Here is a 72089-nt window from a genome sequence, read left to right as displayed (position 1 = left end):
GCTTGCCTGGTCTCGATCGTCGTGGCTTATGTCATGAGCACCTCGCGAGGTACCCCTGCCTTGATATCTTCGCCTCCTCGCGAGCCTGCCTGGTGAGGCCGTTCCTGAGGAAGCCTTGCATCGTCCGCTCCGCGAGGCTTGGGCCCTCACGAGGGTCTTCAGCTTGAGTTGATGAAGATGGGCCGTACTGGGACACCCCTCGAGCCGTGCCGTAGGCCGCAGGCAGGCAAGTCTGGGGACCCCTATTCCCAGAACACCGACAGTAGCCCCTGGGCCCAAGGCGTGCTCGGACTTGTCTTAGAAGTGAAGCGAAAGGGCAAGTGCAGAGCGCCGCGGGCCCCAACAGCCTGCGGCCTTGGGCGCCGCGTGGCAGTTGATTGGACGTGGGCGTCTCCGCTTCCCCATGCTGCCTTGGCAACTTCCTGATTTGATGAGTCCCTGCTGCATCCAAAGAGAGTCATGATTACCTGCGATCATGGAGGCCGACGGTTGGCCTCCCTTGGGTTATAAATGTGGGAGGGCGCAGGCCCCCGCTGCACATCTCCCTTCCCCCGCTTGCTTCTTCTTCCTCCCTGCTCCGGTCACCCGCCGTGTCCCATGGCGCCGACAAACAGGTTCTCGGTCGCGGAGAAGGGGAAGGCTTGTTGGGAAGGACCCAGCTCCCCTCCGCCCAAGCGCGGCCGAGCTCGCCCCCGTAAGCACCCCGCGACTCCCGCGGTGGCTCCTCGTGGTCGCGGCGGTGGTACCTCGCGTGGTGACGGCCGCCCGGTGGGTGAGGGAAGGCGCGTTGTGGCTGCGCGGCCTTCCAGGTTGCGCTTCCACTCGGCAGAGGTGCTGCCGGAGTTTGTCGTGTGGTCAGCGGATCCGGCTGGCAACTGGCTCTAGCTTCCCCGCTTCTTCGCCAGCGAACTACCGGCTGGCGCCCCTGGCGGCCTCTGGCTCCAAGCGGAAGGCTTCTACAGCAGGGCTTCCTGGGTCTCGATGGAGATCTCCATCGCCGGGAATGTAGCCTTGGCCCGCGGCTGGCAGACGTTTTCCCATGCGCGTGGCCTAGGCCGATGGTGCACCCTGCACTTCAAGTTTGACGGCGACGTGACCCTCTACGTGAGGGTTTTCGGAGAAGACGGCCGCCATGTCGGGTGCTGCCCTGAAGATGATGACGGCGACCAGGTGTTGGGACTTGGTGATGGCTGTAATGAGGACGAAGGCGAGCCCGCCGGCGGCGGCGCCCGCAGCTCGCCAAGCTTCAGTGGCACCGCGTCTGGTAACATCTCCTCTAGCAGTGGACGCGATCAACCACTGTGCCTCCGCGCTCGCTTTGAGGGTGGTAGAGGGTCATCCCGCCGTCATGCCTCGTTGAAGCGTGAGGAGGACTCTGATTGAGCTCAAGAGGGCGATGTGAATCCCCCTCACGAGCCGTCGTCGGGCACGCCTTGTTTATTTTCTTTATCTCCTTTTCCTGCATAGAGAGAGAGAGAAGTATGGAGCCCCGTGGGGGCGTGCTTGACTATTGCCCTTAATTATTATGCTATTTCTATTATTCCCATGCTATGTTGTGGTGTTGCGGCTGCGTGCTTGTGCGTACGAACAACTTAGCTCGAGGGGCTCGCTGCAGTTCTCGCCTCGCGAGGTACCTGCGTAAGGTTTCGTTGGGCGTCTTGAAGCCTGCAAAAATTAGCCTGGAGGATAGCTTTCAAACCTTTCTCGTGAGGGTGACTGGCTCAGATCCTATGTTCGCGTCGTGATGCCCGTGCGGCATGGAACATGAGGGGTGCTCCCACTGTGAACTTGAGTGAGGAAGCCTCACGAAATTAGGAAAGAAGGTGCTCATGAGTGCGGCCGTGCAGCCCCCTCACGAAGCTTGCGAAAGAGAGGATAAGTCAGGCGAAAAACAAAGACAAAGGATCACGGGCTGGGGATGGTAAACGACACTAAAAACAACTCCAATAAAGTTTCGAACAAAGGTGAACAAGCCAACTGCGGAAAGCAAATGAAAAGCCGCGTTCGGCACCTAATCTAGTCTTCGACGTCTTCTCACCAGCGCGGAGCTAAGTGCTGCCACTAGGCGTGGGTGGGAGCCCCCGAGGCCCAAGGGCGGAACTCTGGAGACTCCGGGCGTGTACAGCCCCAACTCATTATTACGTGAGAGTGTCACGGGCGGCGAGCTTCACAGGCATTGGCCTTCTTCAAAGGCACCGGGCCTTTTCTTGGGGCGACGAGCTTCACAGGCACCGAGCCTTCTTTACAAGAACTGGGCCTTACTTCAGGGGTAGAATCTCCGGAGGTGCTAAATGTTTCACGCATTCGGAATGGGCACCCCTTCCTGGGTCTCCAAGCGCGTGGCGCTAGGTCTGGAAACATGAACAACCTTGAACGGGCCCTCCCACATGGGCGAGAGCTTGTGCAGCCCTTCCCTGGAGAGCACCCACCTGAGCACGAGGTCACCTAGCTCGAGAGTTCTGGGGCGGATGTTGCGGCAGTGGTACCGCCGCAGCGCCTGCTGGTATCTTGCCACTCCTAGCGCGGCCTCCCGATGGTATTCCTCCCCCACCACGAGATCCACCCCCCGCATGGCATCCTGTTGCGCTTCGTCAAACGCCAGGACCCGCACAGAGCGACGCCGGACCTCGTGATGGAGGACCGCCTCTGCTCTGTACACGAGGAAGAAAGGGGTTTCGCCAGTCGACTTGGTGGGGGTGGTGTGGATAGACCATAGCACGGACTGGAGCTCCTCGTACCAACCCCTGCCGCAGGCCTCCAGCTTCCTGTTGAAGGTCCTGGTTTTGAGGCCTTACAGGACTTCTACGTCGGCACGTTCAGCCTGGCCGTTGCTCCGAGGGTGTGCCACCGAAGGGTAGCATATCTACGTTCCAAGGTTAGCACAATATGTTTTGAAGAGATTGCTGGTGAACTGCGAACCATTGTTGGTGATGATGCAATTAGGCACCCCGAATCGGCTCACGAGGCCCTTGATGAACTTGACCGCGGAGCCGGCTGGGATGGTGCGGACAGCTTCCACCTCTGCCCACTTGGTGAACTTGTCAATGGCGATGTAGAGGTAGCGATAGCCCCCTGGCGCCCGAGGAAACGGGCCCAAAAGGTCCAGCACCCAAACCGCGAACGGCCATGAGAGCAGAATGGTCTGCAGGCCCTGAGCTGGCTGATGGATCTGCTTGGCATGGAATTGACAGGCTTCACAAGCCTTCACCAGCTCGATTGCGTCGTTGAGTGCTGTCTGCCAATAAAACCCGCTGCGAAATGCCTTGCCGATGAGGGTCCGTGATGACCAATAGTGCCCACAGTCTCTACCGTGAATGTCTACCAACAACTACTTCCCCTGTTCCCTGGAGATGCAACATAGGGAAACACCATTGGGACGCTTCTGGTAGAGCTCTCCATCTTGGATGCAGTAGGCTGTGGCCTGCTGGGCCACGCGTTCCGCGTGCTCTTCTTTCTCTGGTAGAGTCCCTTGCATCAGGTAATCCTTGAGCTTTGTAGTCTAGTATCATTCCCGAGGCTCCAACGCCAGGAGGAAGCGTTCTCCCGAGGTCGGGCCACAGGCTGGAGCTTGTCAGGCAGGTGGTTGAGGGAGCTCCTCCTGAGGTTGCGCTGCGCTCGATAGTGATGGTGCTTCTGAGGGCTTGAACAATTGTTCCTCGAAAATGCCAAGCTCCTGAGGTAGCCGCCTTGATGCCCTCCTGGCGATGTCATCAGCCTCCTGACTGGTGCCGCGCAGCACATGCTGCAGCTCCAGCCCCAAAAACTGCTTTTCCATCTTGCGCACTTCTGCAAGATACGCCTCCATGTGCTCGTCCTTGGGCTCGTATACTTTGTTGGAGAAGTTGACGAGGAGCTGTGAGTCACCCTTGATGATGAGGCGCTTCACCCCCAGTGTGGTCGCGGCCTTTAGGCCTGCTATGAGGCCCTCGTATTCTGCTATGTTGCTGGAAACCTTTTCGCCTTGCTGGAAACAGAGCTGCACGACATAATAGAGCTTATCCTGAGTGGGGGATATAAGCACTGCGCCTGCCCCTATGCCATGTCGCGAGAATGCTCCATCGAAGTGCATAACCCAGCCGTCTGGTGCCTCGCTTCCCGGGGAGAGTGACCAATCTTTTCCTGCTTCGAGCCCTGGCGCCTCTGTCCTTTCTGCCACAAAATCTGCTAGTGCGGCTCCTTTGACGACCCTGGCCGTGCTGAATTCTAACTGAAACGCTTACAGCTTGATGTTCCATTCAGTGACCCTTCCAGCAGAGTCGGGACTCCTAAGCACCCTCTCCAATGGGTAGGCTGAGACAACCTTGATGGGGTGACCTTGTAAGTAGTGCCGCAGCTTCCGAGAGGCCACCAATAGCACGATCAAGAGCTTTTTGGGCATGGTGTACCGTGCCCTTGCATCCCATAGCACCGTGCTGACAAAATTCACGGGATGCTCGACGAGGGTGGGCACGCCGACGGAGCCTGCACCCTCCGGAGAGAGGAGAGCCTCCTGAACCATTAAAGCCCCCGGCTCCTAACTGCTTGGTGAGGTCCCTTCAGCCCAAGAAGTGTCTTCCTGTTGAGGATGGTCCCCATCTACTAAGGCCGTGGCCCTTGTGAGGCCTTCCTGGCCTTGAGCTTCCGCGGTCGGGGTTGCGACCGATGCGGCCTTGACCCGGCGCTCCTCCCGAACCGCCACCAGAGCTGCGCTGGCAGAGTAGGGTGTGGCGGCGAGGTAGAGAACCAAGGGCTCCTGAGGGCGTGGAGCCACCATCACCGGAGGGCTGGTCAGGTACTTCTTGAGATCTTGGAACGCTTTGTCAGCCTCTTGAGTCCATTCAAATGGACCCTTCTTCTTCATCAGCTGAAGAAGGGCAGGGCACGCTTCCCCAGCTTGGAGATGAAGCGCCCTAACACGGTTACTCGCCCAGTGAGCTTCTGCAAATCCCTGAGGGTTTGCATCGGGCTCATGTCTTCGATTGCCTTGACCTTCTCTGGGTTAGCCTCGATACCTCTGGGGGACACAAGGAAGCCCAGAAGCTTGCCAGAAGGAACACTGAACACGCACTTCTCCGGGTTGAGCCGCAGGTCCACTTCACGAAGGCTTGCGAAGGTTTCTTCCAGGTCCTGTATCAGGGTCTTGGACTCCCGAGACTTCACCATAATGTCGTCGACATAGGCCTCGGCGTTTCTCCCGAGCTGCCAGCCCAGGGAGATATGCATTAGTCGCTAAAATTTTGCGCCTGTGTTGCACAATCCGAACGGCATGCAAGTGTAGCAGTACACCCCGCACGGAGTCAAGAAGGTTGTTTTCTCCACATCTTCTACCACCATCTTGATTTGGTGGTAGCCCGTGAAGGCATCTAGGAAGCACAACAGGTCGCACTCAGCGGTGGAGTCGATGATTTGTTGATGCAGGGGAGCGGGAACGGATCTTGAGGGCGGGCCTTGTTGAGGTTGGTGAAGTCGACGCACATGCGCTCCTATCCTCCCTTCTTCGGCACAACAACAGGGTTTGCCAGCCATTCCAGATAGCGAACCTCGTGAATGAATCCCGCGGCTTCTAGCTTGAGTGTTTCTTGGACGATGAAGGCCTGCTTATCGGTGGACTGTTGCCTTGCTTTCTGCTTCATGGGGCGCACATTTTGGCACACGTTCAGGTGGTGCTCGATCACCTGCCTTGGGACCCTCGCTAGCTGCTTGTGTTCCCATGCGAACACCTCCTTGTTTGCACGCAAGAATTTCACTGGAGCCTCCTCTAGTTTGGGGTCGAGATTGGCACCTATGGTGAAGGTGGCGCCGGAGGATCCATGTTCATCGACTGGTACCTGCTTAGTATCCGCCTTGTCTTGGGTGAACAACTGCTTCTTCTTGGTTGGCGCAGCCCCCTTGGCCTTGAGGGTGTCGGCGCTGGAGGGCTACGCCACTGCGGCCGCCTTGAAAGCGAGCTTGATCGCCTGGAGAGCATCCTTTGTATCTCCGGCTACGGTGAGGACGCCGCTGCTCCCCGGCATCTTCATGAGGTTGTAGGCCGGGTGAGTCGCTGCCATGAATTGGGCCAAGGCAGGGTAGCCGAGGATAGCGTTGTATAGGAGGCCGACGGGCGCGATGTCGAAGTCGACCAGCTCCGTGCGGAAGTTGTTGAGGGTGCCAAAGGTCACCGGGAGGCGGATCTGCCCCAGGGAGCCGGTGGAACTGCCTCTAATGCCCGACAAGGGCTTGCTGGGTCGGAGTCGCTCTAGCGGCACGTCGAGGAGGCTGAAGGCCTCCTCCGAGAGCTTGTTGAGGCCGGCACCGCCGTCGATGAGGGTCCTGGTGATGACCACCTGGCAGATGGTCGGAGTGCACAGCATTGGGAGTGCACCCGAGCAGGCGGTGTTGGCAGGGTGATCGTCCAAGCTGAAGGTCAAGTCGGCCTTGGGTGCCACCCAACCCAGAGGGGCTTCGCGGCGCGTGAGGGCGGCTCCGATCTGACGGACGAACAACTTGACGTGGCGGCTCAAGGGTGGCGCTTGCGAGCCCCCTAGGAGAGCTGCGACGACCGGGGGCGCCGACGCAGCATAATGGGTGAGGAAGAGGTCGCGCAGCTCCTCCCAGGAGGCCACCGTAGCCGTTGGCAGATGGAGCAGCCACATGCGCGGAATGCCGGTGAGGGCCATGGGAAGCCAGTTTGCCATGACCCTGTCGTCACCCCCGGCCTTGAGGATGGCCTCCTCATACGCCAGCAGGAAAGCCAGTGGATCCGTCGCGCCATCGTAGCGCAGCGGCATCTCTGGCTTGAACTTGTTCAGCCACTGCACCTGTCGCAAGGCGGGGGCCAGGGCTCGGAGCCCCCTGGCCCCAGTGCCGGCATCGGCAGCCGGAGCGGGCGGCGCGTTGTCCGCCATGAGGGCGAAGAGCGGTTATGATGGAGAACGGGTCGATGAAAGGTAGAGCTCCGACGCACCCCTACCTGGCGCGCCAAATGTCGGATATCGGGTTCCGGCAAAACCCATAAGGTTCGAACTCTGGGTGCGCGCGAAGATATTCCCCCTACCGTTCCACGTCCCAACGCCTCGCTGATAATCTAGGCTACACGATGAACACAAGGGATGCAAGGTTTATACTGGTTCGGGCCACCATTGTGGTGTAATACCCTACTCCAGTGTGTGGTGTGGTGGATTGCCTCAGGGGCTGATGATGAACAATACAGAGGAAGAACAGCCTTGCGAGAGGTGTTCTTGGGCTGGTGCGGTATACTACTCTCGATCTGATGAGAACTCTCCCTCTCTCCTCTACTGTGGCGACTCTCCCTATATATAGAGGCCCTGGTCCTCTTCCCAAATATTGAGCGGGAAGGGAGCGAAAAACGGCCATTTTGAAGGGGAACATCTAGTACAAGTTAGCCTAACTAAAGTTGGTCTTCGACTGCCAAAGGCACTGGCGATGATGTTGTCTTGGGCTCCACGGTGACCTCCGTCCTGCCACTCTACTGGTCTTGGTCTTGTTGCACCGAAATGGTAACCTTTGCTTGATGCCTCGGTACTCTGCGCCTGCGCTTGCCCCCTTTGCACCAAAGAGGAAACAAGGACACTACACAGGCCACCTCCTGCCTGGCGCTTGCCTGGTCTCGATCGTCGTGGCTTATGTCATGAGCACCTCGCGAGGTACCCCTGCCTTGATATCTTCGCCTCCTCGCGAGCCTGCCTGGTGAGGCCGTTCCTGAGGAAGCCTTGCATCGTCCGCTCCGCGAGGCTTGGGCCCTCACGAGGGTCTTCAGCTTGAGTTGATGAAGATGGGCCGTACTGGGACACCCCTCGAGCCGTGCCGTAGGCCGCAGGCAGGCAAGTCTGGGGACCCCTATTCCCAGAACACCGACAGTAGCCCCTGGGCCCAAGGCGTGCTCGGCCTTGTCTTAGAAGTGAAGCGAAAGGGCAAGTGCAGAGCGCCGCGGGCCCCAACAGCCTGCGGCCTTGGGCGCCGCGTGGCAGTTGATTGGACGTGGGCGTCTCCGCTTCCCCATGCTGCCTTGGCAACTTCCTGATTTGATGAGTCCCTGCTGCATCCAAAGAGAGTCATGATTACCTGCGATCATGGAGGCCGACGGTTGGCCTCCCTTGGGTTATAAATGTGGGAGGGCGCAGGCCCCCGCTGCACATCTCCCTTCCCCCGCTTGCTTCTTCTTCCTCCCTGCTCCGGTCACCCGCCGTGTCCCATGGCGCCGACAAACAGGTTCTCGGTCGCGGAGAAGGGGAAGGCTTGTTGGGAAGGACCCAGCTCCCCTCCGCCCAAGCGCGGCCGAGCTCGCCCCCGTAAGCACCCCGCGACTCCCGCGGTGGCTCCTCGTGGTCGCGGCGGTGGTACCTCGCGTGGTGACGGCCGCCCGGTGGGTGAGGGAAGGCGCGTTGTGGCTGCGCGGCCTTCCAGGTTGCGCTTCCACTCGGCAGAGGTGCTGCCGGAGTTTGTCGTGTGGTCAGCGGATCCGGCTGGCAACTGGCTCTAGCTTCCCCGCTTCTTCGCCAGCGAACTACCGGCTGGCGCCCCTGGCGGCCTCTGGCTCCAAGCGGAAGGCTTCTACAGCAGGGCTTCCTGGGTCTCGATGGAGATCTCCATCGCCGGGAATGTAGCCTTGGCCCGCGGCTGGCAGACGTTTTCCCATGCGCGTGGCCTAGGCCGATGGTGCACCCTGCACTTCAAGTTTGACGGCGACGTGACCCTCTACGTGAGGGTTTTCGGAGAAGACGGCCGCCATGTCGGGTGCTGCCCTGAAGATGATGACGGCGACCAGGTGTTGGGACTTGGTGATGGCTGTAATGAGGACGAAGGCGAGCCCGCCGGCGGCGGCGCCCGCAGCTCGCCAAGCTTCAGTGGCACCGCGTCTGGTAACATCTCCTCTAGCAGTGGACGCGATCAACCACTGTGCCTCCGCGCTCGCTTTGAGGGTGGTAGAGGGTCATCCCGCCGTCATGCCTCGTTGAAGCGTGAGGAGGACTCTGATTGAGCTCAGGAGGGCGATGTGAATCCCCCTCACGAGCCGTCGTCGGGCACGCCTTGTTTATTTTCTTTATCTCCTTTTCCTGCATAGAGAGAGAGAGAAGTATGGAGCCCCGTGGGGGCGTGCTTGACTATTGCCCTTAATTATTATGCTATTTCTATTATTCCCATGCTATGTTGTGGTGTTGCGGCTGCGTGCTTGTGCGTACGAACAACTTAGCTCGAGGGGCTCGCTGCAGTTCTCGCCTCGCGAGGTACCTGCGTAAGGTTTCGTTGGGCGTCTTGAAGCCTGCAAAAATTAGCCTGGAGGATAGCTTTCAAACCTTTCTCGTGAGGGTGACTGGCTCAGATCCTATGTTCGCGTCGTGATGCCCGTGCGGCATGGAACATGAGGGGTGCTCCCACTGTGAACTTGAGTGAGGAAGCCTCACGAAATTAGGAAAGAAGGTGCTCATGAGTGCGGCCGTGCAGCCCCCTCACGAAGCTTGCGAAAGAGAGGATAAGTCAGGCGAAAAACAAAGACAAAGGATCACGGGCTGGGGATGGTAAACGACACTAAAAACAACTCCAATAAAGTTTCGAACAAAGGTGAACAAGCCAACTGCGGAAAGCAAATGAAAAGCCGCGTTCGGCACCTAATCTAGTCTTCGACGTCTTCTCACCAGCGCGGAGCTAAGTGCTGCCACTAGGCGTGGGTGGGAGCCCCCGAGGCCCAAGGGCGGAACTCTGGAGACTCCGGGCGTGTACAGCCCCAACTCATTATTACGTGAGAGTGTCACGGGCGGCGAGCTTCACAGGCATTGGCCTTCTTCAAAGGCACCGGGCCTTTTCTTGGGGCGACGAGCTTCACAGGCACCGAGCCTTCTTTACAAGAACTGGGCCTTACTTCAGGGGTAGAATCTCCGGAGGTGCTAAATGTTTCACGCGTTCGGAATGGGCACCCCTTCCTGGGTCTCCAAGCGCGTGGCGCTAGGTCTGGAAACATGAACAACCTTAAACGGGCCCTCCCACATGGGCGAGAGCTTGTGCAGCCCTTCCCTGGAGAGCACCCACCTGAGCACGAGGTCACCTAGCTCGAGAGTTCTGGGGCGGATGTTGCGGCAGTGGTACCGCCGCAGCGCCTGCTGGTATCTTGCCACTCCTAGCGCGGCCTCCCGATGGTATTCCTCCCCACCACGAGATCCACCCCCGCATGGCATCCTGTTGCGCTTCGTCAAACGCCAGGACCCGCACAGAGCGACGCCGGACCTCGTGATGGAGGACCGCCTCTGCTCTGTACACGAGGAAGAAAGGGGTTTCGCCAGTCGACTTGGTGGGGGTGGTGTGGATAGACCATAGCACGGACTGGAGCTCCTCGTACCAACCCCTGCCGCAGGCCTCCAGCTTCCTGTTGAAGGTCCTGGTTTTGAGGCCTTACAGGACTTCTACGTCGGCACGTTCAGCCTGGCCGTTGCTCCGAGGGTGTGCCACCGAAGGGTAGCATATCTACGTTCCAAGGTTAGCACAATATGTTTTGAAGAGATTGCTGGTGAACTGCGAACCATTGTTGGTGATGATGCAATTAGGCACCCCGAATCGGCTCACGAGGCCCTTGATGAACTTGACCGCGGAGCCGGCTGGGATGGTGCGGACAGCTTCCACCTCTGCCCACTTGGTGAACTTGTCAATGGCGATGTAGAGGTAGCGATAGCCCCCTGGCGCCCGAGGAAACGGGCCCAAAAGGTCCAGCACCCAAACCGCGAACGGCCATGAGAGCAGAATGGTCTGCAGGCCCTGAGCTGGCTGATGGATCTGCTTGGCATGGAATTGACAGGCTTCACAAGCCTTCACCAGCTCGATTGCGTCGTTGAGTGCTGTCTGCCAATAAAACCCGCTGCGAAATGCCTTGCCGATGAGGGTCCGTGATGACCAATGGTGCCCACAGTCTCTACCGTGAATGTCTACCAACAACTACTTCCCCTGTTCCCTGGAGATGCAACATAGGGAAACACCATTGGGACGCTTCTGGTAGAGCTCTCCATCTTGGATGCAGTAGGCTGTGGCCTGCTGGGCCACGCGTTCCGCGTGCTCTTCTTTCTCTGGTAGAGTCCCTTGCATCAGGTAATCCTTGAGCTTTGTAGTCTAGTATCATTCCCGAGGCTCCAACGCCAGGAGGAAGCGTTCTCCCGAGGTCGGGCCACAGGCTGGAGCTTGTCAGGCAGGTGGTTGAGGGAGCTCCTCCTGAGGTTGCGCTGCGCTCGATAGTGATGGTGCTTCTGAGGGCTTGAACAATTGTTCCTCGAAAATGCCAAGCTCCTGAGGTAGCCGCCTTGATGCCCTCCTGGCGATGTCATCAGCCTCCTGACTGGTGCCGCGCAGCACATGCTGCAGCTCCAGCCCCAAAAACTGCTTTTCCATCTTGCGCACTTCTGCAAGATACGCCTCCATGTGCTCGTCCTTGGGCTCGTATACTTTGTTGGAGAAGTTGACGAGGAGCTGTGAGTCACCCTTGATGAGGAGGCGCTTCACCCCCAGTGTGGTCGCGGCCTTTAGGCCTGCTATGAGGCCCTCGTATTCTGCTATGTTGCTGGAAACCTTTTCGCCTTGCTGGAAACAGAGCTGCACGACATAATAGAGCTTATCCTGAGTGGGGGATATAAGCACTGCGCCTGCCCCTATGCCATGTCGCGAGAATGCTCCATCGAAGTGCATAACCCAGCCGTCTGGTGCCTCGCTTCCCGGGGAGAGTGACCAATCTTTTCCTGCTTCGAGCCCTGGCGCCTCTGTCCTTTCTGCCACAAAATCTGCTAGTGCGGCTCCTTTGACGACCCTGGCCGTGCTGAATTCTAACTGAAACGCTTACAGCTTGATGTTCCATTCAGTGACCCTTCCAGCAGAGTCGGGACTCCTAAGCACCCTCTCCAATGGGTAGGCTGAGACAACCTTGATGGGGTGACCTTGTAAGTAGTGCCGCAGCTTCCGAGAGGCCACCAATAGCACGATCAAGAGCTTTTTGGGCATGGTGTACCGTGCCCTTGCATCCCGTAGCACCGTGCTGACAAAATTCACGGGATGCTCGACGAGGGTGGGCACGCCGACGGAGCCTGCACCCTCCGGAGAGAGGAGAGCCTCCTGAACCATTAAAGCCCCCGGCTCCTAACTGCTTGGTGAGGTCCCTTCAGCCCAAGAAGTGTCTTCCTGTTGAGGATGGTCCCCATCTACTAAGGCCGTGGCCCTTGTGAGGCCTTCCTGGCCTTGAGCTTCCGCGGTCGGGGTTGCGACCGATGCGGCCTTGACCCGGCGCTCCTCCCGAACCGCCACCAGAGCTGCACTGGCAGAGTAGGGTGTGGCGGCGAGGTAGAGAACCAAGGGCTCCTGAGGGCGTGGAGCCACCATCACCGGAGGGCTGGTCAGGTACTTCTTGAGATCTTGGAACGCTTTGTCAGCCTCTTGAGTCCATTCAAATGGACCCTTCTTCTTCATCAGTTGAAGAAGGGCAGGGCACGCTTCCCCAGCTTGGAGATGAAGCGCCCTAACACGGTTACTCGCCCAGTGAGCTTCTGCAAATCCCTGAGGGTTTGCATCGGGCTCATGTCTTCGATTGCCTTGACCTTCTCTGGGTTAGCCTCGATACCTCTGGGGGACACAAGGAAGCCCAGAAGCTTGCCAGAAGGAACACTGAACACGCACTTCTCCGGGTTGAGCCGCAGGTCCACTTCACGAAGGCTTGCGAAGGTTTCTTCCAGGTCCTGTATCAGGGTCTTGGCCTCCCGAGACTTCACCATAATGTCGTCGACATAGGCCTCGGCGTTTCTCCCGAGCTGCCAGCCCAGGGAGATATGCATTAGTCGCTAAAATTTTGCGCCTGTGTTGCACAATCCGAACGGCATGCAAGTGTAGCAGTACACCCCGCACGGAGTCAAGAAGGTTGTTTTCTCCACATCTTCTACCACCATCTTGATTTGGTGGTAGCCCGTGAAGGCATCTAGGAAGCACAACAGGTCGCACTCAGCGGTGGAGTCGATGATTTGTTGATGCAGGGGAGCGGGAACGGATCTTGAGGGCGGGCCTTGTTGAGGTTGGTGAAGTCGACGCACATGCGCTCCTATCCTCCCTTCTTCGGCACAACAACAGGGTTTGCCAGCCATTCCAGATAGCGAACCTCGTGAATGAATCCCGCGGCTTCTAGCTTGAGTGTTTCTTGGACGATGAAGGCCTGCTTATCGGTGGACTGTTGCCTTGCTTTCTGCTTCATGGGGCGCACATTTTGGCACACGTTCAGGTGGTGCTCGATCACCTGCCTTGGGACCCTCGCTAGCTGCTTGTGTTCCCATGCGAACACCTCCTTGTTTGCACGCAAGAATTTCACTGGAGCCTCCTCTAGTTTGGGGTCGAGATTGGCACCTATGGTGAAGGTGGCGCCGGAGGATCCATGTTCATCGACTGGTACCTGCTTAGTATCCGCCTTGTCTTGGGTGAACAACTGCTTCTTCTTGGTTGGCGCAGCCCCCTTGGCCTTGAGGGTGTCGGCGCTGGAGGGCTACGCCACTGCGGCCGCCTTGAAAGCGAGCTTGATCGCCTGGAGAGCATCCTTTGTATCTCCGGCTACGGTGACGACGCCGCTGCTCCCCGGCATCTTCATGAGGTTGTAGGCCGGGTGAGTCGCTGCCATGAATTGGGCCAAGGCAGGGTAGCCGAGGATAGCGTTGTATAGGAGGCCGACGGGCGCGATGTCGAAGTCGACCAGCTCCGTGCGGAAGTTGTTGAGGGTGCCAAAGGTCACCGGGAGGCGGATCTGCCCCAGGGAGCCGGTGGAACTGCCTCTAATGCCCGACAAGGGCTTGCTGGGTCGGAGTCGCTCTAGCGGCACGTCGAGGAGGCTGAAGGCCTCCTCCGAGAGCTTGTTGAGGCCGGCACCGCCGTCGATGAGGGTCCTGGTGATGACCACCTGGCAGATGGTCGGAGTGCACAGCATTGGGAGTGCACCCGAGCAGGCGGTGTTGGCAGGGTGATCGTCCAAGCTGAAGGTCAAGTCGGCCTTGGGTGCCACCCAACCCAGAGGGGCTTCGCGGCGCGTGAGGGCGGCTCCGATCTGACGGACGAACAACTTGACGTGGCGGCTCAAGGGTGGCGCTGCGACGACCGGGGGCGCCGACGCAGCATAATGGGTGAGGAAGAGGTCGCGCAGCTCCTCCCAGGAGGCCACCGTAGCCGTTGGCAGATGGAGCAGCCACATGCGCGGAATGCCGGTGAGGGCCATGGGAAGCCAGTTTGCCATGACCCTGTCGTCACCCCCGGCCTTGAGGATGGCCTCCTCATACGCCAGCAGGAAAGCCAGTGGATCCGTCGCGCCATCGTAGCGCAGCGGCATCTCTGGCTTGAACTTGTTCAGCCACTGCACCTGTCGCAAGGCGGGGGCCAGGGCTCGGAGCCCCCTGGCCCCAGTGCCGGCATCGGCAGCCGGAGCGGGCGGCGCGTTGTCCGCCATGAGGGCGAAGAGCGGTTATGATGGAGAACAGGTCGATGAAAGGTAGAGCTCCGACGCACCCCTACCTGGCGCGCCAAATGTCGGATATCGGGTTCCGGCAAAACCCATAAGGTTCGAACTCTGGGTGCGCGCGAAGATATTCCCCCTACCGTTCCACGTCCCAACGCCTCGCTGATAATCTAGGCTACACGATGAACACAAGGGATGCAAGGTTTATACTGGTTCAGGCCACTGTTGTGGTGTAATACCCTACTCCAGTGTGTGGTCTGGTGGATTCCCTCAGGGGCTGATGATGAACAGTACAAAGGAAGAACAGCCTCGCGAGAGGTGTTCTTGGGCTGGTGCGGTATACTACTTGGGTTAGTTCGGTCGCCTCTTGATCTGATGAGAACTCTCCCTTTCTCCTCTACTGTGGAGCCCCTCCCTATATATAGAGGCCCTGGTCCTCTTCCCAAATATTGAGCAGGAAGGGAGGCAACGACGGCCATTTTAAAGGAGAACATCTAGTACAAGTTATCTTGACTAAAATTGGTCTTCGACTGGCGATGACGCCGTCTTGGTCTCCACGATGACCTCCGTCCTGCCGCTCTACTGGTCTTGGTGTCATTGCACCGAAACGGCAACCTTTGCTTGATGCCTCGGTACTCCACGCTTGCGCTTGCCCCCTTTGCACCAAAGAGGAAACGAGGACACTTCACAGGCCAGCTCCCGCCTGGCACCCGCCTGGTCTCGATCTTCATGGCTTGCGTCATGAGCACCTCGTGAGGTACCCCTTCCTTGATCTCTCCGCCTCCTTGCGAGCCTGCCTGGTGAGGCTGTTCCCGAGGAAGCCTTGCGTCGTCTGCCCCGCGAGGCTTGGCCCCTCACGAGGGTCTTGAGTTGATGAAAATGGGCCGTACTGGGCCACCCCTCGAGCCGCGCCGCAGGCCGCAAGCAGGCAAGTCTAGAGACCCCTGTTCCCAGAACGCCGACACAGGTCCCTTTTGTCCACATGAAGCCTGTACTCCGAAACCTCGATAGCCATGGGGTCATTTGTAGCCTCAGGAGGAATGTTGGCCACTACGCCGGTGGAGACTTCATATGCCTTCCCTGGGGTGTGCTGTCCTTCGCCTTGCTGGTTGTGCATCCTACTGCGGCTTCTTGACAGGGCGCTCCTTCCTTAGCGCTACCAGGGCGGCACTTGCTGAGTGTGGGGTTGCTGCCAGATAGAGCACCAAGGGGTCGAGAGGGCGTGGTGCCACCATCACGGGTGGACTGGTCAGATATCTCTTGAGGTCCTGGAAGGCTGCGTTTGCCTCGGGGGTCCAGTCGAATGGCTCCTTCCTCTTCATCAGCTTGAAAAATGGGAGGGCGCGCTCCCCCAGCTTGGAAATGAAGCGTCCAAGTGAGGTTACGCAGCCAGCCAACTTCTGCATCTCCTTCAGGGTCTGCGGGGGGTTCATGTCTTCTATTGCCTTGACCTTTTCCGGGTTATCCTCGATCCCTCTGTGCGATACCAAGAAGCCCAGCAACTTGCCGGAGGGGACTCCGAACACGCACTTCTCAGGGTTAAGCCGAAGATCCACCGAGCGTAGGCTGGCGAACGTCTCCTCCAGATCTTCTATCAGAGTCCTGGCCTCCCGAAACTTCACCACTATATCATCGACGTAGGACACCACGTTTGTCCCGAGATGCGAACCCAGTGCGATGTGCATCAACCCTGGGATGTTGCTCTGGCATTGCGCGGCCCGAAGGGCATGCAGGTGTAGCAGTACACCCCGCATGGGGTGAGGAATGCCGTCTTCTCCACATCTTCCATGGCCATCTTGATCTGGTGGTAGCCGGAGAAGGCGTCCAGGAAGCACAGTAGGTCGCACTCGGCAGTGGAGTCCACGATCTGGTCGATGCGAGGGAGCGGAAAGGGATCTCGAGGGCAGGACTTGTTGAGGTTGTTGAAGTCGACACACATGCGCTCCTTCCCTCCTTTCTTGGGTACCGCACCTCTCTGATGACCCCTGTGGCTTGTAGCTTACGGGTTTCTTGGATGACGAAGGCTTGCTTCTCGGAGGACTGTCGGCGAGCCTGCTGCTTCACTGGCCGCACATTTGGGCATACTCTCAAATGGTGCTAGATTATCCCCCTCGAGATCCCGACCAGGTCTTTGGGTTCCTAGGCGAATACATACTTGTTGGCTTGCACAAAGCTGATCAATGCTTCTACTTGATCCTGTGGGAGGCCAGCTCCTATGGTGAAGGTGGTGCTGGCTGTCCGATCCTTGCAGACCGGCAATTGCTTTGTCTCGGCTCGGTCCTAAGAGAATAATTGCTCCTTCTTGGCAGGCGCTGCCTCTGGGGCTTCTTGTTCCTCCTTCTTGCCGGGTGTCGCGGTCGCGTCTATCTTGAAGGCGAGCTTGAGGGCCTGTAGCGCGCCTTTGGTATCCCCTGCCACCGTGAGGACACCGTTGCTGCCCGACATCTTCATGAGGTTGTACGCGGGATGGATCGTAGCCATAAACTGCGCGAAGGTTGGGTATCCTGGAATAGTGTTGTATGGCAGGTTCATCTTGGTGATGTCGATGTCGATGATCTCGGTGCGGTAGTTGTCGCGGGTCCCAAAGGTGACAGCGAGGCAGATCTGCCCCAGGGGCTTGGTGGAACCGTCTCTAACTCCACAGAAGGGCTAGGAGGGGCGGAGCCGGTTGGGCAGTACATGGAGCAGGCCGAACGCCTCTGGGGAGAGTGCGTTGAGGTCGGCTCTGCCGTCGAGGAGAGTCTTAGTGATTGCCACATGGCAGATGGTGGGGGTGCAGAGCATCGGGAGAGCGCATGCTCCCGTCGTGGCTACAGGGTGATCTTCGGGGCTGAAGGCGAGGTCAGCTTGGGGCGCCGCCCAGCCCGGGGGAGCCCCCGAGCCCGCCTGATTGTTGCCTGCCCGGCGGTGGAACTTCTTGATTCGGCGGTCTGAGGGTGGCACCTGTGAGCCACCCAGGAGAGCTGCGACGACCGGGGGCGCCGGCTCCGTGTAGTGGGCGAGGAAGAGGTCGCGCAGCTCCTCCTAAGAGGCCAGAGAAGATGCTGGCAGGTTGAGCAACCAAGCGCGTGGCGCGCATGTGAGGGCCATGGGGAACCAGTTGGCCTTCACATTGTCGTACGCCTGGAGGAAGGGGGATGGATCTGCCGTGCAGTCGTAGCGTGGTGGCATCTCCGGTCAGAACTTGTGTGGCCACTACACTTGCCGCAGGGAGAGGGTGAAGCAGCGCAGCCCTGGTGCTTCGCGCGTCGACGAGGCCTACGGAGGAGCGCCCGCCATATGGGCCAGTGGCACGATCTGGAGGTCGAGGAAGAGGATTCTGACGCACCCTTACCTGGCGCGCCAAATGTCGAATTTCGGGTCCGGCAACCCGTGAGAGGTTTGAACACTGGGGTGCGTGCGGAGATCTCAACCTGCCCAGCCTGCCTACTCATGATCCTCCCTAGCGTAGGGCGAAGAGCTCAAAAATACACAGAGACACAGAGATTTATACTGGTTTAGGCCACCCTTGTGGTGTAATACCCTACTCCAGTGTGGTGTGGTGGATTGCCTCGAGGGGCTATGGATGAACTAGTTAAAAGGATGAACAAGCGTCAGGAGGTGAGGTGTTCTTGAGCTGGTGTGGTGCTCTACTTGCTCTGGTTTCGGTCCCTCTCTATGGTGGTGGCTAAGTCCTATATATAGTGGCCTTGGTCCTCTTCCCAAATATGAGCAGGAAGGGATTCCACAACGGCGGGATTTGAAAGGGAACAAGTAGTACAGTCTATCCTGACAAAAGTAGTCTTCGCCTGCCAGAAGCCTCTGGCTGTGCCACTGCGGTGGGCTTGGTGATGACCTCCGTCTTGCCGTCCTGGCAGTCTTGGTCTTGTTGCACCAGAATGGAAACCTTTTGCTGCTTCCTCAGGACTCCGCGCCTGTGGCTTGCCTCCCTTGCACCAAAGAGGAAACCTGTGCTCTGCGCCTGCCTCGCCCGCCTGGCCTTGGTCGTCACGGCTCACGTCAGCTGAGCCTCATGAGGTAGCTGCATAGATCTCTCCGCCCCTCAGGAGCCCTCCGAAGGAGGCCAGCTCCTTCAGGGGCCTTGTCATCGTCCGCATTGCGAGGCTTGGCCCCTCGCGAGGGTCTTGCTGTGTTGTTGTTGAAGCTGGGTCGTACAAGGCCGTTGATGGAGCCACGTGGTGGGCCGCAGGCAGGCAGGACTGGATACCCCCAAGTCCAGGACACCGATAGTGTATGCTCTAAATTGGCATGATTATACTACTCATATCATGCATATGGTGTCTTTTATTGCATAGTTGACATCATATACACAATATCCAACACCATATTCTTAGTTCATACAACATATCGAATGCCCTCGGTTTAGCATATAAATCACATATGTGAATTAAATCATACGATCCTGGTTACTTAGATAACATGTATGTGAATTATGTCATGCGATCTTGTTTAGTTATGCATCATATCTTTGAGTTATGTTATGCTATGTTATCCAGTTTAGATAGACATCATATATGTGAAATTTTGTCATATGCTATTCGTTTTAGTTAAACAATATACATGTCAACTATTTCATGCCCTCTTTTTTCCACACTATCTATTGCACTGTCTCTCATAAAATGTTTGTACATTCAACTATGTTTCCTGTTTATCAGCCATTTGAATTGGAGCGGGTGATGCCAGTATCTAGCGAAGTAAAAACACGGTCTTCAAATAAAACAGTGCTACCTCTTGGTGGAGTTAGCACCCCAGTTGTACATGCGCGTGAACCAGCCCTACCACACATAACTCAAACTCTCACAGATTGTACCCCTACTGTGATGGACAGAGAACCAGCTTCACCATCTAACCCCAACCCCAGCAGATAGTAACCCAGTTCCTGTTGACACAACACCATCTCCACCACAGAGCTCCCAAAGAAGAGCAGTTAGTAAGGCAGCTCCTGTGCCCAAAGGGCCAGTACTACCACGGCGAACCCCAACTCCACCATTTAGTACGCCTATTCTTATGGAGGAAGCACAACCAGCCAGTCATGGTTTAGCATCTATGGCATTTGATGTTGTTAAATCCTATGTGCTTATCTTCCCATCTTGGAAATATTATACTGAAGATGAAGCAAAATGCTAGTTCCAGGTGTTTGTCCAGGAGTTATGTGTCAGTAATGTTATTCATGTCAATTACTTTGCTTTGTCCCCATACATCCTACCTCCGTGATGGTTATAATACAAGAAAATTTCCCATTTTTCTCTATAGAGAAGGACCGATTTGGAAACTTAGGATGAGGTAACTTGTCCTAATACCTCTGCTATCTTCAAGAATGCTTGGTGGCAATATCGGAATTACCTGAAGAAAACGTACTTCACCGGCAAAGAAAATCGTCAAATTCCCTTACGTTCTCCTGAGACACATTTACTGGACGATGACTTGTCGATGTACAAAAGTAGGGGCTCTGCTTTTGACCCCTTTACTTGTGCACGGGTAGTCAGAGCCTCCCGCCACGGCCACGCATAATAGGGCAGGAAAGGGAAGCCGGAGAGAAGCCGAAGACACAAGGCAAGCAAAGCAACAACAAGGATCAAGGGCACAAAGATCAGATGGACGGAGAAGGTTTCCCCGGTAAGGACCCTTGCCGGGGCAGCCTCAACGGCCCCGGCAAGACCCTTGCCGGGGGAGCTCGCCCCCACCAGCCGAGCGAGCCACCTTTGAGCCCACCAACGCTAGACGAATGCGTCGGGACAGGGCTCGGGAGGCACCTCCGTGGTGGCATGCAGATCTTTGTGAAGACATAAAATAGTCAAGATCATAGGAGGATAGGAAAGCAACAATCCTCACCGAAGAAGCCCACAAGACCCCCAGCAAGATCCTTGCCGGGGACGCCTGTGCGCCATGACAGGACCCTTCCCGGGCCACCTGGCAAGACCCTCACCAAGTGCACCAGCAGGGCCACTGCCAGGCCCGCGCCAGCCAAGTTTTCACCGCCGTTCGCATGCAGCTGCCGACCCAACCAGCTGGGCGGGCACCTGCGTGGAAACATGCAACCCTTCGTGGAGGCTCCACCACCACGCCACCTCAGCTTCCTGCCTGCCTACATGGCACCACACGCATCGCTGGCCAGGGCGCGTGTCGAAGCGAGGAGGAGCGGCGACGGATGGGACGGGCCTCACACCCGTCCCCAATAAAGTGAGAGGACACCTAAGCCCCACATTAAATGCGCCTTGTCCTATAATATGAGCGATAAGCTCGCAACGTTGTAGCACTTTCCACCTCCTGTGTGCCATTGTGGCAGCCCCTTTTGCCTATAAAAGGAGGCCCATGGCGCACGGAGAAAGGATTCGGCTCTTTCGAACATCGTAGCACCTAGAGCTAGTTCGAGAGCTCAAGAACACTAAATACATCCACCAAAGCAGGATCGTAGGGTTTTACGCATCTTTGTGACACAAACTTGGGTAAACCCCCCTTGTGTTGCCTACTAGTCCCGCTCTTCTCACGATCCCCGCGCCCTGCAACCATAGAAGGGATCCCAGTTATCCCATAGGTGTCGTTTCCCACCGACATCTTTGGCGCGCAAGGTAGGGGGCGCACAATCGTGAGGATCTGGTCTAGCAGTTGACCTAGCTATTCTTCATCGCCATGGGTCCTAAGAAGAAGACGACCATGATGCTCAGTTCGTCTGGGACAGGGTTGGTACCGGCGCGGACGGGTAGCGGGCCAGTCGCGGAGAGAACCCGTGGCGCGGCCCGCGACCATCCACATCGCCCTGATGGTCCAGGTCTGGTGAGCGGTGTCGTTCGTGCGTCGAGCAACGAGCCACCAGTCGCGGGCTCCAGAGGCGGAGTCGGGGCCCCCACAGGCGGCGCTGGGCTCTCCTGGGGCGCCGCCATCCCGCCAGGTGGCGGCACGGCGGCCTCCAAGACGCCAACACCAGCGCCCATGGCGCGCTCTTCCCAGGTTGTGTGTGATGAGCAGCGTCACCCTACCGGTGACACTGCGCGCCGCCCTAGGAAGAGTCCCATGCACCCATGACATGATGAGGAGGGTCAGCATGCGCGCCGAGGTGCTGACGGAGGTGGCGAACGGTTGCGGGGCCGTGACGCAGCTCCTTCTAACGTGGTTAGAAGTCGAGGTGCATCGCGGTCCACCCAGCTTTCGGCGCCACTCAAACCATCGGAGGCCCTAGCACGTGCGCAGCTGCTCCTCGACTTTCCTCCCACCGCGGAGAAGCTCGACGAATGGAGGGCCATTGTCCGGAGCCTTGTCGGCATTGCCAACAATAATGAGTTGCGGCCGACAGGACCCGTAGGCCGTCGCTCCACCGGGCCACCGCATGCCGGCAGAGACCATGCTGGAAGAGATGCAGCCACGGTGCACTCCCCTCCTCTGTCCCGGACGCCATGGGCGTCGGTTCGTCGCGACAATGCTCGAGATGATATCTCCATCGCGTCGTCCGACCCGCGAACAAACCGCGATCAGCGCCAAGTCCTTCGGGAGTGGTCTCATGACGATGCTCGAACCATGATCGAGCACCAACGTGACGCGCGCCACCAGTCGGACAGGCGGGCAGGGCCCGCTACGGACCACCCAGTGTTAGAAGGCTACGGTGGCCTACCTTACGAGGTGGGTTGTCCGGCCTTCACCCGTGAGCTACGGTAGTTCCAATGGCCCTCCCATCGCACATTCAAGCCCGACGTTGGCGAGAAGTACAATGGCAAGACTCAGCCGTCAGAGTTCCTCAGCATCTACACCATCGTGATGCAAGCTGTTGGGGCCCGCGATGATAAGGTGCTTGCCAACTACTTCCCGTTTGCACTCAAGCCTAATGTTATGTCATGGTTGATGCACTTGCCGGTGGATTCCATCTCTTCCTGCACGGATCTGTGCCATGACCTTGTTGGCACCTTTACCGGAGGTCATCAAGCTCATGGCCAGGCGAGTGATTTACACATCATCCCCCAGAAGGAAGGAGAAAACATGCGCAAGTAAATCAAAAGGTTCAGCTGAGTGCTGTACAACATCCCTGACGTTCATCCTGCTGTCGTGATCAACGTGTTCCATCAGAACATGCGTAATCGCAAGATGCGTGAAGAGCTGGCAATGAACAAGGTTAAGGATGTGGCCGAGCTCTATGTTCTGGCCGATCGATGCGCCCGTGCTGAGGAGGGAAGGAAGTACCCCGGCGAAGACACCGGTGCGGAAACCGACTCCACGGATGACACCGCCACCCCTACGTAGAAGGGCCGGCACCGTAACAGGATGCGCAGGAGCAAGACCGTGCTTGTCATCGAGGGATCCGACGATACCGGCGCCACCAAGAAACCCAAGGCAAGTGACCCCGGCAAGGAGGTTGCCGGGTGTGCCGCTTGCCGGGCCTTCGCGGCCGCCGATAAGCCAGGAGGCTCCGACAAGCAGTATTGCAAGATCCACCACACTGAGGGCCATGATCTCCAAAACTGCCGACAGGTAGAGCTGCTCACCGAGAAGCAGAAAGCCGAGTATGAGCGGCGGGACAAGGATACAGGACCAGATGGTTCCGAGGGATCCGGCAAGAAACGTGGCGGCCAAGGAGGCCGCCGCGACAAGGATAATCAGCAAGACAGGCCCGCCCGAGGCCACGACAAGAAGCAGGAAGACGATGATCATGACGAGGACGACGAGACCAGCGACCACGAGTTTCAGAAAGCCATAGAGGCCATGTGCATCTATGGTGGCACCTCGCTGCATACATCCCACCGCAAACTCAAGCAATGGGCGCGTGAGATCATAGCGGTGGAGCCGTTGTTTGACGCACGAAAGCCGCTGAAATGGTCCAGCACGCCCATCATCTTCGACACCGAGGACCACCCAGACCGCACCACTTCGGTCGGGTGCCTGCCGTTGTTGGTTTCACCAACAATCCGCAACCTCAAGGTGACAAAGATGTTGGTTGACAGTGGGCCGGCCTGAACTTGATCTCGCCCGTTGTGGTCATAAGGCTGCAGATCCCTAATGGATACCTCGAGGAGATGGGTACGTTCCAAGGGGTTAACCCGGGGAGGAGCCAGCCAAAGGGAAAGATCATGCTGCCCTTGACATTCGGAGGCGAACTGAACCATAGGACGGAGAGGATTGTTTTCGATGTAGCCGAGATCCCCTTGACTTACAACGGGATCCTCGGCCGCCCGGCGCTAGCCAAGTTCATGGCGGCGTCACACTATGCCTACAACATGCTGAAGATGCCCGGGCCGATGAATATCATCACCGTCCCCTCCGACAAGAAAGACGCGCTAATCTGCGCTGACGAACTCTACCGGGAAGCAGTTGCAGCAGCTGCCGCTAAAGCACCTGCTCCTGCTGACGGAGCCCCGGGAGAGAAGAAGACTGGCGAGACCCCTCACACCCACTCTGGCAAGCGCACCTCTTCGGGGTGTTGTGCTTCCATTTAGAACGTGCGAGAGAGCTCCACCGGCAAGAGCAAGAAGTCCAGAGCCACGCCACCAGAGACCAAGAAGGTGCCCGTCAAGGAGGACGACACGGGGGGGAGCTTTTACCATAAGCTCCACCCTCGACGGAAAATAGGAAAGCGAGCTCGTCACCTTCCTGCGGGCAAATGTTGATGTGTTTGCATGGCAAGCCTCCGACATCCCCAGCGTTCCCAGGGAGGTGATTGAGCACCACCTTGTTGTTTGTCTTCATGCACGGACCGTCAAGCAGAAGGTCAGGTAGCAAGCTCTGGAGAGGCAGGAGTTCATCATGGAGGAAATCAGAAAGCTAGAGGTGGCAGGCTTGGTGAGAGGAGTACTCCATCCGACATGGTTGGCCAATCCGGTAGTGGTGCGCAAGGCAAATGGGAAGTCGAGGATGTGTATTGACTACACGGACATCAATAAGGCTTGCCAAAGGATCCCTTGCCGTTACATTCCTTGACGCCTACTCGGGATACCACCAGATCTTCATGACGAAAGAAGACGAGGAAAAGTCAGCATTGATCACCCCATGTGGTACGTACTGCTTATTACGGATGCCTTTCGAGTTGAAGAGTGCTAGCTCAACCTTTGCAAGAGCAATCCAAATTGGTTTTGAACCCCAGCTACATAGAAATATGGAAGCTTATATGGATGACATAGTGGTCAAAACCAAGGACAAAGCAACACTTGTGCAAGATCTGGAGGAAACATTTGGGAACCTGTGCAAGATCAACCTCAAATTGAACCATGAGAAGTGTGTCTTTGGTGTCCCGTCCAGCAAGCTTCTTGGGTTCTTTGTGTCCCAGCGCGGGATTGAAGCAAACCCAGATAAGATTAAGGACATCGAGCAGATTGAGGCACCCAAACGGATCAAGGACATGCGTCAGCTCACTTGTTGCGTTGCCGCCATAAGCCGGTTCATCTTCAAATCCGCGGAGCGGGCCCTTCCTTTTTTCAATAACTTGAAGAAGGTTGGGCCAGTGGAGTGGACCCCAGAGGCCGAGGCAGCACTGCAAGACATGAAGAAATACCTCTCCTCTACCCCAGTGTTGGTTGCTCCCAAATCGCAAGAACCATTGCTGCTTTACCTAGCGGCAACAAATCAAGTGGTTAGCACCGCACTAGCTAGTGGCGCAGAGAGAGATTGATGAGGAGATAGCAGCAACGGCATAGTCAAAAGTTGGTGGGCCAGAAGCCTCCCCGGCAGGGCTCGGTCCCGGCAAGACTGGAGCAAGCACGACAGGACCCACGCGACCGGGTGAAGAGGTGCAGAAAAAGAAAATGGTGCAGCACCCAGTGTACTTCGTCAGCTCCCTCTTGCAGGGAGCCAGGTCGAGGTACTCAGGTGTCCAAAAGCTGCTCTTCGGCCTCCTTATGGCTTCAAGGAAGCTGCGCCATTACTTCCAAGTGCACAAGATCACGGTGGTCACCCTCCTCCCATTGCAACGGATACTGCACAACCTAGATGCAACGGGGAGAATCGTGGAATGGGCCCTAAAGCTGTCAAGTTTCGGTTTGAAGTTTGAAAGTACCTCGACGATTCAGAGCAGAGTCTTGGCGGAGTTTGTTGTGGAATGGACCTCGATGCCTAATCATGAGGTAGAGGAGACAGCTCTTCCCGGTAAGGAAACGAGCCGCAACTGGATCATGTACTTTGATGGTGCCTTCTCGCTGCAAGGCGCCGGTGCTGGTGTGCTGCTTGTCGCACCCACCGGAGAACACCTCAAGTATGCCATCCAGATGCACTTCCCCCGGGAGATGTCGACCAACAACACCGCCGAGTATGAGGGTTTGCTTGCCGGTCTCAGGATCGCGGCAGACCTCGTAGTTAAGAAGCCCATCGTCAGGGGCTACTCACAGCTCATCGTTAGGCAGATCAAACAAAGATTTTCAAAGCCCGTTGATGGAAGCTTACGTAGATGAGGTGAGGAAACTGGAGGAGCGCTTTGACGGTATACAAGCGGAGCATGTCCCTCGGGAAGGGAACGACATTGCCGACTACCTGTCAAAGTGCGCTGCCCTCAAGTTACCTGTGGAACCAGGTACTTTTGTGCTTCAGTTGTCCCAACCATCCGTTGAGCCATCGACCTGTCAGAGCAAGCGGAGGAAGCTAGGCCCCGGAAAGTACTTCCCCACCGAGCTCCGCTGAGCCGCCGGCGAAGATGTTGCCGTGCATGCCGACCCTGCCGCAGGGCAACCGACTCCGGCAGGACCTCAGGTCATAGCCGTGGAGGCGGCCGCTCCCGTGGCGTAAGAGATGCCTTTGGTCCTTGTCGTCGAGCCACAGGCTCCGGCATGGGCGCAGCACACCGTCCGATTCCTCCAAAAAGGAGAGCTTCTTGAGGAGCAGGAAGAGGTAGAAAGAGTAACCCGTTGGTCTGCTCTGTATCAATTCGTTGATAATGGATTGTACAGAAGAAGATCGAATGGGGTGAAATTGATGTGCATCTCCCGGGAGGAGGGACTAAAGCTATTGGCAGAGATACATGGAGGCATATGTGGCTCCCACATAGGGTCGAGGGCCCTTGCCAGCAAGGCTTTCCGGCAAGGTTTCTTCTGGCCCATCGCCCTCCAGGATGCGACGACACTAGTAACCAAGTGTGAAGTGTTCCAGTTCCATTCGAAGAAGCTTCATCAACCAGCTCAAGCCCTTCAAACTATCCCTCTCTCATGGCCCTTCTCAGTCTGGGGGCTCGACAAATTGGGCCCTTTACCCCGCGCTGTCGGGGGCTTTGAGTACTTGTACGTCGCAATCGACAAGTTCACGAAGTGGCCAGAAGTGGAAGCAGTGAGGAAGGTGACAGCGCAGTCAGCCATCAAGTTTTTCAAGGGACTAGTGTGCCATTTTGGGGTGCCCAATAGGATCATCACCGACAATGGCACACAGTTAGCGAGCCACGCCTTCATGCAATACATTGAGGATCTCGGCAGCAGAGTCTGTTTTGCTTCCGTGGCACATCCACGGAGCAACGACCAAGCGGAGACAGCAAATGCTGAAGTCCTGCGAGGCTTAAGGACGAAGACTTTTGACAGGCTGCGCAAAAGCGGGAGGCGCTGGATTGGTGAGTTGCCGACGGTTCTTTGGTCGATCAGAATGATGCCAAATCGAGCCACCGGCCAGACACCCTTTGCCCTGGTTTATGGGGCAGAAGTAGTTCTCACCACGGAACTCATATACGGGTCACCTCGAGTGCTCGCTTATGATGAGCTTGAGCAAGAGCAGTTGCGCCAAGATGACGCGATGCTACTTGAGGAAGATCGTCTCCGGGCGGCTGTGAGAGAAGCGCTCTACCAGTAAGCTTTGCACCGCTACCATAGCCGCAAGGTTCATGCCCGGAGCTTTGAGGAAGGAGATCTTGTTCTTCGGCACGTTCAGTCGGCCAAGAATTCCAACAAGTTGACGTGTCACACCCTAGCTAGTCATGCATCAGAGTGTGTGCATCATGTTTAAAATTCCATTTAAATTGAAATGGGGATTTGTGAAACCCTCAGAATCATTTCTGAAAATGATCCAAATAAAAATTTCTCCAAAAAGGTCCAAGAAAATGCTCTTGTTGCTCTCTGAAAATATTGGACAGAGATAAAAATCAAACCAATATTTTTAAGAGCTCATAGGTATTTATTTTGGGCATTTGGAATTAATGCATAAATATTTGCATTGGAAATATATTAGTTATATATATTAATATATGTCCAAATATTATGCCAAATATAAAGGAGCTCTGGAATAATATATCTAGCTCCTGCAAAAATTGGCATAAGGTAAATAAATGATTTAATATATTATTTAAATCAAAACAAATGTCAGAAAATTAAAAAACAGAAATAAATAAAAGGGAGAAGCTTACCTGGGCTCCTCCCTGTGCAGCCCAGCCAGCTGGCCGGCCCAGCCAGCAGGCGGCCCAGCCCGCCTCCCTCCTCTGTCGTCTTCGTCCTTGACAGAGGGAGGGGAGTGTGGCCGGCGCGCGCGCGCTACCGCACCACGCCACCTCCCTCCCTGCCTGCCTGGCGCCCTTCTCGTCGCCCTCGATGCCCCGGACGACGCCACGCCCTCCCCCCTGCTCTCTCTCACTCTCCCTCGGTTCCTCCCTCCTCTCCCTCGCTCTCTCTCTCACACGGCCGAACACCACCATCGCCGCCGTTCGCCATAGCAGCCGTCACCGGCCACCCCTCGCCCCTCCGTTGAGCTCAGGAGCTCCGCCTCGACCCCCTCTTCCTCCCCACCGATCCACGGGTCTCCGGAAGCCCTGCATCGCCGCCACGTCGCCGTTCCCCTCCTCGGCCACCGGAGATCGTCGCCGTCGAATCGGGAGCTACCGGACGTCCCCGAGCCCGCTAACCATCCCTGCAGCTCCGCGGTGAGCCACTGACCCGATTCCCCCTTGCCCCGTCGTCCCTAGCATCCCGTAGCTGCCGCCCCCTTGAGCTCCGAAGCTCGCCGCCGCCGTGCCTCGTCGCCGTCGTGGCCACAGTCACCGTAGCGCCCAACCGAGCACACCCACGTCCTCACCGCACCGCGTAGAAGCCGTAGGTGCCAACCCCGCATCTCCGCAGCCGTTGTAGCCTCGACCCCGAGCTCAACCGAGCTCCGGCAGCCGCCACGGTCGTCGCCGTCGTCGGTACCGGCCACCTCAGGCGCGGCCACCACCACCGTTCGACGCGCGGGAGCAAGGGCTCTCCAACGAGCCCAAGCACGGCCTCGCCCGTGCCCTGTAGCGCGTTTCCGCATCGCGCCGCCGTCTCGGGCCCCGCCGGCGTCATGTCGCCGGTGGGTTTGACCTGTCTGACCTGGGGTTTGACCCCCCCAGGGTCACTGACGCGTGGGCCCCGTCGGCCAGGTGGTCAGATTAGTGCTAATCACCGATTAATTAACCCCCCTGACACTGACCAGTGGGCCCCAGCGCCACTAACCCCTAATTAGGATTAATTTAACCCTGTTAAACCCCCCTGTCACTGACGTGTGGACCCCACACGTCAGGTTTGACCTCAGCCAGCCGCAGTTGACCACTGACGTCATGCTGACGTCATGCTGGCGCAATATTTATATTTCTGGATTTAATTTAAATCAGGAAATTCCAGAATATTATTTAAACTTCAAAAATTCATAACTTTTATTCTGTAACTCCAAATTAGACAAATTATATATGAAAAATGATCAGAAAAATCCAATCTATCCATCTGTACTATTTTCATGCATGATCAAACAAGTTAAATTGATGTTTTAAGCAGAACAAGGAAAAGCACTTTAAAAGGCCATGTTTGAGTTTGAAATTTGAATCTTTGATTCAAATTTGTTCAAACCCTTCTGGTTTTAGTTGCATTAGCCCAACCCACTCATATTGCCATGTTTCATGCATGCATCATATTGTTGCACATTGTTTGGTGATGGTTGTGTATCGGTGTCCTTTGCGACAGGTTCTGCCTCCGAGGAGTACCGTGATTACCCTAACGAAGAACCGTATCAGTGCATCGAACCATCAGGCAAGCAACCAACCATTTGATCATATCGATACAATCCCATGTTCTCGCTCCTGCTCTCTTTTACTGCATTAAGACAACGCGTTTCAAACTGCTGTGTGCTACGGTAGTTGAACCCATTTTCCTCTGCATGACCTGTCATTGCCACAGTAACTAGATGAAACCCACTAGCATGTGTAGGAGTTGCTTGAGCCATATGTATGTGTTGTTCCTACCTTGCTATGCCTGCTATGCTTAGAGTCGTGTCAGGTCTGGTTCATCTGGGTGATGGGCTAGAGTGAAATGATTATGTCGGTAATGAGAGTGGTGTGGTGAACACGATTTGGTAAAGGTATCGATGAGAGGCCATGTAGGAGTACATGGTGGGTTGTTTCATTGAAGCCGACCTTAAGCACTGAGATCTGTATGGTGATTTAAGAATCAGCTACTACCATGCATTGGGCCCGAAACCAATGGACCCTCTCGGCTTCTTATTCACCCTAGTTCTCCGTCCAGGAGTTGCAAGTAGTTTCTGGAGTTTGTAGTCTACTGGAGGCCGTGGACAGCGCTGACCGTAGGGGTGGGCTGTGATGCGGTAGGTACGTGGCCGGGTGTACCGAATACCCGTTAGGTATCTCGGGAACCCTGTTCACATCGTTCGGGGCCGTATGGGAAACCTCGGCCGGACTCCCTGCGGATGGAACCTGAATAGGCGATAAACCTGGACTGGAGGCTTAGGTGGTTAGGTAGGTCGTGGCCGACACCCACGTTGGGCTTCCGCTTGAAGGTTGCCGAGTACATGTCGTGTAAACGACGGTAAGTGGTGGGAGCGTGTATGAAGAAGTACACCCCTGCAGGGTTAACATGATCTATTCGAATAGCCGCGTCCGCGGTAAAGGACTACTTGGTTGCCTATACAGTTCATAGACAAGTAAATGGAAACTACTAAAAGCCTCAAGATAAGTGTGAGTGCCGAGGATGGCTCTTCCGTAGGAAGACGGAGGCGGATCCTCGGTAGTGTATTGAAGTGGTGAGTAGTGGACTCGTGTGCGCAAAACCATTTCAAGTTGAGGTATCGTAGGATAGCCTAGCCAAGAGTCAAAGCTGGCTTGCTGCAATAACTCCACCAACCCTTCTTGATACTGTGCATGTATGTAGGATCTGATGTAAGTCTTGCTGAGTACCTTTGTACTCATGTTGCTATAATCTACATTTTTACAGAAGACGCTGCAACCCCTTCTGATGGGTTCTATGTAGACGTTGACATCAACGAGTAGGCTAAAGGCCCAGGTGGTGACCCTGAGCTTGTGAAGGACCACGTAGTATAGCTAGGCTTCCAAGCCTCTTTTATTTTACTAGTTGTCTGTACTCAGACAATGTACTTCCGCTGCTGGTTTGTATGACTGTATGACTTGAATGCTGGGTCGTGTGACCCGTATCTTTGTGTATGCTATGTATGGCTCCCTGAGCCTTAAATAAAGTACTTGTGTCGTAGAGTCATGTTGTGATGCTTCGTTGTATTTGCACATATCGAGCATATTGTGTGTATGATTGAAATGCTTGGTATGTGTGGGATCTGACTACCTAGTTGTTTATCTTTAGTAGCCTCTCTTACCGGGAAATGTCTCCTAGTGTTACCGCTGAGCCATGGTAGCTTGCTACTGCTCTGGAACACTTAGGCTGGCCGGCATGTGTCCTTCCTCGTTCTGTGTCTGTCCCTTCGGGGAAATGTCACGCTTTGAGTACCGGAGTCCTGTTAGCCCGCTACAGCCCGGTTTACCGGAGTCCTGCTAGCCCAGTGCTACAGCCCGGACCCACTTGCTGATGACCGACACGTTCGAAGCTGGGTCATGGATGCCTGTCCCTGTAAGTCTGTGCCACTTTGGGTTTACGACTAGTCATGTCAGCCCGGGCTCCTTATCATATGGATGCTAGCGACACTATCATATACGTGAGCCAAAAGGCGCAAACGGTCCCGGGCAAAGGTAAGGCGACACCCGTGGGGATACCGTGCGTGAGGCCGCAAAGTGATATGAGGTGTTACCGGCTAGATCGATGTGACATCGAGTCGGGGTCCTGACAGCGTTGGCATCAGAGCCGGACTGCCTGTAGGTTCTCCAAGCCAAACTGGTCGATGTCGGGTCTAGAAATTCTTTAGTTATATGTAGGGGAATTGTTTGTGGGTTGGAACGTAAGGCTCTTTTTACTCCTCTATCTTGTGACATTCTGATCTGAGTCAGTCCATTCTTCCACCGGGGGTTAAGGAATTAGGATCTATTCTCTCTATCAGGATCACGTGTTACTAATCAGTAGTACCTTATAGGTATGATGGATACAAGCCTAGTTCAGTTCTTTTACCACATTATGTTGTTAGAATGGATTCAGAACTTTGATATGATGATGTTGAGTGTGTATGAAATCCTTTGTCAAATGTCTCAAAATCCTTCTTGAGCATTTACAGCTGTTATGCTGCCGAAATTTTGCTAGAAATTCTAATGCCTTTGCATTATGATTATGATTTCAGATGGCCACTCGCGACCTCAATCAAGTGGTTCGCCTGACTCGATGCCTAGATGTACCCGGCCATACTGCCAAGTTGGTCAGGGTAATGACTGAGGCTGGATACCGTTGGTATCCTGAGTACACGGTCGAAGAGCAATTTCGGGACTTCAATCAAAGCCAGTATCTCTGCACTGTCCGGATATTTCCATCTTATCCTGGATCCACCGAGCCCCTTCACTGCTCCTATGGACTCGGGGTTACTATTGAGATGGTTGTGCAGGACGCCGCCTACTCTATGATGACCATCATGCGAGTCAGATCTGGTCTATTTCGGGATTCTGATTTCCGGTATATGCCAGGATCACTTCCGGGAGCACAAGGGTATCTCCAGGCTATCTATGCTGACCCCACCCAGGAGGATTCACGGACTCGCACCACTGCTGAGATGCTCGAGGATAAGGACCGTGAAAATCGGGCCTTGAGGTTAGAGCTCTTCAATACCCGTGCTGACCACTGGGCCACTTTGACTCGGTTTGCACCGGCGGTGCAAGCTGGATATTCGGATATGCGCGATCTCTATCCCGTGAGATCTGCTCTGCCAGACGTGATGGGTTGGCGTGATGTAGGAGGCATCACCCCACCTCGCGGTCCCCGCAGGCCACCGTCTGTTGGTCCAAGGCCTCATCCTAGCCCCTATGGTCCACAAGCTCCGCGAGATCGTCTGTTTCCGGATGATCATGTTGAGCTTCCAGGCTATGGAGGTGACTTCTACGAGGACTACTACGGATCGGTCCGAGTTAGTGGTCGTATCACTAGTTCGCACTAGATCATGTTGAGCTTCCAGGCTATGGAGGTGACTTCTACGAGGACTACTACGGATCGGTCCGAGTTAGTGGTAGTATCACTAGTTCGCACTAGCTGTGTCGTCTATCGTCCTGCGTGACTCGTGGGATATGACCTAGTTTGTACTCTTTCCGGAGGTGTAGAAAAATAATGTATAGGAGCTTGGGATGCCTCCGATGAGATGTAATCCTCTTTTCACCGTAATAGTACTTTGTTTGGTCTTGTACTAAACCCTGTATGGTGTGTATGACGATGGAATAAAAGAAGCAGTTTCTGTATCTACCATGTCATACGGATGATCATCTTGCATTCCGAGTTATTCCTTACATTTTGTATCCTATGTTGGAATTTTATCATCCTGACTAAATCATTGTCTTGTTTACCTAGGATGGTCAACACGCGCGCTAACCCTGCTTCTCAAGAGCAGGCCTAAGGCAGTGAAGTCAGGGATGCAAATCTGCCTCATCCTCCTTCACTAGCCGAGGTTATGATGGAAGCTGAGAGAAACAAGCGGGAGACCAACCGTTTGTTGGAGCGTATTGAACAGAATACAGCACACCATCAGAGGACTAACGTGGTGTCACTCAGTGATTTTATCAAATTGCATCCACCCACGTTCCACCACTCCGTCGAGCCTCTCGACGCTGATGACTGGCTTCGCAGTATCTCTCACAAACTGCGTTCCGCGCTGGTAGCGGAGGCTGACAAGGTCACCTTTGCTGCATATCATCTTGAAGGCCCCGCCAGTCTATGGTGGGAGAATTATGGAGCTATGCGCCCAGCGGGCCATGTCACTACTTGGGCTGAATTCAGCGAGGCTTTCCGTGAACATCACATTCCGGAGGGTCTCATGGACCGTAAACGTGAGGAATTTTGCAGTTTCACCCAAGGCCGACTTTCTGTGGATGTTTACAGCAGGGAGTTTGGTAACCTCGCACGATATGCAACTGAGGAAGTGTCTACTGATGCCAAGAAGCAAGCAAGGTTCCGTAAGGGCCTTAGTCCTGAGCTTCGCCGCGACCTCCGTCTGCATGAGTGCACATCTTTTCAGAAACTTGTCAACAAAGCCATCAGTGCTGAAACTGGTCAGACTGACTATGACGCAACACGCAAGCATGGCCGTGATATGGGTTCCTCATCCGGTGCTGGTCCTCAGAAGCGCCGCGTGTGGGTACCCAACACCGCCCTGCCACCCAGGTTCACACCGAGGCCATCTTTCCAGGCGCCTCGCCCTGTTCAACAGTCTGCTCCAGCCAAGCCCTATGTGGGTCCAGCTAACAATGCTCCTCCACGTACCAGTTCCGTGACTTGTTTCAAGTGTGGGGAATCTGGCCACTATATGCGTGAGTGTCCCCAGACCAACCCCAACCAGTCTGCTAAAGCTGTTGGCCGTGGCAAGCCGACAGGGAAAGTGTTCCACGCCAAGCCGGTCACCGCTTCACGTGGCCATGTCAACTGTATCTCTGCCGAAGAAGCTCAAGAGGATCCCAACGTCGTTCTCGGTACGCTTCTTGTTAATTGCCACCCGGCATCTGTTCTTTTCGATACAGGAGCCTCTCATTCTTTTATATCCGAAAATTATGCTCGTTTGCATAACGTTGCATTCTGTGACATGCCATCCACTATGGAAATTTCTACTCCCGGGTCTAGATGGCAGACCTCTAGGGTAAGTTATGGAAATGAAATCCAAGTCGACAGACTTGTTTTTCTTGCATCTTTGATAGCCCTTAAATCTTCAGATATTAATATCATTCTGGGTATGGACTGGATGTCGGCTCATCATGCCCAAATTGATTGCTTCTCTAGGACTGTTCAACTCACTCACCCTTCGGGCAAGATAGTCAATGTCTTGACCCGATTAGCCAAGCGACAGTTATATTCTCTTAACGCTAGCCCTTTGCCAGACCTTGAGGACATTCCGGTAGTCCGTGACTTCCCGGATGTCTTTCCAGAGGAATTGCCAGGTGTTCCACCTGACAGGGATGTCGAGTTCGTAATAGACCTCATCCCAGGAACCGTTCCGATTGCTAGAAGACCTTATAAGATGGCACCCCTAGAACTAGCCGAGCTTAAGAAACAACTCGATGAGTCCTTGAAAAAGGGTTTCATCCGACCTAGTTCATCTCCGTGGGCTTGCCCCGTCCTCTTCGTCAAGAAGAAGGATGGTACGGACCGGATGGTTGTAGATTACCGACCTGTCAATTTGGTCACAATCAAGAACAAATATCCGCTTCCCAGGATCAACGACCTGTACGATCAGCTCGCTGGATCCTCAGTCTTCTCCAAGATGGATTTGAGGTTGGGCTACCATCAAATCAAAATCAGAAACGGGGACATTCCTAAGACGGCCTTTGTTACTCGTTATGGCCAATACGAGTACACCGTCATGTCCTTCGGTTTAACCAACGCTCCAGCCACCTTTTCTCGGTTAATGAACTCAATCTTCATGGAGTATTTGGATAAATTCGTCGTGGTTTACCTCGATGATATACTCATCTACTCCAAGAACGAGGAAGAACATGCCGAACATCTAAGGCTAGTGTTGAAGAAACTTCGAGAGCATCGCCTTTATGCCAAATTTTCTAAATGTGAATTCTGGTTGTCAGAAGTGACCTATCTGGGTCATGTAATATCTGGTAAAGGTATTGCTGTTAACCCTGAGCGAGTTCAAGCCGTCCTTAATTGGACTCCACCTGAATCGGTCAAGCAAGTTCGGAGTTTTCTGGGCTTAGCGAGCTATTGTCGTCGCTTTGTCGAGAACTTCTCCAAAGTTGCTAAACCTCTAACCGAACTCCTCAAGAAAGATAAGAAGTTCGAGTGGACTCCACAATGTGAGCACAGTTTTCAGGAACTGAAAAGACGCCTGACCTCTGCTCCCGTACTGGTACCGCCAGACTTCTCCAAGGACTTTGTTATCTACTGCGACGCCTCGCGACAAGGACTAGGTTGCATTCTCATGCAAGATCGACACGTAATTGCTTACGCTTCACGGCAATTGCACCCACATGAGGAGAATTATCCTACTCATGATCTAGAGCTTGCAGCCGTAGTCTATGCACTTAAGACCTGGCGACATTACCTCCTCGGTAATCGTTGCGAAATATTCACTGATCACCAAAGTCTGAAGTACATTTTCACCCAACCGGATCTGAATCTCAGGCAGAGACGTTGGGTTGAGTTGATCACAGACTTCGACTTAGGAATAACCTACACCCCAGGGAAAGCCAACGTCATGGCTGATGCGCTAAGTCGTAAATCTTATTGTAACAATCTGATGTTACAACAAAGTCAACCGCTTCTCCATGAGGAATTTCGGAAGCTTAACCTTCACATTGTACCTCAAGGTTTTCTTTCCACCTTGGTGGCAAAACCTACCCTTACGGATCAGATTATCAAAGCACAGAAGGTAGATCCGGGAATTTCCCGCATCAAGAGAAACATCCAGAAAGGAATTGCGAATTGCTTCTCCGTTAATGATCAAGGGGTCGTATACTTCGGGAATCGACTAGTGGTTCCCAAAGTGCGCAACCTGAGGCGTTTGATCCTTAAGGAAGCTCATGAATCTCCTCTCACCATTCATCCCGGTAGTACTAAGATGTATCAGGACCTACGCCAGAGGTTCTGGTGGACTAGGATGAAAAGAGAAATTGCTCAGTATATTGCTAATTGCGACGTCTGTCGTCGTGTAAAAGCAGAGCATCAACGGCCTGCTGGCACCCTTCAACCCTTAGCTATTCCTGAATGGAAATGGGATAAAATTGGTATGGATTTCATCACCGGTTTTCCCAGGACCAAGAGAGGGAATAATGCTATTTTCGTCGTTGTCGATCGTCTTTCCAAAGTAGCCCATTTCTTGCCTGTTCGTGAGAGTATAACCGCTAGCCAGCTGGCAGACTTATACATCTCCCGAATAGTGTCCCTCCATGGTGTTCCTTTGGAAATCAACTCGGATCGAGGAAGTCTTTTCACCTCTCGATTTTGGGAAAGTTTCCAAAATGCTATGGGGACTCGTCTCTCCTTTAGCACCGCTTTCCACCCTCAGTCAAGTGGTCAAGTGGAACGCGTCAACCAGATTCTAGAAGACATGCTTCGAGCCTCTGTTATCTCATTCGGAATGGACTGGGAGAAGTGCCTTCCATTTGCCGAATTCGCTTACAACAACAGCTATCAATCTAGCTTGGGTAAAGCCCCTTTTGAAGTTCTCTATGGACGACGGTGTCGAACACCCCTTAACTGGTCAGAGACCGGGGAAAGACAATTCTTTGGCCCGGATATGATTCAGGAAGCAGAAGAACAAGTTCGTATCGTTCGTGAAAAGTTGAAAACAGCCCAATCTCGTCAAAAGAGTCAATATGACCGAAAACATAAGGCTATGACTTTCGAGGTTGACGAGAAGGCTTATCTTCGGGTCACCCCTCTGAAGGGAACCCATCGTTTCGGTATCAAAGGCAAATTGGCTCCTCGTTACATTGGACCTTTTCGCATTCTCGCCAAACGAGGGGAAGTTGCCTACCAATTGGAACTACCTCCGCACCTCTCCAGAGTCCACGATGTCTTCCACGTTTCTCAACTCAGGCGTTGCTTCTCGGATCCTATCCGTGAAGTGGACCACGAAACGCTTGATCTCCAAGATAATCTTACATATCGAGAGTACCCCATTCGTATCCTCGATCAGACCGAACGTACCACCCGACGTCATAATATCAAGTTTCTCAAAGTTCAATGGTCGCACCATTCTGAGGATGAAGCAACTTGGGAAAGGGAGGATCGTCTTCGACTTGAGTATCCCGCCTTCTTCCCGGAGGAACCCAAATCTCGGGACGAGATTCTTTTGAGTGGGGGTGAGTTGTCACACCCTAGCTAGTCATGCATCAGAGTGTGTGCATCATGTTTAAAATTCCATTTAAATTGAAATGGGGATTTGTGAAACCCTCAGAATCATTTCTGAAAATGATCCAAATAAAAATTTCTCCAAAAAGGTCCAAGAAAATGCTCATGTTGCTCTCTGAAAATATTGGACAGAGATAAAAATCAAACCAATATTTTTAAGAGCTCATAGGTATTTATTTTGGGCATTTGGAATTAATGCATAAATATTTGCATTGGAAATATATTAGTTATATATATTAATATATGTCCAAATATTATGCCAAATATAAAGGAGCTCTGGAATAATATATCTAGCTCCTGCAAAAATTGGCATAAGGTAAATAAATGATTTAATATATTATTTAAATCAAAACAAATGTCAGAAAATTAAAAAACAGAAATAAATAAAAGGGAGAAGCTTACCTGGGCTCCTCCCTGTGCAGCCCAGCCAGCTGGCCGGCCCAGCCAGCAGGCGGCCCAGCCCGCCTCCCTCCTCTGTCGTCTTCGTCCTCGACAGAGGGAGGGGAGTGTGGCCGGCGCGCGCGCGCGCCACCGCGCCACGCCACCTCCCTCCCTGCCTGCCTGGCGCCCTTCTCGTCGCCCTCGATGCCCCGGACGACGCCACGCCCTCCCCCCTGCTCTCTCTCACTCTCCCTCGGTTCCTCCCTCCTCTCCCTCGCTCTCTCTCTCACACGGCCGAACACCACCATCGCCGCCGTTCGCCATAGCAGCCGTCACCGGCCACCCCTCGCCCCTCCGTTGAGCTCAGGAGCTCCGCCTCGACCCCCTCTTCCTCCCCACCGATCCACGGGTCTCCGGAAGCCCTGCATCGCCGCCACGTCGCCGTTCCCCTCCTCGGCCACCGGAGATCGTCGCCGTCGAATCGGGAGCTACCGGACGTCCCCGAGCCCGCTAACCATCCCTGCAGCTCCGCGGTGAGCCACTGACCCGATTCCCCCTTGCCCCGTCGTCCCTAGCATCCCGTAGCTGCCGCCCCCTTGAGCTCCGAAGCTCGCCGCCGCCGTGCCTCGTCGCCGTCGTGGCCACAGTCACCGTAGCGCCCAACCGAGCACACCCACGTCCTCACCGCACCGCGTAGAAGCCGTAGGTGCCAACCCCGCATCTCCGCAGCCGTTGTAGCCTCGACCCCGAGCTCAACCGAGCTCCGGCAGCCGCCACGGTCGTCGCCGTCGTCGGTACCGGCCACCTCAGGCGCGGCCACCACCACCGTTCGACGCGCGGGAGCAAGGGCTCTCCAACGAGCCCAAGCACGGCCTCGCCCGTGCCCTGTAGCGCGTTTCCGCATCGCGCCGCCGTCTCGGGCCCCGCCGGCGTCATGTCGCCGGTGGGTTTGACCTGTCTGACCTGGGGTTTGACCCCCCCAGGGTCACTGACGCGTGGGCCCCGTCGGCCAGGTGGTCAGATTAGTGCTAATCACCGATTAATTAACCCCCCTGACACTGACCAGTGGGCCCCAGCGCCACTAACCCCTAATTAGGATTAATTTAACCCTGTTAAACCCCCCCTGTCACTGACGTGTGGACCCCACACGTCAGGTTTGACCTCAGCCAGCCGCAGTTGACCACTGACGTCATGCTGACGTCATGCTGGCGCAATATTTATATTTCTGGATTTAATTTAAATCAGGAAATTCCAGAATATTATTTAAACTTCAAAAATTCATAACTTTTATTCTGTAACTCCAAATTAGACAAATTATATATGAAAAATGATCAGAAAAATCCAATCTATCCATCTGTACTATTTTCATGCATGATCAAACAAGTTAAATTGATGTTTTAAGCAGAACAAGGAAAAGCACTTTAAAAGGCCATGTTTGAGTTTGAAATTTGAATCTTTGATTCAAATTTGTTCAAACCCTTCTGGTTTTAGTTGCATTAGCCCAACCCACTCATATTGCCATGTTTCATGCATGCATCATATTGTTGCACATTGTTTGGTGATGGTTGTGTATCGGTGTCCTTTGCGACAGGTTCTGCCTCCGAGGAGTACCGTGATTACCCTAACGAAGAACCGTATCAGTGCATCGAACCATCAGGCAAGCAACCAACCATTTGATCATATCGATACAATCCCATGTTCTCGCTCCTGCTCTCTTTTACTGCATTAAGACAACGCGTTTCAAACTGCTGTGTGCTACGGTAGTTGAACCCATTTTCCTCTGCATGACCTGTCATTGCCACAGTAACTAGATGAAACCCACTAGCATGTGTAGGAGTTGCTTGAGCCATATGTATGTGTTGTTCCTACCTTGCTATGCCTGCTATGCTTAGAGTCGTGTCAGGTCTGGTTCATCTGGGTGATGGGCTAGAGTGAAATGATTATGTCGGTAATGAGAGTGGTGTGGTGAACACGATTTGGTAAAGGTATCGATGAGAGGCCATGTAGGAGTACATGGTGGGTTGTTTCATTGAAGCCGACCTTAAGCACTGAGATCTGTATGGTGATTTAAGAATCAGCTACTACCATGCATTGGGCCCGAAACCAATGGACCCTCTCGGCTTCTTATTCACCCTAGTTCTCCGTCCAGGAGTTGCAAGTAGTTTCTGGAGTTTGTAGTCTACTGGAGGCCGTGGACAGCGCTGACCGTAGGGGTGGGCTGTGATGCGGTAGGTACGTGGCCGGGTGTACCGAATACCCGTTAGGTATCTCGGGAACCCTGTTCACATCGTTCGGGGCCGTATGGGAAACCTCGGCCGGACTCCCTGCGGATGGAACCTGAATAGGCGATAAACCTGGACTGGAGGCTTAGGTGGTTAGGTAGGTCGTGGCCGACACCCACGTTGGGCTTCCGCTTGAAGGTTGCCGAGTACATGTCGTGTAAACGACGGTAAGTGGTGGGAGCGTGTATGAAGAAGTACACCCCTGCAGGGTTAACATGATCTATTCGAATAGCCGCGTCCGCGGTAAAGGACTACTTGGTTGCCTATACAGTTCATAGACAAGTAAATGGAAACTACTAAAAGCCTCAAGATAAGTGTGAGTGCCGAGGATGGCTCTTCCGTAGGAAGACGGAGGCGGATCCTCGGTAGTGTATTGAAGTGGTGAGTAGTGGACTCGTGTGCGCAAAACCATTTCAAGTTGAGGTATCGTAGGATAGCCTAGCCAAGAGTCAAAGCTGGCTTGCTGCAATAACTCCACCAACCCTTCTTGATACTGTGCATGTATGTAGGATCTGATGTAAGTCTTGCTGAGTACCTTTGTACTCATGTTGCTATAATCTACATTTTTACAGAAGACGCTGCAACCCCTTCTGATGGGTTCTATGTAGACGTTGACATCAACGAGTAGGCTAAAGGCCCAGGTGGTGACCCTGAGCTTGTGAAGGACCACGTAGTATAGCTAGGCTTCCAAGCCTCTTTTATTTTACTAGTTGTCTGTACTCAGACAATGTACTTCCGCTGCTGGTTTGTATGACTGTATGACTTGAATGCTGGGTCGTGTGACCCGTATCTTTGTGTATGCTATGTATGGCTCCCTGAGCCTTAAATAAAGTACTTGTGTCGTAGAGTCATGTTGTGATGCTTCGTTGTATTTGCACATATCGAGCATATTGTGTGTATGATTGAAATGCTTGGTATGTGTGGGATCTGACTACCTAGTTGTTTATCTTTAGTAGCCTCTCTTACCGGGAAATGTCTCCTAGTGTTACCGCTGAGCCATGGTAGCTTGCTACTGCTCTGGAACACTTAGGCTGGCCGGCATGTGTCCTTCCTCGTTCCTGTGTCTGTCCCTTCGGGGAAATGTCACGCTTTGAGTACCGGAGTCCTGTTAGCCCGCTACAGCCCGGTTTACCGGAGTCCTGCTAGCCCAGTGCTACAGCCCGGACCCACTTGCTGATGACCGACACGTTCGAAGCTGGGTCATGGATGCCTGTCCCTCTAAGTCTGTGCCACTTTGGGTTTACGACTAGTCATGTCAGCCCGGGCTCCTTATCATATGGATGCTAGCGACACTATCATATACGTGAGCCAAAAGGCGCAAACGGTCCCGGGCAAAGGTAAGGCGACACCCGTGGGGATACCATGCGTGAGGCCGCAAAGTGATATGAGGTGTTACCGGCTAGATCGATGTGACATCGAGTCGGGGTCCTGACATGACGCCAAAGTGGGAAGGCCCTTATCGGGTAACGCGAGTCACCAGGCCCGGCGCACTTCGGCTGGAGACTGAAGACGCCATTCCAGTGAGCAACTCCTGGAACATCGATCATCTCTGCAAGTTTTACCCATAGGGCATGGTTGCCGGGCCTCCCGGCAAGGCACCCTTTCGTACAAGCCTTGCTGGCAAGGCATGTAACCCTCTGTACAAAGCCAGGCGCAGAACCTGAGCATAAATAAACGATGTGCTGGCACCCTAAGTTATAGCATGCATGCTGGGTTGAGTCTCTTCCTGAGTTTGTGTTGATAGTGCTTAGCAGTGGCTAACCCCTAGCTTAGAGGTCGAGAGCGCGCCTCTCTGTTCTTCTCTGTCTTTGTTTGTTCACATGGCACGAAAGTATCCTTGCCGAGCTATTTTGGAAGAAAGGGAACGGACCGGCATCCAGACCCCGGCAAGCCTGAGTTGTCAGGGGCTGCAAGAACAAAGATCCATCCGCGGCAAGCCAAGGTTGCTGGGGGCTGCAGATCCAGATAAGTTCTCTACCCTCTATCATGCATTTCGTTATGGACTGGGATAAGTGAAATCCCGTTCTATCTCTGAGCTACCGCGCTCCTCCTTTTCGGCACCCAAGGATTATCCATTGGGTCTGAATTTGGTCGTAGCCGCAACAGCAAAGAAGAGGAATGGGGAGCCTAAGCCCACCTCATCCCTTCCTCCGCCAAAGTGTGAGAAAGGTCGAGCGAAGTGGGGAGACGGCAAGGCCTGTTGCCGGGCGAAAAAAATGTTTGTCCTAAGAGACAACAAGGATTCACTCCTTGTCGTGGATTCATCCCATGAACGAAAATCCCGACAAACATCCCTTTTTCATTAAAAAAACATCCCGTACAGGTACAGTTCATACGAAATGAAAAACATGAACAAGGGGATTACAAGTTCTAAAGCTAACAAAGGCCCGAGGGCTTACAAGACTAAAAATATATAAGGTGCCCGTAATCCCTTTCTTGTCCCTCTCCTCAGGAAATAGAACAAGAAAGCAGAAGGGAAAAAGGGGCGCCTGGGCGAGCGACGAGTGGCAGAAGACACCAAGAGAACATCTCGATGGCCGCCCAAGGGCTGGATGGTGATGGCGGTGCCGGAGGCAGAGCTTGAAGACGAGGCGGCAGGACGTCAATACGTGACGAAGGCGTCGCTGCCTACGTACTCCGACTTGGTGGCCTTGCCGCCCGCCCTCTTCCTCTTCCGCAGCCTCCCAATGGCAGCCACCCAAGGAGACGACCCCGAGAAGTTCAAGGAGCCGGCGACATGGATGATGGGGTCGCCGGTGACGCTCCGAGCGGCGCCCGACAGCTAGTCGGACCCGTCATCCTGCCGCCCGCTGCCCTCGTCGTCGCTACCGTTGTCTTCCTCGCCACTCTCACTTGAGGAGGAGTCTTCATCATTAGAGGAGATCTCGACGCAGCACCTCACGCGGGTCCCAAAGTGCCCAAAGATCTTGACGGAGAGAAGGCCACCCTCCATTAGTTTGAAATGGAGAGTGAGCCCATCCGTCAAGCTGTGGAGGCGAGCGAAGGTCTTCCACCCTCGATGAAGGTACATGATGTGAGGGGCGGGGAACTCGACGTCGGCCAATGTGCCGCTGTTCCCACAACCCCTCATGTGCAGCCACAACGCCTGCGGCGGATCCAGCTCCATCTCCCGCGCAAATGGAGTCGGGAGGCAAAGGCGACGGCGTGGTGGCTGGCGCAACCTGACAAAGAATTCGCAGGGGTTGTCTCCGGCGTGGCCCTATATCGGGGGAAGGGCTGCTGGCGGGGGTGAGGTTGATATGCCACCGCATCCTCCTCTCCCTCGAGCACCGCGACGGCCTCGACCCAGCCCCCTCCCCCTTCCTCTAGCGGCCGGCTCCGCCACTATGAGCTCTTGGGGAGGGACGATGCGCTGTCTGGCCGAGACCCTCGACGCCACCGATGATGCATCGCCATGCCCCCTCGCCATCGTAGAATAAGAAGGAAAGCTGGAATGGGAAGAGGCAAATGGCGAAGAGTTGAGAGGCACCGTTCCTCCCGCTCCCCTCTTTATAAAGGGGCGGGGGCGAGGCTCGGCCGCCCACTCTCAGCCAATCCTGCTCGTTGAAGTAACAGCAAGCGGGGCCATCGACCGCCCTACCCGCTCCACTGAAGGCGCGTGGGAATCAACCCGCACGCGCACGACTTCCACGTCTCGCGCGCCTGCCATTTGCTCTGCGTTATGCATGCAGTGAACGTGGCGCAAGATGCGGGCGCAGTGCGACGCATGGAACAATGGTTCCCAAGCGAGGGCAGTAAATGGGAGGCGGCCCTTCGGTCTCGAAGAGACACGCAAGCTGCCTCTTTACTGTCCACCACGAAGGTGACGCCAGCACGCCCATGTCATGCGCGCGCACGACCCCCACGTCGCGCGTTCAACACAGATCATGGGGAAGCGCGGCGGACGGAACAGTGGCCGCCGTGAAAATCTGCCCCAACCGCCCGTGCACCGTTCTAGGCCTGGCCCAACAACGTGCTGCGCTTATGTATGGCCCAGGCCCGGGGGCTCCTGTCGGTGTACAAAAGTAGGGGCTCTGCTTTTGACCCCTTTACTTGTGCACGGGCAGTCAGAGCCTCCCAACACGGCCACACATAATAGGGCAGGAAAGGTAAGCCGGAGAGAAGCCGAAGCCACAAGGCAAGCAAAGCAACGACAAGGATCAAAGCCACAAAGATCAGATGGACAGAGCAGGTTTCCCTAGAAAGGACCCTTTCCGGGGAAGCCTCAGCGGCCCCGGCAAGACCCTTGCCGGGGGAGCTCGCCCCCACCAGCCGAGCAAGCCACCTTTGAGCCCACCAATGCTAGACGAATGTGTCGGGACAGGGCTCGGGAGGCACCTCCGTGGTGGCATGCAGATCTTTGTCAAGACATAAAATAGTCAAGATCAAATGAGGATAGGAAAGCAACGATCCTCATCGAAGAAGACCACAAGACCCCCTGCAAGATCCTTGCCTGGGACGCCTACGCACCACGGCAGGACCCTTGCCTGGCCACCTGGCAAGACCCTCGCCAAGCGCACCGGCAGGGCCACTGCCAGGCCTGCGCCAGCCAAGTTTTCACCGTTGTTCCCATGCAGTTGCCGACCCAACCAGCTGGGCAGGCACCTGCGTGGCAACATGCAGCCCTTCCTGGAGGCTCCACCACCGCGCCACCTCAGCTGCCTGCCTCCCTACATGGCACCGCATGCATCGCTGGCCAAGGTGTCTGTCGAAGCAAGGAGCGGCGACAGACGGGACAGGCCTCGCTCCCGTCCCCAATAAAGCGAGAGTGCACCTAAGCCGTGCAGTAAATGCGCTTTGTCCTGTAATACGAGCGATAAGCTTGCAATGCTGTAGCACTTTCCACCTCCTGTGTGCCACTATGGCAGCCCCTTTCGCCTATAAAAGGAGGCCCATGGCGCAAGGACAAAGGATTCGGCTCTTTTCAACCTCGTAGCACCTAGAGCTAGTTCGAGAGCTCAAGAACACTAAATACATCCACCAAAGCAGGATCGTAGGGTTTTACGCATCTTTGCGGCCCGAACCTGGGTAAACCCTCCTTATGTTGCCTACTAGTCCTGCTCTTCTCAGGATCCCCGCGCCCTGAAACCGTAGAACGGATCCCAGTGATCCCATAGGTGTCATTTCCCACCGACATGACTGGGAATGCCTTGTTCTGTACTAGTCCCGAACAAAGAATGTGGTGAGGTCTATGAGCTCATTTTCTATTTTTAAGTACTATATTCTTGTGTCTTACTGTACTCTGTTCATGTAGAACAAGTGCTTAAACCTGAAGAACAATTGTTCTAACTAGTGGACCCGTTGCGCCAAATGGCGCAGAGGCACACTAAAACCATGTTCGCAATGAAACAAAACCCCATGGTTTAATCCCCCTCTAATAAGAAACACCGTGAAATAGTTTTTTATAATGATATGAATATACATTGTTTAACTTAATGTACAGAGTCTAATTTAAAAAAAATACATGTCTTGGTATGAAAAAACCAAATACAATTTTCTTTCAAAATATGTACAATAAGTTTTTAAAAAAAACTTTGTCTTTCTCGGTAAAAATAGGTTTTAGCAACAACTTAGGCTAGAGTGAGTCTCATTTAAAACCACGAGCACATTGAAAATACTTGTATTTGTTAGTAACTTTAAGTATGAGCAACCACTCAGGGTACCAACGCAAATCCTTCTAATAAAAAATTAATAAGGATTTTTTTTCTTTGCAAATATATACGAAAGCGTGCACAATTTATAATCAGTCACATTTTCGAAGATGAGACTGGAGTAGCTAACACTATGCATTTAAGATAGCATATATGAGATAGGAATGAAGATTTGGTTCTTTAGGGATTCACCAGATTTTGGTATACACAGACACAAACCAAACAAAATTAGATCAGTGGGTCCAAAAAGTTGAGCCTGCAATTCGAAAGTCTGAGTAGTAGTCAACTTGCATAAAAAAACAGGTAAACATAGGCGACACAATAAAATGTACTTAATACATGATATAATTTACTCAATTAGATAGAGTAATTTGGTTCTATACAAAAAGTAATTTCCTCTTTTGTGTAAATAACCTAGAGACCACCCACTTGTGATGAACTCTTTGTCCTTTTGAGTTGAATGGCACAGCTCCTGCCCTTTGTGGCAAAGAAACGACTCTACAATACCCATGTCAAGAGAAGAAGATCATGTGATGCATCTCAACCTATGCAGAAGTATGTAAAAACCATACATGCTAGCTACATATTTTCATAACCTCGCAAAGTGTAGGTAGCTGCTGAGAGGCCATGTACAAAATAATTCACAATTGGCAACAAAGAAGAATGCCATATGTTTCCTATACAGCCATAAAACAAGTGGCAGAAGACCAACCAGAATTAGGTGTTGCCATGTAGTTCATGAGCTAAAGTTGAGCATAATATAATTAAATTGGCCCCAAGCAATACAACAACTTTATTAAGTTGTACATTTATGGAGAATAAAAAATAAGAGGTAAAACAACAAAGAAGCTACTGGACGTACAGTTCAGATTGGGTGAAAAATTGGTTCCATCGTCACAGACTGATACAAGGATTAAAAACAGATTAAAGAACCAGATGATGATATTTTGTTTGGCATGGAGAGAAGTGAACACACTTGTCAACGCTTTATTTCTAAGTTGAATTTACAACATGGGCGACATAATCAACCAACTTATCGATATAGTAGCTGATATGCCCTTGCTTCGGCTGGAGCTTTCTTTGAAGAAAGGAAAGCCCACATAATGAAAAATGAGTCGCTAACTTGACAATATTCCCCTCCAATTTGTTTTGGCTGAGGGATTACCTTAATATATGATGCTGCAGTACACCTATTTTTCTAAATGAAATTAAGCCTACCACTTCCAACTGTCAAATTTCAGTTCATTTCTAAACGCTGCATTCTACTTATACAAGCACATCTAATATTCTACTATATATCCTAGATTATTGTTACCTTACTAAGCTCTTAACTATTATTAGTTTATAATGGAAATAAAGTACCCAAATACATCCCTTATTAAATGACATTACAACCTGCAGTGGTGCATGTGTACTGATATGTTTGCCCACATGTTGTGAAGCATGGAACATGACAAGAGAAATGCAAAGGATGCCCAACGGAACTCTTGCTCCATGGCCTTATTTCTACTTTGGTTGCAGACTTGGAGTCCCAATTAGATAAACCTTTTGTACATCATGATTTAATAAATAACTTGAACGTACTTTTAACCTACTAATGAACACTACCTGGGCACTATTCAAATCTAGAGTCAAAACAGAAGACACTAATCAATTCCCAGGATTGACAAATGTAAACCAGCGACAAAAGTGAAGAGTGCTACATCTCAAACTTGCTGATGTGTGCTACATCAATATGGAAAGCACCAACAAAATGGCTCTCACATTATTCAGACAACATGTATAGGATAATGTAGCAGTACATGTGTGTGAACAGAAACCAAGTTCATTATGGAAAGTACAAACAAAAAGGCAGTAAAAGGTTTTTCAATTTTATGTTTAGTAGTTCAGGCAGCAAGTAAATCCGTCCATTTTTCAGTTCAGGGAAATTCCAGACAATTTAGAAATGCCTAATTATTTTATATCCAATACAGAAGAATTGGCAGATTATCCTCAAACTACATTCTTTGCAGTTATAATATAATAAAGGCTATACAATGCAGAGAAATAGGCATGCTAATTAATAAGTTTGGTAACCAAGCATAAAAGAAGCTCCCTACAAAAATACAGGCCATAGGAATGAAAATAGAAAAATCAGTAAACATGTGGCAGAAAATGCAGCGTTGACTTTAGACATGATGACTACAACCAGTGACACTTATTTTATGTTGGATAGGAAACATGAAAGAAAAACAAAACCTGAGAATAAAAGCAATGCTTCTATAGTTAACTTTAAAGAAAACACAGTTATAGATGAAAAAGCTCAACATTCAACAAAGATTGCCGGTTCGATACCTCAGATGTACTAGAAGCTGTTTCCATTTTACTCTGCTCATGTTTCTACAAAAAATTCATATGGCTCTGAAAAGAAAAATAGCAACGTTAAATGAATATTTTGGAAGTTTATCATACGAGTCATGTCAATAATGAACTTTAAAAGATTCTAAGCCTGCAATAATCTTTCTGCCCAAAATCACTATCTGGCTGCAAATAAGCATGAACATAGAAAGCGGCAGTCAATTAGGCACCTGAAATGGCGAGCTTGCTAAGAAGTTGCTGGCATACTGGTAAGCACAAACACCTAGTAAGTGGTAGTAAGTTAGGCACCTGAATAAGATCAAGCTTCACAAGAAGTTTCCATTGTGCAAAATGTCTCTAAGCATCATACAATTATGTGTAAAGCATCTTCTGATCCTGCAATCAACAATGTGACCTTATTCCGTAGATTGGATCAAAACCTTTCTCGGTGATTAATAGGCTGGAAAGGGTAATTGCCAAAGGTAGTACTTACGCATGAAAGAAAATAAATGGAGGAAAACGACATGAATTTCTTCAGCCTGAGCAAACACCGCAAACAAATTCCAATAACACAGAGGAGTAAATGGTCCACGTGGGAGCTTCATTAGGCAAGCAACCTAGCTAAGAAATATTTATTGCGTCCCTACTATGTGGTCGTACATGAAGCATCAAGAACACACATGCAAAAGGCTAGTTCTAACTGAATTTCGCTTTCAGTTGGCATTTCCTCAAATAGTCAAGTGCACCTATTCGTATTTGGCTATCAAAAATATGAACACCCAAACATACCTGATGGAATCCATATTCGCACGGAAGTGGTACGCTAAGCTCGGTGATGCAAGCATGGAGGCGGTCATTGCTTCCATACAGCCTGGGGTACCTCTCGATGCACACGTCGAGTGTCCACGTGAGCACAGTGCCGATGGTGGAGCTGAGCGCTCAGTCTCCGCCTCCGAACGCCTTGCCGTGGCTGAAATAGGTGCTGGCCGAGTGGCTCTCCGACAAGGCCCCGACGTACACCATCTCCCTCTAGTCATACTTCCCGAGCACGCCATGAGGTTGTCCGGGGACAGCACAGTGTCGTCGTCCACGAGAACAACCAACCGCGCACCCCCGCCTCCCACAAGCCGTACGGCCTCGGCAGCGATGCGTGTGATCCGGAGCCCAGAAGGGTGGCCCGTCGGGTTGGTGTACATTCAGCGTAAGGTGTCCTCGGACACCCGGTTCGGCGGGAGCTAGTCCTCCCCGGCAGCGCTGGGCCCCAGCGTTCCGAGCACGCTAGCGTCGAGCCAGACGTGGCCGCGCATGGAGTCGGGATCACACCAGAGGCGGACATACTCGCGGCGGCATGGCCAGAGGTTCGCCGAGCCCGCGATCCCCAAGACTATGCGAGCGAGCGAGAGCGGGGAGGACGTGCCACCGGCTGTGCACCATCTTTAGCCGTCAGAACCTCACCTTCCCTATAGATCCATGATGATGTTGCTCCTTCCCTATCGCTAGCCTCTCCGCCACCCCGTGAGGCGTCCGCCGCCCGGGTCTCCGGCCTCTCTGCTCCAGCCCACACCGCTGGCCTCTTGGCCCTCCCCTGCTCTCTCACATCCGATGCCTTGCCTCCTCTTCTCTTCCTCTCTTTATCCCTCTTCTCCTTCTCTCTCTCCCTCTCATTTTCTCTCTCCTACGCACCACCACTGTCGTCCTTTGCCTGCAAGGCAGCACCGTGGCGGGGATCCGGGAAGGAGGAGGGGGCAGAAGGGAGGAATGGTGCAGCGCCTGTGAGAAGGAGGAGGAGGCACCGCATGAGGAGTGGGTCTGGATCGGGGGTGCGGTTATCTCCAATCCCTCTCCACATGCATCTCCCCAACCCTCTGCAGCTGTCGTAGGACACAACTCCCCACGATGCACGACGCACGATGCGGGCACCGCGTGAGGAGCGCTGCGGCAAGAGCAGTTGACTGTGACTGTGAAGATACAGCCACCCAAGTCGACGAGTGGGACCAGGATCAGCATCGGCCCACCCATCATAGGAAAAGCACTTACGCGGGTGCAGAAGCCAGGTACATACGCGCCGGCCAACCCCTTCACTGCTCGCCCACAACGCACGACGTGGTCTGCCACATCAAGCCACACGATGCAGCAGGAATGGCTCACGCGAGAGATTTTAACCCAGCCAATCCAAGGCCTAGCAAAGCCCACCAGTCATCATGCACCAACAAAACAACGCAGGTCAAACCGAACTGTAAAAATCAAACGACTGGCACACAAGCATTGGCGTGACCAGGTCTGATCGAAGGGTCAGAACGATGCAAAATCGAAGGAGCGCTCGGGTGGGCGGGTCGTCCAGCCTCCTTATATGTTAGAATTTAAGATACCATTGCTATCAAGCATACTGCTTTGCTCTTTTATCACTGTATTTACTCATACAAACTTATTTTTAAATTGAAGGACCCAATCGAAACTCCAATGGCACAGTAGGTATGTTCACACATGTTTGTTTAACAGGTTTGCTCTTTTCAAATGCTCTCTTGATTTCAATTTCAATTGTGTATACAGTTGACTTCTCATATCATGCACATTACTAGCATCACAAAAGGGCCAATAGGGTTGTTGTACATGTAGACCCGTGGTACCCTTCTGAAATCTTGTTGTGCCGTGTAGTTTCCCACGCTTTGTATTCTTTCACTGCTGATTTGTCTTGAACTGATATGATTTGAACCGTGACTCTATTTTGATTTGGCAAGACAATGAAGTGACCATAGGACATAGATATATGTTTGTTTGATGCTTTTATTATGTACTACTACTTGGCAATAGAAGACATGGTAGTTTAATCCTATCCACCTTACTAATGAACTGGTTCACGAAAATGAGTTTCATATACTAGTACATGATAAACCGGTTATGTGTCTGCTTGTTTCTTCTTTTAGAATGCTGACAGAATATTGGGGAAGAGTGCCTTATTAAGCACTGGTAAAGGAAGTAATGCAGATAAGGTTCAGGATAGTGAGACATCCTTGTTGGTCTCCAACAAAGCTGATAAAACACCTAAGGAAGACTATCTTGAAGACAGTGAGACAACCCCAAAGTCATGTCTTAGTTTAGTGTTTGAGTTATTAGCCACTACCGCTTGCACAAGCTATTCAAACTCACGATCTAAATCAGTCTGGTTTCTTGAGTCTCAACTACAAGCTAAAATACATCGATCAGCTGTGCTGCGACAAGAAGCGGAAGGACTGCGAAAGTCCCTGGAGCATTCAGATGCATACTTTCTGGTGCAACAACAAGCGTTGGAGGATTTTAGCGGCAAATAGGACAAAAAGCTTATTGCCAGCATGGTGGATACCCAGGATAATGTTTCTTGAGCTCTTATGAAGTTGTTTCAGTTATGCTCTTGTTTTGCTGCCACGTTTATTTGCACTGGTGGCTAATTTTGACGGCCAGTGTATGAAATATGTTGCTTTGTTCCCTATATTTGCACTGGCGGAGAACTTTTATGCCTAGTGGATGTAATATGTGTAATAGCGGTAATAGGCTAGCGTTAGTTGCTTGATTATTTATTTCCTTATTGTCTTGTTTAGTTGTTTGTGTGTAGTCATTGTAGTTCTTTTTCCGCGTTTTTCTAGTGTCCACAGTAACCTATTTTTGGTAACTAGGCCACAATATTCATGGCAACACACGGACTATTGTAACCATGGGCCTCCCGCGGGCCATATGATCCATGGGCCTTCTATGGGCCGTAGGATCCATTGGTCTTCTATACGGGCCGTAGTATCCATGGGCCTTCTACGGGCCATAGGATCCATGGGCCTTCTACGGGCCGTAGGATTCATGGACTTTCTACGGGCCGTATGATCCATGGGCCTTCTACGGTCCGTAGGATCCATTGGTCTTCTATGGGCAATAGGATCCATGGGCCTTCTATGGGGCATATAACCATTTCTCAAATCATTGGTCATAATATTCGTGGACCATAACAGGCCGTTAATAGGTCGTATTTGATAACTCTATGAAAACAGCCCAAAGGGTTTTTTTGGACATGAAAACAGACCAACGGGTTAACGGGCCACAAATGGGTCGAATGAAACCACGGGCTAAATTTGGCCCACAAACGGAACAGGCCAGTAACGGACCGTAACTAATAGAATTCTAGAAATGAGCCTAAGAATAAATGGGCCCTTATAAGGCCGAAAGTTAACACGGGCTGGAAACGGCGGACGGAATAATGGGCGTTAATGGGTACAAAGCGATACACTGTTCATTATGGACAGTTTCATCTCGGGCCTTTAATGGGACCATAGTTACGTAGGGCCTCATATGGGCCGAAAGACATCACGGGCCATACATGGGCCAGAAGTTACAACGGGCTGAAATCATATTGGATGGCCCAGATGAAGCTACTGGGCCTAATTCCGATAGGCCATAACGGGCCGGGTGTTAGCGGGCCGTAAATAGGCGATATACGAACAGACCATTAATAGGCTTTCCGTGAGCCGCCCCGTTACCTTTTGACCATGTCAAATAAGCCGGCCTTTTCACTGGAATGGGCCTCTGTTGGGCCGTGCCACGTGTCGACATATCATAGGCGCCTCCTGTCCAATGAGTGGGTGACATCTGTCCCAACGGTGAGCTAACACGTGTTTCCTCCGGCCAATGAGAATATTACACGTGGAAAATCCCCATTGGTCCGGGCTGTTAATGAGTTACTGGATCCAAAACTGGACCCGATAGCTTAACGACGAGCCATTATGGTGGATGCCACATGTCGGTCATCCTTGACGAAAGCACTTCTATGATGCGCGATTTATCCACATGGAAGTGGACACTTCCGTGATGATAATTTTGGTAATGTCATGGAACACTTCTACGACAGCACAGGTATGACTATCTTGATTATGTCATAAAATCGTCTTGGATGTACATGCATGATAGAAAATGTGACCTACTGTGACAAACACGTATCATGACGGAAGTGTATTTTTTTGTAGTGTTACCAGAGTCCACCTCCGTGACCAATAGGCTAGTAGTGTTGAGATGGTTTAGGCGCCGTATCCTCTTTTGTTTTGGTTCTATACCAGCTTCGCTAGTCTCGGTGCCGGTTCAGCGCTGGTGTCGGTCTTAGTGCCAGTCTCGGTGCCTTTCTCAATGTCTGAAGAAACTGATAGGGAAACCACCAATCTTGCACCTCAAGAACAACCCAGGCCAGCTGAAGCATCTTCTGCGCCTGAAGAAACTGAGAATGCCCACGGAGACTACATCAGTCATGCCTGAAGAAACTATACCAACTTCATCCTCTTATCCTCCTGCAAAATCTACAAATGTGAAGAAAACAACACTTCCTACTGCATCAAAATTGAAGAAAACTAAAGCTACGGAGAAGGAAGCCGCAAAAAAATGGAAAGCATCACCCTCTGCAGAATCCTCAGCTCCCAAGAAAGTGAGGACTTTGACGAGCTATTTCAATGAACCAATCGATGTTATTCCAATTTCTATTATGCCATCAAAGGAATTAGTTCCGTTTGGTGTGGAATATGTCATTCCTAATAATGACAATGATGAAGAAAATCCTTCTGCTGCTTCCTCAGAGTAGATGGATGAAGAAATTGAGGTGGAAGTTGTTGTTTCAAGACCTCTGGTATTATCGCCTATGCCTCAGTTCTCTGCTGAAGAGGTGGAGCTCGAAGAAATTGATGGAGATGTGGATATTGACTCAACCACCCCAGTGCTAAATGATGAATTTTTGGAAAATCTTCACCCAGATTCTCTAATTGCCACACCTCTCCATGAAATTCCTCGTTCCCCTGTGCAGACTGAAGAAATATTGACAGGTTCTCAAGGACTTCAAACTTCTCTCCAATCTATTCTTGAAGAAATTCCAGCTGCATCAACTATCAAAATGGAGAACCAAACTGTTGTTGATGAAACAACTGCTTGAATTCCTGAGTTTGCTGCCCCAAAAGTTGTGACTCAAGAGGTTGTGAGGCCTACTACTACAAATCCTCAGCCCAAACCTCAAAATCCTAAGTCTGGCACAAGGAGGTAGAAATTCAACAATGCCGATTTCTTTGTTGAGCATCATTTCTTAACTGATGAAATCCTTGTGACTCAGTAAGATTAAGGTGCAAGAGGTTTTGGACTGCAAGTCAGATAAATTTCTATGCCTCTGTTTTGTTTGACAAGAACAAAGTCTTCCAGCACCGTCAAATTCCTCATGTGGATAGGGTTAAGGAAATATGCCCTAGAGGCAATAATAAAGTTATTATTTATTTCCTCATATCATGATAAATGATTATTATTCATGCTAGAATTGTATTAACCGGAAACATGATACATGTGTGAATACATAGACAAACTTAATGTCACTAGTATGCCTCTACTTGACTAGCTCATTAATCAAAGATGGTTATGTTTCCTAACCATAGACATGTGTTGTCATTTGATTAACAAGATCAAATCATTAGGAGAATGATGTGATTGACTTGACCCATTCCATTAGCTTAGCACTTGATCCTTTAGTATGTTGCTTTTGCTTTCTTCAGGACTTATACAAGTTCCTATAACTATGAGATTATGCAACTCCCGTTTACCAGAGGAACACTTTCTGTGCTACCAAATGTCACAACATAACTTGGTGATTATAAAGGAGCTCTACAGGAGTCTCCAAAGGTACATGTTGAGTTGGCGTATTTCGAGATTAGGTTTTGTCACTCCGATTGTCGGAGAGGTATCTCTGGGCCCTCTCGGTAATGCACATCACTATAAGCGTTGCATGCAATGTTGCTAATGAGTTAGTTACAGAATGATGCATTACGTAACGAGTAAAAAGACTTGCCGCTAACGAGATTGAACTAGGTATTGGATACCGATGATCGAATCTCGGGCAAGTAACATACCGATGACAAAGGGAACAACATAGGTTGTTATGAGGTTTGACCGATAAAGATCTTCGTAGAATAGGTAGGAGCCAATATGAGCATCCAGGTTCCACTATTGGTTCCACTATGCGGTTTGACGTGATGCTATATTTTATTTTATGAGATGATCATGTTTTGTAAGCAAAGTTATCGGCAACTGGCAGGAGCCATATGGTTGTCGCTTTATTGTATGAAATGCAAACGCCCTGTAATTGCTTTACTTTATCTGTAAGCGGTAGCGATAGTCGTAGAAGCAATAGATGGCGTAAACGACAACGATGCTATGATGGAGATCAAGGTGTCGTGCTGGTGACCATGGTGATCACGACGGTGCTTCGGAGATGGAGATCACAAGCACAAGATGATGATGGCCATATCATATCACTTATATTGGTTGCATGTGTTGTTTATCCTTTATGCATCTTATCTTGCTTAGATTGACGGTAGCATTTTAAGACGATCTCTCACTAATTATCAAGAAGTGTTCTCCCTGAGTATGCACCATTGTGAAAGTTCTTCGTGCTGAGACACCACGTGATGATCGGGTGTGATAGGCTCTACGTTCAAATACAACGGGTGCAAAACAGTTGCACACGTGGAATACTCAGGTTAAACTTGACGAGCCTAGCATATACAGATATGGCCTCGGAACACTGAGACCGAAAGGTCGAGCGTGAATCATATAGTAGATATGATCAACATAGTGATGTTCACCATTGAAAACTACTCCATCTCACGTGATGATCGGACATGGTTTAGTTGATTTGGATCACGTGATCGCTTAGATGATTAGAGAGATGTCTATCTAAGTGGGAGTTCTTAAGTAATATGATTAATTGAACTTTAATTTATCATGAACTTAGTCCTGATAGTATTTTGCAAATTATGTTGTAGATCAATAGCTCGCGTTGTTGCTTCCCTATGTTTATTTTTGATATGTTCCTAGAGAAAACTGTGTTGAAAGATGTTAGTAGCAATGATGCGGATTGGATCCATGATCTGAGGTTTATCTTCATTGTTGCACAGAAGAATTATGTCCTTAATGCACCGCTAGGTGACAGACCTATTGCAGGAGCAGATGCAGACGTTATGAACGTTTGGCTAGCTCAATATGATGACTACTTGATAGTTTAGTGCACCATGCTTAATGGCTTAGAATCGGGACTTCAAAGACATTTTGAACGTCATGGACCATATGAGATGTTCCAGGAATTGAAGTTAATATTTCAAGCAAATGCCCAAGTTGAGAGATATGAAGTCTCCAACAAGTTCTATAGCTAAAAGATGGAGGAGAATCGCTCACTAGTGAGCATGTGCTCAGATTGTCTGGGTACTACAACCGCTTGAATCAAGTGGGATTTAATCTTCTAGATAAGATAGTGATTGACAGAGTTCTCTAGTCACCATCACCAAGTTACCAGAACTTCGTGATGAACTATAGTATGCAAGGGATGACAAAAACGATTCCCGAGCTCTTCGTGATGTTGAAATCGACGAAGGTAGAAATCAAGAAAGAGCATCAAGTGTTGATTATTGACAAGACCACTAGTGCGAAGAATGACAAGCAAGTTGTCACTCCTGCGAAGAAGCCTAAAGCTGGACAAGAGCCTGAAACTGAGTGCTTACACTGCAAAGGAAATGGTGACTGGAAGCGGAAATGCCCTGAATATTTGGTGGATAAGAAGGATGGCAAAGTGAACAAGGGTATAATTGATATACAGGTTATTGATGTGTGCCTTACTAGATTTTATAGTATCCCCTGAGTATTTGATACTTGTTCATTTGCTAAGATTAGTAACTCGAAACAGGAGTTACATAATAAACAGAGACTAGTTGAAGGGGAAGTGACGATGAGTGTTGGAAGTAGTTCCAAGATTCATATGATCATAATCACACACTCCCTATATTTTCGAGATTAGCGTTAAACCTAAATAAATGTTATTTGTTGTTTGCGTTGAGCATAAATATGATAAGATCGTGTTTATTGCGATACGATTATTCATCTAAAATAGAGAATAAATTGTTATTCTGTTTACATGAATGAAACCTTCTATGGTCATACACCCAATGGTGATGGTTTATTGAATCTTGATCATAGTGATATACATATTATTAATGTTGATGGCGAAAGATGCAAAGTTAATAATGGTAGTGCAACTTATTTGTGGCACTGCCGTTTGGGTCATATCGGTGTAAAGCGCATGAAGAAAGTCCATAAAGATGGATTTTTAGAATCACTTGGTTATGAGCCATTTGATGCTTGCGAACCATGCCTTTTGGGCAAGATGACTAAAACTCCGTTCTCCGGAACAAAGGAACGAGCTACTAACTTGTTGGAAATAATACATACCGATGTATGCGGTCCAATGAGTGTTGATGCTCGTGGCAGGGTATCGTTATTTTCTGACTGTCATAGATGATTTGAGCAGATATGCATATATCTACTTAATGAAGCACAAGTCCAAACCATTTGAAAAGTTCAAGGAATTTCAGAGTGAAGTGGAGAATCATCGTAACAAGAAAATAAAAGTTTCTACAATCTGATTGTAGAGAAGAATATTTGAGTTATGAGTTTGGCCTACATTTTAAACAATGTGGAATAGTTTCATAGCTCATGCCACATGGAACACCACAGCGTAATGGTGTGTCTGAACGTCGTAACCGCACTTTAGAGGATATGGTGCGATCTATGATGTATCTTACCGATTTACCACTATCGTTTTGGGGTTATGCATTAGAGATAGCTGCATTCACTTTAAATAGGGCACCATCTAAATCCGTTGAGACGACACTGTATGAACTATGGTTTAGCAGTAAACCTAAGTTGACGTTTCTTAAAGTTTGGAGTTGTGATGCTTATGTTAAAAAGGTTTCAACCTGATAAGCTCGAACCCAAATCGGAGAAGTGTGTCTTCATAGAATACCCAAAGGAAATTGTTGGGTTCACCTTCTATCATAGATCTGAAGGCAGAACATTCATTGCTAAGAATGGATCCTTTCTAGAGAAGGATTTTCTCTCGAAAGAAGTGAGTGGGAGGAAAGTAGAGCTTGATAAGGTAATTTGTACCTTCTCCGGAATTGGAAAGTAGTTCATCACAAAAATCAGTTCCAGTGATTCCTACACTAATTAGTGAGGAAGCTAATGTTGATGATCATGAAACTTTAGATTAAGTTACTACAAAACCTCGTAGGTCCTCCAAATTACAGTCCGCACCAGTGTTGTAGGTAATCCTGTTCTGGAAGTCATGTTACTAGACTGTGATGAACCTATGAACTATGAGGAAGCGATGATGATCCCAGATTCCGTGAAATGGCTTGAGGCCATGAAATCTAAGATGGGATCCATGTATGAGAACAAAGTGTGGACTTTGGTGGAGTTGCCCGATGATCGGCAAGCCATATTGTATAAATGGATCTTCAAGAGGAAGACAGACGCTGATAGTAGCGTTACTATCTACAAAGCTCCACTTGTTGCAAAAGGTTTCCGACAAGTTCAAGGTGTTGAGTACAATAAGATTTTCTCAACTGTAGCGATGCTTAAGTCTGTCCGAATCATGTTAGCAATTGCCACATTTTATGAAATCTGGCAAATGGATGTCAAAACTGCATTCCTTAATGGTTTTCTTAAAGAAGAGTTGTATATGATGCAACCAGAAGGTTTTGTCAATCCTAAAGGTGCTAACAAAATGTGCAAGATCCAGCGATCCATCTATGGACTGGTGCAAGCATCTCAGAGTTGGAATATACGCTTTGATAAGTTGATCAAAGCATATAGTTTTATACGGACTTGTGGTGAAGCATGTATTTAAAATAAAGTGAGTGGGAGCACTACCGCCTTTCTGATAAATATATGTGAGTAACATATTGTTGATCAGAAATGATGTAGAATTTTTCTGGAAAGCATAAAGGAGTATTTGAAAAGAGTTCTTTAAAAGAAAGACCTCAGTAATGCTACTTACATATTGAGCATCAAGATCTATTGAGATAGATCAAGATGCTTGATAAGTTTTTCAATAAGTACATACCTTGTCAAGATTTTGAAATAGTTCAAAATGGAACAGTCAAAGAAAGAGTTCTTGCCTGTGTTGCAAAGGTGTGAAATTGAGTAAGACTCAAATCCTGACCACGACAGAAAAGAGAAAAGAGAATGAAAGTCATTCCCTATGCCTCAGTCATAGGTTCTATAAAATATGTTATGCTATGTACCAGACCTATTGGATACCTTGCTCTAAATTTGGCAACGGAGTACAATAGTGATCTAGGAGTAGATCACTTGACATTGGTCAAGAATATCCTTAGTGAGGACTAAGGAAATATTTCTCGATTATGGAGGTGATAAAAGAGCCCGTCGTAAAGAGTTACATTGGTGCAAGCTTTCACACCGATCCAGATGACTCTAAGTCTCAATCTGGATACATATTGAAAGTGGGAGCAATTAGATAGAGTAGCTCCGTGCAAAGCATTGTAGACATAGAATATTTGCAAAATACATACGACTCTGAATGTGACAGACCCGTTGACTAAGCTTCTCTCACGAGCAAAACATGATCACACCTTAGTACTCTTTGGGTGTTAATCACATAGGTATGTGAACTAGATTATTGACTCTAGTAAACCCTTTGGGTGTTGGTCACATGACGATGTGAACTATGGGTGTTAATCATATACAGATATGAATATTGGTGTTAAATCACATGGCGATGTGAACTAGATTATTGACTCTAGCGCAAGTGGGAGACTGAAGGAAATATGTCCTAGAGGCAATAATAAAGTTATTATTTATTTCCTCATATCATGATAAGTGTTTATTATTCATGCTAGAATTGTATTAACCGGAATCATGATACATGTGTGAATACATAGACAAACTTAATGTCACTAGTATGCCTCTACTTGACTAGCTCATCAATCAAAGATGGTTATGTTTCCTAACCATAGACATGTGTTGTCATTTGATTAACGGGATCACATCATTAGGAGAATGATGTGATTGACTTGACCCATTCCGTTAGCTTAGCACTTGATCGTTTAGTATGTTGCTTTTTCTTTCTTCATGACTTATACAAGTTCCTACAACTATGAGATTATGCAACTCCCGGTTACCAAAGGATCACTTTGTGTGCTACCAAACATTACAACGTAACTGGGTGATTATAAAGGAGCTCTACAGGTGTCTCCAAAGGTACATGTTGAGTTGGCATATTTCGAGATTAGGTTTTGTCACTCCGATTGTCGGAGAGGTGTCTCTGGGCCCTCTCGGTAATGCACATCACTATAAGCCTTGCAAGCAATGTATCTAATGAGTTAGTTACGGAATGATGCATTACATAACGAGTAAAGAGACTTGCCATAACGAGATTGAGCTAGGTATTGGATACCGACGATCGAATCTTGGGCAAGTAACATACCGATGACAAAGGGAACAACGTATGTTGTTATGCAGTTTGACCGATAAAGATCTGCATAGAATATGTAGGAGCCAATATGAGCATCCAGGTTTCGCTATTGGTTATTGACCGGAAACAGCTCTAGGTCATGTCTACATAATTCTCGAACCCGTAGGGTCCGCACGCTTAAGGTTTCGATGACAGTTTTATTATGAGTTGATGAGTTTTGATGTACCGAAGTTTGTTCGGAGTCCCGGATGAGATTACGGACATGACGAGGAGTCTCGAAATGGTCGAAAAATGAAGATTGATATATTGGAAGCCTATATTTGGATATCGGAAGTGTTCCGGGTGAAATCGGGATTTTACCGGAGTACCGGGAGGTTACCGGAACCCCCCGGGAGCTTAATGGGCCTACATGGGCCTTAGTGGAAATAGAGGGCAGCAAGGGGATTGTGGGGCGCGCCCACCCAAGGACCAAACCAAATTGGTTTAGGGCAAGGGGGCCGGCCCCCCTCTTTCCTTCTCCTCCTCTCCCTTTCCTTCCCCTCCCCTAGTCCAACAACGAAGGAGGGAGTCCTACTCCCGGTGGGAGTAGGACTCCCCATGGCGCGCCCCTTCCTAGGCCGGCCGCCCCCTCCCCCTCTTGCTCCTTTATATACGGGGGCAGGGGGCAACCCAAAGACACAACAATTGATCTCTTGATCTCTTAGCCGTGTGCGGTGCCCCCCTCCACCATAGTCCTCGATAATATTGTAGCGGTGCTTAGGCGAAGCCTTGCGACGGTAGAACATCAAGATCGTCACCACACCGTCGTGCTGACGGAACTCTTCCCCGACATTGTGCTGGATAGGAGTCCGGGGATCGTCATCGAGCTGAACGTGTGCTAGAACACGGAGGTGCCGTAGTTTCGGTGCTTGATCGGTCGGGCCGTGAAGACGTACAACTACATCAACCGCATTGTTCTAATGCTTCCACTTTCGGTCTACGAGGGTACGTGGACAACACTCTCCCCTCTCGTTGCTATGCATCACCATGATCTTGCGTGTGCGTAGGATTTTTTTTGAAATTACTACGTTCCCCAACATAGGGAGTCCACTCCATGCTTTCAACCAGTTCTGAACATTCTTCACGAAGCTTGACTCCTCACTTTCTGTGCTGACATTTTTGATTGGAATAAAGAACTCATTCTTTAGTTCTATGCAACTCTGCACCTCATTGGCAATGTCACTGATGTCATTTCATGGGTTCTAGACTGGATGAATGAAAACACTCACTACAAGCTCTAGCTACTGAATTGCTTCATGCCACCCAGTCAGCCCTACAACAGAAGTTGCAAGGCTTATCTATGAGGAACCTGAACTTCAAAATAATCTCATGCAAGTATTGATGAAGCCTTTGCGCCTCGGCCAAGCTCCAAGAACCAGTTTCCTCGTGAAGGATCTTAACCAAAATCCTCAGTCCGATCAAAGGCCACAACTCTGAAGAAGAAGAAGTTGTTGGCATCACGAAGAATCCGATGTCAGTGCAATAAACCCTGAGTCTGTTGCCCGGACTGTGCACATGCCAAAGGACAAGATTACAATACCAAGATTAGACCAAGCAAGAGGGATCAATTCTCTGAAGAATCCAAGTGCAGATCAAGCAGACCAAGATGAGCTAGAGAAGCAAGATATCACAAAGGAAAGAACCTCCCTTGCCGGGCAGACGAGCCTAGCAAGGTTGGGTTTACCCTGGAAGCAAGCTTGCAGATCGTCCCGGCAGGCCTGCCGGGGCTTGCGGAGGCAAGCCACTCAATCACTCCACCTTGCGAGCGACATAAGTCATCGATCAGTGTGGTGTCAAGCCCCAAAGTGACTAAGTGACTGCTTCTTGCCACATGGCAACCACTTCCTACATCACGCATCTCCATATGACACCTGTCCTGAGATGTGTCAAGCAAGCAGGGACAAAGCTGGCAAAATAGTCCGACAAGGGTTGCCGGGCGCGCTATGATGTGACACTAGGCGGCGCATTTAATGCACTCTGTCAACCTGCTGAGTTAGGTACGATAGCACTGTTTGCTATCTAATCAGTATGTAAGGACTGATTTTCCATTGTGGTGACCCCTTGATCTTTAAAAGGAGGCCCATGGCAACCATAAAAGGACTCGGACTCTCACACATTCATACACGCGTAGCCACTCTCGCCCCGAGGCAACCCTGCCAGGCAAGTGTGCTGCGTTCGCCATTTTTCCACCATCAATCCACCAAAGCAGGAGTTGTGGTTTATGCCTCAAGGAGGCCTGTACCTGGGTAAAACTGCCCGTGTGATCTCAGTCGTGCTGTGTTACGCCTCTCCGCTCTTTGTGCAACAAGCCCTTCCCCCCGCCAAACGAGAAGGGGATCATGGCCCCATAGGTGGCCGTGGTTTCACATGACATCTTGGGCGTGCCAGGTAGGGTGATAACTTGCATGAACCCAAGAGTGTCAGTAGTGCGTCATCTTCATCGCCATTTTTTTCATCAACAGCGTCATCGACTATGGCGCCCAAGAAGAAGCCCAGAGCTGCAAATCACCCGTCCACCTCGAAGGCTCCACCTCATGCGACCATCGATGTCGCGGGGAATGCGGGGACGCGTGAGGATGTGGATGCTGCAGGGGACGTGGTTGGTGCAGACGGCGCTCTCACTAGCTCCCCCACGGTCGAAGCAGGAGAAGGAGGCACCGGGGAAGGTCAGCATCAGCAACATTCCAATGGCCATGCTCCATGAGGTGTGGATGGAGGGATTATTCCGTCTGAACCCCTTCTCCTTGCCTAAGGGCACAGCTGCAGTGGTGGCGCTGGTTCTGGGGCGAATCGCAACCTTCTGGCCGCCCCCACTGCGGGCGTGACCGCAGGGCACACGCCAGTCCCGGAACGGGCTGACCCAGGTATTGTGCCCAATGGAGCCGCTGGCCCTCAAGCGCCTCCACCGCGTCACCACGCCATCCAAGTGGCTGGTTCGCAACAACAAGGGTACGGTGCGGTCGCCACTAGTACCACTATGAGCCGAGCGACACCGCGATCTACATCGTCATCACCTATGCCAAGCACTCCCTAGAGGCCATGGCGTGAGCTCAAATGCTGTTGAGATTTTCGACAGCAGCCAATCAGATGGATGAGTGGCGAGCCACCATCCAAATCTTGATTGGTTTCATCGAGGTGGAAGGATCACATCGAGCTGGCCTGCTGCGGCCTCCCCAGGCAACGACAACAGCTCATGTAGCTGGCCGTACGACGGGGGCCACCCCCACGGTGCAATATCCGCCACGACAAGTAGTGCAGGAGCCACAAAACCAAGAGCCCAATGATGTCTTGATGGCCTCTTCTGACACTCGAGCGCATCAAGGCCAACAGCAGGCCTGGGAGACCAGGCAGAGGGAAGGCATGCGCGTCGTTGTCGAGCGGTGCCGCTACGACCACCGGCGGTCCAATGGGTGTGATGGCCCCGACGTTAACGAGCCCGCGCTCAGAGATGGCGGGTGCATGCCTTTTGAGGTTCGGTGCCCTGCCTTCACCCTTGAGCTGCGGCAAGTTCGTTGGCCGTCCGCTCGCACGTTCAAGCCAGAGATACCCAAGAAGTATGATGGGAGACTGAACCCGACAGATTTCTTGAGCATCTACACCATTGATGTTCAAGCTGCTGGGGGAAGAGATGAGAAGGTGTTCGCCAACTACTTCCCTTTGGCACTCAAGTCAAATGTGAGGTCTTGGCTGATGCACCTGCCGAAGAACTCCATTTCGACCTAGGCTGACCTATGTGATGAGTTCATTGGCGCCTTCACGAGCGGCCATCAAGAATCAGGGCGGCCCAGTGACTTGCAGCTTCTCCAGAAGAAAGTAGGAGAGACTCTACAAAAGTACTTGTAGATATTTAGCAGAGTCCACAGAAATATTCTGGACATCCACCCGTTAGTTGTGATACATGCCTTCCAATCCAACATGCGCAACCGCAGGATACGTTCCAAGATGAACGTTCGGTTGCCCAAAGACTGTGAAGGATCTTTACACCTTGGTTGACAAATGTGCTCGGGTGGAGGAGGGGAGGAAACTCCCTAGAGAGGAAGATTACGTCGACACAAACTCAAAGGATGACGACGAGACCACCAGTCAGAAGAAGAAGAAGAAGAACAAGAAGGATAAGGTGGTGATGATTGTTGAGGGATCGGGCACGCCTAGTACCGGCAAAAAGGCTAAGGCTGAAGCCCCTGACAAGGAAGTTGTTACATGCACTGACTGCCGGGAGGATACGACTGCCGAGAAAGCTGGGAAAAGTGATGGACCATAATGCAAGATTCATAAGACCAAGGTCCATGATCTCTAGGAGTGTCATTAGGTTGATCAACTCATCAAGAGGTAGATGGCTGAGTATGAGAAGCGTGATAAGGAAAAATGTCAGAATGGTACTGGCGAAAAGGGTCGGGTCAGTGAAGAAAATCGCCCCGGCAAGGCTCCTCGGAACCAATGGAAACCCACTAGGGGCCCAAAGAAGGTGGATTGCAATGATGAAATTGATGGAGGAGATGAAGAGGAAACCAGCGAGCAGGAATTCTAGAAGGCCACTAACACCCTGTGTATTGACGGGGGTGCATCTTTGCACATCTCTCACCGCCAACTTAAATAGTGGGCACGTGAGGTCAATGCCATGGACCGAGCGGTAGGTTCTTGGAAGCCGCTCAAGTGGTCAGGCACACACATCATCTTTGATGAAGAGGATCACCCCGACTGCATCACTGCGGTAGGGTGCTTGCCATTGTTGGTCTCACCAACAATCTACAACGTCAAGGTCACGAAGATGTTGTTTCACTTGGCCGGGTTGAATTTGATTTCCCCAAAGGTTGTCAGCAAACTCTAGATAGCAGTGGAAGAGCTTAAGGCCACAGGCAAATTTCAAGGAGTCAATCCCGGCAGGAGTCGTCATAAGGGAAAGATCACGTTGCAAGTGACATTCACAGGAGAGTTGAACTACCGGACAGAGAAGGTTGTGTTTGATGTGGTCGACCTCCCCCTGCCATACCACGGAATCCTTGGGAGCCTGGCCCTAGACAAATTCATGGTGGCATCCCACTATGCCTACAACACATTGAAGATGCAAGGGCCGATGGGTGTCATTTCCGTTTCGTCAGACAAGAAATACACAAATATTTGTGTGGATAAGATGTACCGGGACGCAGTCGCAGCAGAGGCCGATGAGGCCACAGTTCCCACCAGGGAAAGTGAAGGAAAGAAGAAGGTTAAAAGGGGCGCCGGCAAGGAATCCAAGAAGCATACCTGTCGTGGTATTTCCTCGACATATGCCAACGGGTGGCTAATCATGTAGGGGGTCAATAGAACACTGTCGGGCTCTACAAGTGGGAGTAGGCAAGACCTCAAAGGATGCCGAGTCTTACCCAAGTTCGGGGCTCTTCATGGAGATAACACCCCTAATCCTGCTCTACGGGGTCTCCGCATCACTATGATCAAAAGCAAATACAAGGTTGCTCCTCGAGCTGTTCGGGCTAGAGGAGGAGGAAGGCAGCTAGCTCTACTTCTCCTTAGCTATGTTGGAGTGAGGTGATCTAGGGGCTGAACCCTTTGCATGGGTGTCCCTGGGGGGTTTATATAGGCCTACCCCCTAGGGGTACAATGGTAATTTGGCTGGTCATAGGACCCGGCCGTCAGTGCCTCTAAGCTCCCACTCCTCCGCCGACAGCTGGGGCCCACCGCCTGGTTGGTCCTGCCGTGTGCTGTGAACTCGGCTGATAGGTTGGGCCGCCTCCTGTGGGCCAGGGGGGCCAGGATGCATTGTAGCCTTTCACCTGATCATGATGGCTTAGTCGGGGGGCGCATCGCTACAGTGCCGCCGCCTGGCGGGCGATCACTATAGCCACACCCCATCGCCTTAGGTTAATTGTGCACAAACTCCAAGGGAAGGGGCGGCGTCCTGCTTGGAGTCGGCCGCCCCTATAGGCCGCCTCCTCAGGCCCTGCCATCTACTAGAGATACGCGGGCTGGTGGGGCCCGCCACCTGCGGTCCACACCGACCGCTCGTCGTGGGGGCCTGGCCCTGCCTGACGTAGGCATCGTCATGGGACGCGTGGCTATAGTGTCGTGCCAGGCGAGGGTGTCCTCCTGGTACGCCTGCACTGTGGCAGGCGGCACTATTGTCATGCCATGTCTTGTCGTAGTCAAGTGGGTGCAGACTTTGAGGTGGCGATGGGCTGCCTGTCAGGAGTCGGCCCAAGCCCTCACCATCTTCTGAAGCGCGCCGCCTTCTAGGAGACGGCCCGTCGGCTCTAGCCAGCCATGGAAGTCGGCCTTGCGATCAGTCGGACTGAGGGGCTCGGCTAGCCCCGATCTCATGAAATCTGCTAAGGTGCAGATGAGGCTACCCAGGGTCTACCCCCCCTGTCAGTAGTCCGCGAAGCTGGTGAGGTTCTATGGCTTGGTAGTCAGAGAGCCTCAGCAATTTCCCTCTTAGTGGCCTTTCGCCTTCTTCTCCGTCTGGCTAGGACCAGTCGGGTACCAGGAGTCAGACGCGGTCGCGGCCGCCTAGCAGAATTCCAATAGTCATGGTGGGGGACAGGTTGCGGGCCGGCTGGGCGACAGGCTCGCCGCCCACTGCCTACCCGCCACGCGCACTACAAAAAAATACACTTCTGTGATGATACATGTTTGTCACAGTAGGTCGCGTTTTTTGTCATGCAGGTACATCCATGACGATTTTATGACAGAATCAAGATAATCATACCTGTGCTGTCGTAGAAGTGTACCATGCCACTACAAAAATTATCATCACGGAAGTGTCCACTTCCATGACAATAAATCGTGCGTCACAGAAGTGCTTTCGTCAAGGATGACCGACACGTGGCATCCACCATAACGGAACGCCGTTAAGCTATCGGGTCGTGTTTTGGATCTGATAACCCGTTAACAGCCCGGACCAATGGGAAATTTCCATGTGTAAAATTGTGATTGGCCGGATGAAACACGTGTCATCTCGTCAGTGGGTCAGATAGGAGCCTACGATATGTCAACACGTGCTAAGGCCCACCACCGGCCTATTTAGCTTACAAAGTCGGCCCGTTTGACTTGCTCAAAAGTTAATGGGCTGGCCCATGGAAAGCATGTTAACGGTCGCTTCGCAAATAGCCCATTTTACGGCCCAGTAACTCACGTCCCTTAAGACCTAACGGATATCATCCCAACAATGTCATGTGGGCCGTCGAATATAACACCAGCATGTTTCACTTTTGGCCCATGTATGGCCCACAATGTCTTTCAGCCCATATGAGGCCTTCATATCTTTATGCCCTTTAGAGGCCCACGGTATCTCTATCCCATAATGAACAGTTAATTTCTTTGTACCTATTAACGGCCCGTGATTCACATGGGCCGTTTCTAGCCCATGTTAGCTTTCGGCCTATTGACGGCCCATACGTTCTTGGGATCCTTTCCGTCCCTCGATTACTTCCGGCCCGTTACTAGCCTGTTCCCCTAATGGGCCAAATTCGGCCCGTGGCAAGAGTCGGCCCATTTATGGCATGTTAACCTGTTGCGTCATTTCCAGCCCGTCCTATATTCCGGCCCATTAACGACCCGTTATGCCTATGACAAAATTAAGCCTTTGTTGTCCTCCGGCCTGTTAACGGCCCATTACCGTGCTGGGCCGATACCAATTACGCCCGTTTACAGCCATGTAGACCCATTTATCTGACGGCCCGTGGCCCACCGATTCTACGGCCCTGTTGGAGGCTGATTTAGCGATGGACCGTAGGAGACAATGGATCCTACGGCCCGTAGCAGGGTCAAGGTTACCACGGTCCGTATATGGCCCATGGTTGTTGCGGCCACTAGCAAACCAAGGAAAAAGAAGACTAGGAAATAAATAAGGCCGAAACTAACGCTAGGCTATTAAGGCGATTGCACAGATTACATCCACTCGGCATCAAAGATCGCCACCAGTGCAAATATATGGAACACCCTACACTATACAAAAATGGCTTGCTATTTTCTTTAGCCGGTGGCTGCATGTTTAGAACAAATTTTGTATCGCACCAAAACAAATTACAACTATAAAATAATAGGAAGGTTGGCATAAAAGTTAACAGTCTAGCAGATAAATGCACCACCAGAAGTTCGGAAGCTCAGTTCATTTGACCTGACTGTTATGTTTTCAAGCTATATTGTCCGATGGAGCACCATAACCTTCGTCTTCATTTCTCCTAGGCTCCTGAACAACATAGCAAATGTCTGATAGTCTGGTTTCAAAACCATGCATATCTTGACGACATTGAACAATGTCTCTCCTTGTTTCACAAAGGGTCTCTGTTAGCGAATGGACTTGTGTCTGGAGCGCAGATACAACATTGTTTTGAGCTTGCATATCTTGATCATGAGGCAGTTTGGACGAGATTGCCTTAACAACCAACCCAGTATTATGCAGGAATGTGCTTTTGGCACTGTTAGGGGACAAGTACTGACCCACTACAGCAAGAGCTGATGTTGAGGTTATAGTTGCCTCGCCACCTTCAGAAGGTGGCAGTTCCACCATTTTTTCCATAGCTTGCTGAAAAGTTGAGTTTTTTACATTAGTTGTACCAGAACAAAAGATATTAAGGAGGCATCAAAACCAAAAAAGTAGCTTTGGTCTATATACAGAACTTATTCTCATGAACCCATGTAAAATATTAGTTGTATTTTATTGCAAAGTACATAATAAAACTAGGTTCCAAACATATGACCATGTACCATCGCTAATATATTGTCTATTTCTTCACATTGTATTGAGGGCTAAGGATAAAGAGACGAAGTTTATAATACAGTAAGAATAGTATGACATCATTCATATCACAAAACAACTGAGAACAGACAATTGTAACATTGTGTGGGCAAGTCCAGCATGGAACTAGATTAAAGGTCAAGATCAAAGGAACATCACTCCTCTCTTTTAAACCTTGTAAGGTGCAATGATACGCTAAGACAATTGTGTATAAAATTGAAAAGAGTAATAGATATTGGCTGCAAACCATGTAGTTCAAGGCACAAGTCAGAGTAAGTAGTAGTTAAAAGGCATGAGGATTAAGGACTTACAACAGTGCCTTTTACTAGTGTAGTCATGCCCTTCTTCTTGATGGTGTGACAGTCCTTGAAGAATTCCACAACATTTGGTTCAGGTACTTTTTGGTCCTTGCGGGATTTTCTATGCATTTGGAACAAGTCAATATAGATCTGATAATATGGTAGAGCGAAAAGAGTGAAACGGGAGCTAATTACAGGAGCCTTGTAGTGTGCAATATAGCTACGAGATCCCATCGTTTGTTGGAATTTCACTTTCGTACGATTGGCCTTGTTCTTTGAACAATTCACCTACAAGAAGATAGATTTGTGTGGCACATGCATAAATAGGACTTCAACATGTGATCTGATCACATATATATAATGTACCTGATACTTCGGATCAGACCGATGTTTAACGAGGCCTCTCCAGTCTTCATCCGATATATTTTCCACTAGAAATGTTTGGGCAAGTTCACTATTAGCCTTGCCTTCAAAGTGAGTTTTCCTCAAGTTATACCAATACTGTCGCAGAGCAGACTTGAAAACATGGGTGCAAGCATGTTTGCTTGCATCATCTTGGCTATCCAACTTGAACCTCATCTCTTGAAAATTATAGGAGTCTCACTATCAGCAACCTAGAAAGTATGGGACAGAGCAAGACGATATTACTAGTTTCCATACATAACCATACTTACAGATAAATGGTTGAGGAAGGTGTTGAACTGGGTTTCGTCCTTGTCATTCCTGTATAGAATCCAAGTTGGGAGGATACGTACATGACAACTAACGGCAACTGCCGCCTCTTATACTAACTTGGCTGACTCTATAGCATCATGTGGCCTTTTTAAACCTGCCTCAAAACGGATCTCCATTCTTCCCCCTCTAGATTTAGTTAATCTATCGAGCAGTATCCCTGATGTTTGTTTCCTCTTGCTCCTAGGTGCTAGCCCAACAACGAACATAGGAAGTGTTAGTGTACATCAAACTGTGAGACTACATATAAAGAAGCATGCAACTGTAACTTGACTCCAGCAACTACCTTCTTGCTATTGAAGCTCACAAGGTTCATCTGATCTTGCCAACTCATCTTGTGTCAAGAGTGCTTGGAAAGTAGTGTCAGCTGGCAAGGGAGCTTGGGAACGTGCTGCTAGCTCAGTTGACGCACGAGTAACTTGTGCAACAGGTAGTACTGTGGAAGGTGTTGCAAGAATTAGGGCTGTCTCTGCTTGTTTGGTGGCAGCTATTTGTATCTGTTTGGCTTTTTCTGCAACTCATGTAGCATGGGATACCCTGTTTGTAGAATTTTCCGCTGGACTTTGACCTTCTATTGCACCATCAGTACCAGCAGAATCTGCAGGATTCTTCCGATTCCCATTCCCTGCCATTCTGTGTTTCTTCCTCTTTCTCTGTGCCATGTTAAGTCAAGCCAACAAGAAAAATGACTAACAATTTCGTTCTTCAGAACTAATGGATGCGTGATATAGACGAAATGAACTTTGATGTTAGACAACCACATGATAGGAGGATGTAATATGTACGAAAAATAGGACGGAAGAGATAACCAGAATTATGATGTGTAAACTAAGCAGAAGACATTTCACTAAACTAGAAGCAATGCAATGGAAGGTAGACACCATTTATGATGCCAAGTTAACAGTCTCTCATCATAAATGGCGTTTAAACAAATGTGAAGCAGTAGAAGAAATAAATCATATGCAAGATGCAAACAACATCACACTACCAAGTTAGAGGTCTCTCATCATTAGTGCCATTGCATATTCACAACATTGCATATTCACAGCTTACGATGTGTAATCTAAGGAGAAGGCATTTCAACAAATTAGAAGCAATGAAAGCTAGACACCATATGAAAGATGCAACGAATATCACTCTACCAAGTTAAAACTGTCTCGTCATAAGTGCCATTTCAACAAATTAGTAGTACAAGCTAGAAAAGAATGCGAGATGTAACCTATATCATACTCCCAAGTCAAATGTGTCTGATGATAAGTGATGGTTGCAGGTTACACAACAATAGTAATTTGATGTAAGAACGTTGTGTGATAGTCAGATATTGTATGTTCTAGAAACAGGAACACGTGTCTTATTCAAGTATAATGTGTAAAGTAAGCATATGGAATTCAACAAAATTAGAAGCAATACAAGCTAGACATCACACATAACATGCAACCACATATAACAGTGCCAAGTTAGAGGGAGCACCGGTGATGGTGCACTAGGGGAGACGTGCTCATCATCAACACAGCTACGTTGAGTCTCTATGCATGTGTTGTCTTGGAAATCTTCTTGGGGGATGGAGGAGTAGAATCTGTAGAGGCCCTCCATTTGGAATGAGCACCTTTATCCGCTGCCTTGCTAACTTCCTTCCGCTTTATTGATTTTGAATTGTCAAGAAAAACCGACAAGAAAAAGCAATAAAATTCTCTCTTCAGATACGAGGATGGAATATGTACGAAAAACAGGACAGCATGGCATGTTCACAATTGTTTGTGTAAACTAAGC

General features: G+C 51.1%; 1 long non-coding RNA gene across 1 annotated transcript; it reads right to left on the bottom strand.

Moving 5' to 3' along the window:
* Positions 1–46201: 46201 nt before the first annotated feature.
* On the bottom strand, positions 46202–50108 carry LOC123069773 (uncharacterized). The gene is made up of 2 exons (XR_006432954.1): positions 48442–50108; positions 46202–48274 (listed from the first exon to the last, which is right to left on the bottom strand). It is a non-coding gene; the product is annotated as an uncharacterized lncRNA (long non-coding RNA).
* Between the last annotated feature and the right edge of the window lie 21981 nt (positions 50109–72089).

This window comes from Triticum aestivum, chromosome 3B (genome assembly GCF_018294505.1).
Source record: "Triticum aestivum cultivar Chinese Spring chromosome 3B, IWGSC CS RefSeq v2.1, whole genome shotgun sequence".
Classification (NCBI taxonomy): Eukaryota; Viridiplantae; Streptophyta; class Magnoliopsida; order Poales; family Poaceae; genus Triticum; species Triticum aestivum.
This window is presented reverse-complemented; position numbering and strand designations above follow the sequence as displayed.